General features: G+C 39.1%; 4 protein-coding genes across 4 annotated transcripts; 2 read left to right on the forward strand and 2 right to left on the reverse strand.

Annotated features, from left to right (window-relative positions):
* Nucleotides 1-21,177: 21,177 nt before the first annotated feature.
* LOC126712721 (uncharacterized) lies at nucleotides 21,178-21,612 on the reverse strand. The gene has a single exon (XM_050412170.1). It carries the CDS (start codon nucleotides 21,610-21,612, stop codon nucleotides 21,178-21,180), a length of 435 nt encoding a protein of 144 aa, XP_050268127.1.
* Nucleotides 21,613-32,276: 10,664 nt separating this feature from the next.
* On the forward strand, nucleotides 32,277-32,861 carry LOC126712728 (uncharacterized). Its single transcript, XM_050412183.1, has one exon. It carries the CDS (start codon nucleotides 32,277-32,279, stop codon nucleotides 32,859-32,861), a length of 585 nt encoding a protein of 194 aa, XP_050268140.1.
* Nucleotides 32,862-35,626: 2,765 nt separating this feature from the next.
* LOC126712737 (uncharacterized) lies at nucleotides 35,627-36,769 on the forward strand. The gene is made up of 2 exons (XM_050412190.1): nucleotides 35,627-35,827; nucleotides 36,419-36,769. The coding sequence occupies exons 1-2, from the start codon at nucleotides 35,627-35,629 to the stop codon at nucleotides 36,767-36,769; spliced, it is 552 nt and encodes a 183-aa protein (XP_050268147.1).
* A 10,486-nt stretch (nucleotides 36,770-47,255) lies between these two features.
* LOC126690979 (protein FAR-RED IMPAIRED RESPONSE 1-like) lies at nucleotides 47,256-58,159 on the reverse strand. Its single transcript, XM_050386071.1, has 4 exons — nucleotides 58,029-58,159; nucleotides 56,695-57,239; nucleotides 55,579-55,731; nucleotides 47,256-47,961 (listed from the first exon to the last, which is right to left on the reverse strand). Coding segments are annotated over exons 1-4 (903 nt in total). The 5' UTR covers nucleotides 58,030-58,159; the 3' UTR covers nucleotides 47,256-47,757.
* Between the last annotated feature and the right edge of the window lie 13,930 nt (nucleotides 58,160-72,089).

Genomic DNA, 72,089 nt, shown 5'->3' on the forward strand with positions numbered 1-72,089 from the left:
CACTTGTAGGGCGGCGGAGAGGTTTTTCGCCGAGTTCTTCGGTTTCCTTTTCGATAACACATCGGCGTGTTATTTGTGTTTACATCTCTCTTCCCTACTCTTGTTCATTTCATTTTACTGCTGTGTTGCTTTAAATATGGATTAGAGTAGCTCTCTGGCTTGTATGCTTGTGTTTACACTATTCCGTACTTAGTATTAAGTTAGTGTAAAATCAACCAAATCGTAACTTTAAAATTGGGGGTTTAAACAAGCTCTTGTGTTTTCAACACATTTTCGAGCTTTCAGAACCCTCAGACCGATACCCTCAAAAGGATGGGTGATTTTGGAAGTGATGATTGTAGAGGCCTCAGACCAGCACCCTCAAAAGGATGGGCCCACAACAGCAAGGGCAGCTGCCTATGGACTCAAAATGACCTGTGATAGCACATAGGGTTAGATGAAGAATCCTAAGGGCATGCAAGAGAAAGTAACAGGTAAAAGAAAATGTTTAAACTCCCCTCTTTAGGAGAAAGTCTGTCAAAATATATTCTAACCAAGGAGAAGCTCCTCAGATCCACCTCCACTCCACAAGCGATAAGACCGTACTTCAAAGCCTAACGTTGAAAAGAAATTACATTTTACAAGATGATAGTATGCAAGATAACACTTTGCAGTTTGCAAAAAATAATGGGTATAGTTTGCAAGGTACAGAGTTGATACAGTTTGCAATAGTGTGAAGCATAGTTTTTAAGCTTATATGATATGAATGAGCACAATTACAAGAATGGGAAACACATACATTGTTAGATGCTAGAAAGGATGAGAGAACTAACCTCAAGAAGCTTCTTTGGCCCTACCAACTGATGTATAGTCCTTCTGCTAAGTGTGTCTAAAGATAAGTATAGGTAAGCAAGACATGCTTGGCCCAAGTTGGTCTCCCAAGCCTATTCAAAATCACGAAAGAGGGACAGCCACCTCAGAGACACTGTTTGACCCCCAATCATGAAGAGATAGGCCCCCCAAATATACAGCAAGAAGGCTCTAGCCATACAAGCACAATCATCATGAGTCACTTATGGGAGAGGCCTGTAATCCATCTCAATGTCATAGTAACAGATCGTCTCCGTCGAGTACCTCCTCCCAAGCAACTCAATGCCCGGCTGTATGTCCGACGTACCCCTTAGGTTGATGACCGTCCCATTGCAACTAAGGCCGGTCATTCGGTGAAAGTCATGGGGAGTCACCGTCATCTTTCGATTAGCTATATGGAAGGTGTAGGTAGTATATCACCACCTCTCAACCAAGCACTGCACCAAAATGGCACTGGCAGAGGTCTCTAATAGTAAATGGATGATAGGCTCAAAGCCCGCAGCACATATGTGGCCCCTTGTTTCCTCGGTTAAGACCTGGTACCATGTAGCAACACAGTTGGTGCTGCCCTTACTTGAGAAGGCAAGCAAGGCCCACGAAAGATGAAAATAGAGCATTAAAATGGCAGTCGGATGGGAAAATAATTATAAAAGGAGTTAAAATAGTTAAAATAAGGTTTCTAAGTGTTAGCGTGGACACGTGGGCTCGCATCTGCATACGCAAGGACACCACATGCGTACGCTAGTTGGATAATGTGTCCGTGTAAACTAAAGAAGACGCGTATGCATGAAGAGATCCTGCATATGCATGAGTCATGTATACGTGCGCATGGATACAAGCTGCGTATGCAAGCCGATACCCGCATACACATGAGCACAAGCAGAGAAATGTTCTACGACATTTTCAGACATATTTCCATCAAAACTCATCCCACAGAAAACCCAAGCATTTACATATCCAAAAACAGATTAAAATTAAAGATCAAAGCAAACCTCAAAAATGAGAAAAGTTTGAAAAACTTACCAATCCGGTCCTTGCACTCTCCAAGAGATGATCATGTGGCCTATAGGTCAATGAAGGGGACTCTTTCAAACTCATAGCCTCGTTCCAATGAGTGAGGTTGAACATATCACCGAAAATCACGTAGGAGCTTTTCTTGGACTTGGGTGCCATGGAAATGAGAGAGTTTGGGGGAGAAAGAGAGTTTTGGATGAGAGAATTTGAGAGGAAAAGATTAGTTTATGAGGAAATGAGAGAGAGGCAGAGAGTATTTGTAGAGGGAAAAAGATGGAAGTTGGAGAGTTAGAGAGAATGTGAAGAGATAAGGAAAATGAATAGAAATAAGAAGAAAAAGAAAAGAAAAGGTTAGTAACTGTTGGATGAAAAAAGGATTTTGAAGAGGAGGGAAGGTCTAAAGGCTAAACTATGCATTGTTTGGGCCATCCCACTAAACTACGAGTAGTTTAGTAAAAAAAAGAAAAGCAAATTTCCAAATATCCCTAGAGGTTCCCAGAAGGTAGGAGGTGTAAAAGAAAATTCAAGAACACATCCAAATATGACAGAAATACCCTTTGTTGGGTGAAGGACATGAAGACTCTCAAAACATTCCCCAGTGGATTAAAAGCATCAAGAACATTCCTTGACGGAACAGAAATCCCTAAAGAAACTCCCCCATGAGTTAAGATCATCAACCAAATCCCTAGTAAAGTATAGTATCATGGAAGGACTCCCCCACGGGTCTAAGGCACAAGGACAACCCCCTCGAGAGTTATGAAGAAAATTTCCTCATGGAGTTTATAAAACCCCCTTATGAGTAGAATCAGCACAAGTTCCCTAGTGAGTCATGAAAGAGAAGAAGATAACTTTCCCAGTGGGCTACACGCCATTAAAGACTTCCTTGTAGGTCGTAATCACCACTGAAACTTCCTAGCGAGTTGTATTTTCCCTAGTAGACTACACACCATCAAAGACTTCCACATAGGTCAGGATTACCAAGAATGCTCCCCCGTGGGTCACCAATACACTCCTCAACAAGTCATTTTCCCAAGTGGATCCTTCACCAAAAACTTCCTCATAATTCAAAACATTGATGCCACTTGTTCACATATCGTTTAGGAATTGAATATGCAAGCACAGACCCTATACAAGCCAGAATTTGTACTCATATCCCGAGGGAGTTGAATATGCAGGCACAATAGAAGAGGTAGAGATAGAGATAAAGACCAAGGTCACCCCGAGGCAAGAGCCTCACCAAAAAAGGTAGAGATAGAGATAGAAGACAAGAGGCACAACCCACCCGGAGAAGTTTAAGGCAAGAGCCCTAGACTGACACCACATATATATATATATATATATATATATTCTTTTAAGCTTGTAAGAGCACCTTGTTTGTTTCGTTGATGGTTGCGGCCGTTGGCCATGTTTGTTTTTCTTTTTTTATGACTCTGGGATAGTGAATCACACCATTTTTTCTTGCAATTAGAGAAATAGGTTCTAGGATAGTGAACTTGTCGTTGCTTGATTCCCGAGCAACAAAGGTGGAAATTCGGACATATGAATCCCACGCTACTCTGCAGAGTTGCACCTCGCCCCATTTATCCAAGTTACGTGTCGTGTGCATAGGTAGGATTCAAGCCGTACGTCAAAACAAAATTTTTTGTCTCTTATTCTTTTGATTTCGTTAGTAGAGCTCACGAATCAAAAGAGGGGCATCTATAGATACCGCATTTTGTACCCCTTACGACTCGGGTCCCCGTTCCCCAATGATGATAAAATTCTAAAGCCCAAGGTTGGTTTAGGGCCCGATCTGACTTAAATTGAATTGAGGAAGGTTTTTACAGAAAATATAACTCATTTATGAGCTAAATAAAACTATTTTTGAAAAATATAAGCGACGGAAAACTTAGGGCATGTGTACGCATACACGCATATGCGTACGTATGCTCTAGACCTATGTACACATGTTTCATGCATGTGTACACATACACGGGCATGTGTATGCATGCTAAGGTTCCAGAAACTATGAAAGACAAGTTTTCTGCATTAAAGTTGAGGTTTGGAACGAACCCCACATCGTTTGGGAGCCGTTCCAAACCCCCATTTTCTCAATATAAAAAGCGATACATAGTATCTTTTCAAAACATACAAAAAATCCTAAGAGAAAACCTAAGATTCACTAGAAATAGTGAAACAAAGAGGGAATTTTTCACAAAACATCCTCAAGTCAATTTTCTTCTAATTGAGGCCTTTTCTAGTCTTGATCTTCGAGTTTTGATGTTTTCTAATTGATTTTGTTTGATTGTGAACATATTTGAGTGAGGAGAATGGTCATAATCAAGCCAAAGAGCTTTTGTTTTTTAGGTATAAGTTCTAAACTTCCTTTTTCTTTTCTTTCCCTTTTCTTTTTTTAATCTCTCTATTTTCTTTGTTTTTCTTGTTTATTTAAGTTATAATATGCCTTCTTAGCTTAGGTTTTCTTTGTTTTATCATTTAAAGCTTGTTAGGTTGTTAGATTTATTGTTTTAAGTTTCTGCTTTATTTTTGTTCTTGCTGTTTCTAGGTTAAGGTTCTTGGTGCGTATGCATATGCATGCTTCCTGTCTGCGTACGCATACTCGAAGGATGTGTATGCATACAGCTGGATTGCGTACGCAGACCCTATGTATGTGTACGCGTACTCAAGCCCAAAAACCCTAATTCGACCTTTTATGCTTCTATTTCTTTATTTCTTTTGTCTAATATGTCTCTGTTCTAGCTTATTTTCACATGTTTATTTCTCTATTTCCCTGTTTACTCTTTGATTTTCCTTCACATGTTAGATTAGGGTTTCCTTTCAATTAAATCTTTGATATGACATGAACATGCATATGATATGATCATGCATTAATGCATAGGTGCTTTGATGCACTAAGGTATTTAAGGTAAGTCATGCATTCACATGAACATGCATTTGGTTGTGGATATGATGAATATGGTATACATTGGATGTGTAACCTAGGTTTGTCTTGGATATGATAACATTATTGCTTGATCTCCACATGCTTATGTTTCTACCTTTGTGATGTATGCTTGTTTGTTTGCTGCTTTGGATGAAATATGAGATGAAATGTCTTGATAGGAATATGCTAGGGTTTGTGATGTGATGATATGCATGATAGATGTATGCTAGGCTTGATGTGAGTTGCCATGACAGATGTATGTTAGGGTTTTTGGGATGATTGATGTCATGTTGATTGTTAGATGAATGTTAGTGTGTGTGTGTGTGTGTGAGTTTTAGATGCAATATTGAACATGCTTTTAATGAGATTAAGACGTAAGACACAATGAATGGAAGCTAACCCATGAGTTGGGTGGGGTTGGGTGCCTCATACCTTCCCATCCCCATACCTAAACTCCAAACCCATACTCTAGTAGTAAGTTTAGTCCTTCCACGTAAAGGCGCTATATATATGGTTCCTAGACTTAAACTAGGCGGCGACTCCGTTCCTTTTCTCCACCTCGGTCCATTCAGCCAATACGTACTCCCCTCCAAATGTGTTGCGCCCACACCAACCTTCCCTTGGTTAAGTCCTAGACCAAGTAAAAGGTGCCCAAACAAAGCCCAAGTTGTGGAATCCACATTGGTGCGTGACAGTTCTAAATCTATTCATTTGTCTCACCAGTCTCACATTCCCCCCAAATTTCTCCGTAGCACTAGTAATCTCATTGAAGTCCGCTAAACATAGCTAAGGCAAGTTGTTAGATTGGCCAAGAGATTCTTAGATTGTCCAGGTTTCCTCCTTTTTATTAGTTTCGGGGTGCCCTTCAAAACCAGTTGGTCTCCATATGTCTCCATTTCTTTCACAGTCCACATAGACATCTATACGCCAACGTGAACATGTTCTGAGGTTAACCTTCGATGTTGGCTTCCACAACAGTGCCAGCCTACCACTAGCTCCTATAGACAATGCATTTTGTAACCCTTACAACTCGAGGCCCCCTTCCTCAATGATGCTGGTATTCTAAAGCCCAAGGTTGGTTTAGGGCTTGATTAGATTGAAATTTACTAGAGGAAAATGTTTTTGGAAAAATATAACTTTTTTTTAACTAAATAAATCTATTTTTGGAAAATTAAGGCTAAGAAACCCTAGGGTATGGTATGCATACACGTGTATGTGCACGCATGTCTAATGCATGCGTATGCATACATGGGCTTGCGCATGCATGTTAGGGTTCCAGAAACTATGAAAGACAAGTTTTTCAGCATTAAGGTGAGGTTTGGAATGAATCCCACATCGTCTGGGAGCCGTTCCAAACCCCCATTTTCTCAATATGAAAAGTCATACATGGCACCTTTTCAAAACACATAGAAAATCCTAAGGGAAAGCATAAGATTCAATAGAAATAGTGAATCAAAGAGGAAGTTTTTCACAAAATATCCTCAAGTCAATATTTTTCTGATTGAAACCATTTCTGGCCTTGATCTTGGAGTTTTAAGATTACTAATCACTTCCTTGTTTGGTTGTGAATAGATTTGACTAAGGGGAATGGTCAAAATCAAGCTAAAGAGCTTTGTGTTTTGAGGTATAAAGGTTTTTTTTTTTTTTTCTCTTTTCTCCTTTTCTTTATTTTAATTCATGTTTTCCTAGTTTCTTTTGTTTGTTTATATTATATCATGTTTGTTTAGTTTAGGTTTATATAGTTTTTCTGTTCTTAAGCATGTTAGGTTGTTAGATTTAATAGTTCCAGTTCTATTGTTCGTGTGTTTTTGGCTTATTGTTAAGGGTGAGTATGCATACGCATGTCTTTTGTATGCGCACTCATGCTCGAAGTATGCGTATGCATACAACTGAGCTGCGTACGCATGCTCTATGTATGCACACGTATACTCGTGCCTAGAAAACCCTAATTCAATTCTGTTTTCTTTTCTTTTGTTTTCTTACACATGTTTAGCCTCTATTTAATTCCTTTTGTTGTGCCTTTAAGTCTCTGTTCCTCTACTTGTTTGTTTGGTTGTTTTTCACATGCTAGATTAGGGTTCCTTTAATGTTTCTCTTTGCTTTGTCATGAGCATGCATTAATATGTCCATGCATTGATGCATAGGTGCTGTTGTGTAGTAAGGTAAGGCATGCATTCATATGAACATGCAGCTGTTTAGAGATTTTATTTTAATCTTGCCTTGATGAACATGAATGTATTGGATATGATAACAGGTTTATTTGGTCTTAATATGCCTATGTTTATGTCTTGGATATGATATATGTTTGCTTGCTTGCTTACTACCATGTCTATGCTCTACCTTGGCCATGATATGATGCCATATTTGATGAGATGTTTGATAAGAGCATGCTAGGGTTTGAGATGTGATAAGATTACATGATAGATATATGTTAGGGTTTTGGGATGAAAATGTCATGTTGTATGCTTAGATGTATGCTAGTGTGTGCGTGGGTCTAGAATGACAATGTTAAATATGCCTTTAATGAGATTAAGACGTAAGACACAATGAGTGGAAGCTAACCCACTGGCTAGGCAGTCTTGGGTACCTAACACCTTCCCAAGCCGTATCTAAACTCCAAACCCATACTCTAGTACTAAGATTAGTCCTTCCATGAAAGGGCGCTATATTTATGGTTCCTAAACCTAATCTAGGTGACAACTCCATTTTTCTGCACCACGATCCACTCGGCCGAGGCGTACTCCCCCCCCCCCCCCTTGGTTGCTCCCACAGCTCCATTACTAGAGATAGAAATGCCTTGAGTATAACCCAAATCTTGTTTCATTCCATTTACAATATCACTGTGAAGTTTTGTCTCCATTAAGAAGATGAAACTGGGATCTTTTGCCCTCAAAACCTTTTTGAGAGCTTGAACTATCATTGGTTTCCAAGCCCCCAATAGTTCCAACTTAAAGTATTCATTGGACCCGGTGGTGCTACTAAGCAGCTACCGTCGATCCAAAATTTTTTGCCATAAGTTTTCCCAACATCATACTCTCCACTTCGAATTTCAAACTACAGGTAGGCAGCTTAAATTTCAGCTTATCCACAAATGAGTAAGTTCTACTTTGCCCTAAACATTAAAGTACTTTTGCTCTACTCATTAAGCATTTTGTAAACGTTTAAGATCTTTTTGAAAAACTTTGTCAACATAGCATACACTAACATCACCCATACATTTACAAACTTTAACGGGGATTTCATTTGATCCCACTTCTTCCCATTTTGATCCTCCTTAATACATCGTTTATCTTGATGGCCAATTAGGCGGTAAATTATTTTAAGCTTTAAACGTTGTGATCACTACAAAAAACTCGTCCTACACCAGTGGTTTTTTCCCAGCGCTTTTCAAAACTGCCAATGTAAAAGACCTATAGTAGCGCTTTTAGAAACCACTGGTATAGGTTAACCTATTACAATAGTTTAAAGCCAGTACTTTTTAAAATGCTGCTATAGGTTTCCTATAGCAACAATTTTCGAAACTGCTGGTATAGGTTGACCTATTATGGTGTTTTAAAACCGCCGCTATAGGGTTGAATTTTCAAATTTTTATTTTATTTATTTATTTATTTTAAACAGCCTATTCTATCGGTTTTAAAACATCGCTATAGACTTCTTCAATTGGAAGTTTTAAAATCATTGCTTTAGAGTTCTTCATTTGTAAAACCTATTCTGATGGTTTTAAAACCGCCGCTATAGGTTTCAAATTAAAATAATTATTTCCAATCAATTATTATATATTTTTAATAATTATTATTACACTAATATTTTTATATTTTTTTGTATTTTAAATGACCTATAATGGTGGTTTTAAAACTGCCACCGTAGGTTTGCTCATATTGATGACCTATTACAATGCTTTTAAAAGCGCTATAATAGGGTTTACTCTTTTTCTTCTGTAAATGATCTATTACGGCTCTTTTCAAAGCGTTGTAATAGGGTTTACTCTTTTTCTTCTATAAATGATCTATTAAAGTGCTTTTAAAAGTGTTGTAATAGGGTTTATTCTCTTTCTTCTGCAAATGATCTATTACTGCGTTTTTAATTGCGCTGTAACAGGTTTTACTCTTTTTCTTTTATAAATGATCTATTACAGCACATTTAAAAGTGCGATAATAGGGTTTAAAAAAATTGTTCAATTGGTCTAGTAGTTATAGAGAATATATTGTTTCTCAAATTTATTTTTTATTGTAAAATGTGTTCTCAATTGTAGCTCTTAAAGTTTTGGATTATTCATGTCTTTGAACACTTCATTAATTCGATTGAAATTTTTTTACTCGCAATGGTAGACAATTTGGTAACTTATATTGAAAATGAAAATTTTAAGGATTTCACTATGAAAGATGAATTTGATTCTATGAAATATTTAATTTTAAGGATTTCACTATGAAAGATATTAATTTCTCTATGAGTATGTGTGTAGATGTATGTGTTTGTGTATTTGTATGGAAGTTTGTATAGACTAATAAATTAGTAACACAAATCACACCCCCCCCCCCCAAACAAAAATTGTGTGAGGATATTTTAATACACAAAATGATGAAACCCAAATAAAGAATCTTGTTATTAGTAGTATAGATAATTAAGTAATTTAAAAAATCTTAAATATCTATTAAATTAAAATTTTAAAATTTTATCACATTGTATAAAAACAGAAAAAAAAAAAAAAAAAAAAATTTATTACGTGAACAAATTGGATATTCTCCCTAGGAAAATTTTGAGCATTCAAAATTTTCTTTTCAAACAAACACTCAAAAAAAAAAAGAAAAAAAAAAAAAAAAAAAAAAAACCTCAATTGAAAAATTAGTCCTAAATAAAACCCAACACTAAGAACAGTTCTAGACCTAAATGTCTCATACAAACACAAAATTTCATAAAATAAAAACATGATCACAAAAAATTACAACATTTTCTTAGCATCCAAATAGGAATTTCTTCTATTTGTATTCAATTATGGGCAAAAATGGCCCACTACCACTATTTGGCAAATTATTTAGCAATGTACCATTGTTTTAAAACTCGAGTTTTACATGTAACTCGAGTTCCCAAAAATCGAGTTATTTAAAAATGTGACAAAGTGGCACCTGCTGATTCGGCATTTCTTAATTAAAAAGTCCACTTAGTACTCGATTTCTTGAAGAACGAGTTACTTGTAATATATAACTCATGTTCTTTAAACTTGAGTTATTTAAAAATTTGAACAAAATGCATTGCTACAACCAAAGTGGTCAGAGAACAAATAATGACAACAATAAGAAAGAATTTTGTTTTGGCAAGATAACAAGACGAAGCTAAGCACAATCAAATGATGGAAATTTTTTACCATTGGAATATTTGGAGATGAAGAACAGGCTCCAGCAATAGAAGGTGTTGCAATATCCAAAAGATTCAATCACTTGCAACTAAAGTCCTTTGGACACAAAAAGAAAACAGAACAGAAAGTGATTTCCCAAGTGAAAAATGAAAAAAGAAAAGATGGTTACCAGATGATTACCACGGAGTTCACATGTTGCACAAATGCAAGGCACAAGGAAGACAAAAACAAAACAAAAAGGTAGGTGTGGGTCTCTCTATTTTCTCTCTTTTGTCAAGGACAGGTGGGAGTTTATCTTCTACTTGTTCCTTTTATTTTATTCTCAAAATATATAGACTTCTATGAGACAAGTCAGGTAAATATCACAAGGAAGTCGAGTTTCGTGAACTCGAGTTTTAGGTGGAATTTTTAATTAAAAAAATGTTAAATTAGCGTGTGCCACTGTGTTACATTTTTTAGTAACTCGAGTTTTGGAAACTTGAGTTACATGTAAAACTTGAGTTTCTTGAACTCGAGTTTCAAAATAGTAGTATATTACTAAATATTTTGCCAAATAGTGGTAGTGGGCCATTTTCACCTTCAAATATGGGTTTGGTTTGACACTTTGACTATTAAAAAAAAAAAATATCTAGGTTTGGATACAATTGTATATGTGGTATGTGGTCAGATCTAATGAATACAGCCCAATAACAAACAAGTCTCTTCTCAACCTTTGACCCATGAATTCCACAATATACAAGCCCACCATGCCTCCATCTCACCCATGCTCACCCTTCTCAAGAATTACACTATGCAAAACCATCAGACTTGAATCAAGTCCATGCCCATATGATCAAAACTGCCTAAATCCACTACCACTGGCTGCTGTCGAAGTCCTCAGATTCTATGTGCTTTCCAATTAGTGTATATAATGCGTACTATAAGGACGCAAGTTAGTCCACGACCCAAGAATGACCTAGATAGTGGCCTAATAAGCCCACTACAATAGATTTGTTAAAGAATGGGTTGGATATTGATCACTTAACAAGCTAAATTTAACCATAATGAGATAAGACACCAATGAAATGACTAAGACCACAAATTATGAAGAAAAAAGGATCCTCGGTCATGCTCGTGGAATTTCTGTTTTATATATGCGTATTTGTGTGTGTATTTGTTTCTCCTTTGAACAAATATGTCAACTCTTGGTTACAAAGTTCTCTCCCTCTCTTTTCTTTTGGGATCCACCTCATAAGGATCTTCATTTTTCTTTTATATTTACACATAGATTATCTTAGTCCTACACTTGGACGGCTGAGATTTCATTCCCAGGACTTCTGTCTCATTCGGAACATACTAGTAAGCATCTACCCTACAATCTGAGCTATCCCTTCATCCTCCTCATAACATGTGCCAAGTCTGCTTTCTTCCCTCTATGATATTTTAACTTCATGCGCCTCCCATGGTTGATGCTTGTCCCCAAGGTTAGCTGGTGCTCACCCCCGTGGTTAACCAATACTTGTCCCCGAGGTCTGAGGTGTATCCTCAGAAATAATCTTGGCTATCCATTTAAATGGGATTAGGGATCCTCGTCCTCACAATAGCCCCCTAAAACCTCATTTTTCACTCCTAACCAAGAAAGATGAGGTTTTGGCCAACAAAGTCATTGGCAAGGGTACATTTGTAAATAGGTCCCCCTATGAACACGTCTTTTTCAATTGACTGCGACCCGCTCCTGACACTTCAGAATCCCAACTTCACAATAAATGCAACTGACGGCCCGTTGTTTCCTACATTCTACAATAAGATCATTATCAAACGACTCACAATTCACCATTAGAAGGGGCGAGAAGATTACCGCTCCTTCTTTTTCTAGCCTATATATAGAGAGATGTGAAACCCTTCTCTCCATTTTGTCTCCCTAGAAGTAGAAAAGAACTTAAATATGCTTCTTTCACTTGATAACCTCGCCCAAGGAGGTTTTCTTCCTTGAACTCATAAGTGTGCATTTTTGTTAGCCAGAGTTCTTCTCTTAGTCTTTCACCCTAGTTGATTTTTTTTTTCTTTTTCCCAAATGGGTAGATTTTTTAGTTTAGTTGACACTCCTGAAAACCAAAAGGAGTTTAAGAGGTATTATAGGATTCCTAGCAATGTGTCCATACAACATTGCAACCTAGGTGAATGGCATGTGAGGAAGCCTATTGGTGCTGTCATAATTCCCATGATTGCCTTCGTTGAAGGAGGTATGAGGATTCCTATAGGTAGAGTCACTAGGGACTTTTTAAATCGTTTTAGGTTATGTCCTACCCAGTGTGTTTCGAATATGTTTAGAATATTAGGTAGTGTAGATGCTCTAACTGAGAAGTTAGGCATACAACTTACCCATCACGATGTGAATTGGGTATATAGTTGTCAGAAAGGTGCCGATGGGGGAGGTTATTATTTAAAAACTAGGGTTCCTACTATTAGGCTTATCTCATGTCTCCCCAAGACGAACAAAGGCATGGACGAGGACATTCTTATTGTTTCGAGGGAGTGGCACGACGGAGTCCATTGCCTTACCAAGGATGGAACTCCAGGTGCGATGGCTTAGGGACACCTAATTAAAATCAGTGTTTAGCTTAGGAAACTATAAATAGCCTTCCTATCATTTTACCTTTATGTATGTTCATTTGTCTTTTACTTCCTTGGATCTAGGCTTGTCTGACTTGCAAACTAATGTTATCTCTTAATTTTTATTTTTTAGAGAAAAAAGCGATTGTCGAGAGATGGAGTTTGGTGAAATTCGAATTATTGAACAGAATTTTGAGGTCTGATATCTTCCTTCATCCGAACGGTCAGCTCCGTGCAATTCACGTAATCCTAGACTTCACCCCCATATCCAATCATTTCCAAACATCCAAGCACGTGATCAAGGCCCAAGACTCCCGCCTCGCTCTAGTTGACGTGGCCATTGAAGGCTTTATAGGCAAACCTCCTCTAGAGGGAACGCAAGTAGTCAAGCTTCCAACTTTCAAGGATCCTGAACCCATTGAACTTCCTACTCCTAAGAATCCTTAACCAGTCATAGAGGAGATCACATCCTTAGACGAAGAGGAGACAGAATCAGAGGACATCGCTTTGGAGGAAGACACTGAAAATCTTGCCCGAGACGAGGATTTTGAAATCTTCTACCACACACACACGTTCGAGGAGGAAGGACTCAGCCCCCAACTAACCACTACCCTAGTTAGCGAAGACCAAGAGGATACCAGAATACTTGAAGGGATGGTGATAGAGAAAAGGCTACCAGATCTGGTCTCTCTGTTGGAGTCCCATATTGGGACGTCAACCCCCGAGGTTTCCATAATTCCCAAACCTCCAACTCATATTCCTTTTGCCCCCACCCAAACTGAACCAACTAATAAAAAGCGAAAAAGGGACAAAAAAGGAGGCAAAGGAGTTTTTGAAGAAGGAGAATTTCAAGAGGAAACCCCTCTTAAGCCCACCAAAATTATCAAAGTGACTGGCGCCCAACAAAGGAAGGGAGTAGAAAGCTCAAGCATAGCCTCTGAGTGAAGGTTTAGGGTTCCAAATTGGATCCCTATCTTTGCGCTGGATGACTCACCTCTTTAGGAGGATGCTTCCATTCGTGACTTTGACAGCAGAAGAGCAGGCTACGTGGCCAATGCCGTGGAGCAAGTCCTTCTCCCTAGAGATATGGATGAGCTTCAGAATTTGAAGAAGCATGAGCTCTCCCATTAATATTTATGTTAACTGTTCACACACAAGCTACCCAAGTGGCGCATGTAGCAGAGGAGTGGGTCGACCAAGCCTTACGAGACTTGAAGAAGGAGGAGTCCAAGTGCTTCGCTACGCAAAAATCTCAAGCCACGATTGATAAAAAATTGAAGAAGACCCTCCTTAAGCTAGCTGAGTGAGATAAGGCTAGAAAAAGTGTTGAGGCTTCCATTGAAAGCTCAGAAAGGCAAGCTCGGGAGCAGCTTGTACAATTAAGGGAGGCTGAGATCCAACTTTCCATTGCTCGAACAACCATCATCGAGCTGAAGAAGGAACTCAGCCAAAAAGACAAGGAGATGGAAAATGTCGAGCAGACTGTGTACGACCAAGGGCAGAAGGAGACTAAGGCTCACCTCAAGTCTCAACTTCCGGTGGTATGTCATAGCTTCTACCTCCAAACATGGATTGAAGCTTTGAATGCTGCTGGAGTGGACTCCAATTCCAAGCTAAGGAATCCGAAGAAAGCTTTCTACCTTTTAGCAATCAGAGCTCGTCTAGCCAGCCAACCTCCTGTCAACACCTTTGCCTCAAGGCCAGCGAGCTCTACAAAGAATCCTCAGCTCAAGTCCAGCATTGCTGCTCCTACCCAAGCTAAATCCTCTAAGCAGCAGCCCAAAACCACTGCTCCTACTAAAGTTAAATCCACTGAGCAACATCCCATCACCATTGCTCCTGCCACGGCCAAATCCACTTAGCAGCAGCCCATCACCACTTTCACTCCTGCCAAGCCTAAGAAGATTGAGCTAGCTATCTCTAAGCCCAGCACAACTGCTGACCAAGGCACTGAAGTGGCAACCAAGGCACCTCCACCAACAGGGGATTCCTCCATAAGTGCTCCACCAACCACAATAGCTCCTTCTGTCCCCACTCCAACTTCTGAAGTACAATCCACCACAGGGACAGAGATGCAGAAGACTTCTCAAGCTTAAGGACTATAGTAGTGGACCTTTGTTATGCTTTTGTTGTTGTTGTTTTAATTTTTTTTTTTTTTTTTTATGAAGCAAAAGGCATTTTTTCCTTACTTTTCTTCTCCATGATATATATCTTTTTGAACTTAGACTAATGAAGAACTTTTGCCAAAGCTTGATCATTTTAATTTTGTACCCTACATTTTTATAGTTTAATTTTTGCCTACCATACTCATATATAAGGTAGCATTTACATTGAGGTTTTAATTTCCCGAGGTAGGTTACACAAGAAATAGAACATAACCAAGGTTATATTGAATACCACAAACATAATTGAAGTATTAATTTACTTAAGGCATGGGACTCAAGGAATTTAACTTAGTTAAGGCTTTGTTTTAATACATAAAAACAAACCAAGTATTACCTTACTCGAGGCAGGTAGCCCATAGAGTTGAACCCAACCAAAGTCTTGCTTAACATAAAAATTATCTTAGTGTTAATTTATCCAAGGCAGATAACCCAAAGAGTTGAATCTAACCATGTTCTATTTAACATAGAAAAAGATCTTAGTGTTAATTTACCCAAGGTAGATAACCCAAGGAGTTGAATCTAACCAAGGTTATGTTTAACACTTAAATGAATAATGGAGAGCATTAATTTACCCAAGGTATGTGGTTTGAGGAACCAAACATGACTGAGATTCTGTTTAACACTGAAATGAATAATGGAGAGTGAAAGCTCGGATTTGAGTTAAAAACACAAGAGCTTGTTTAGACCCCCAATTAAAAAATTACGGCTAGTTTTCTTTTACTCTAACTTATCTAAGTTCGAAACAAGAGTAAATGAAGCACAATAAACCAATAACTACTCTATTGCATAAACATGAAAAACCAACAATAAAAGTAAAGAACAAGAGTAAGGGAAGAGAGATGCAAACACAAGATAACACACCAATGTGTTATCAAAGAGGAAATTAAAGAACTCGGCGAAAAACCTCTCCGCCGCCTTCCAAGCGGTAAATCGATTAACTAGACAATAAGTTGGGATACACGAATAGCAAGAGACCCTCCAAGCCTAATCTACCCAATGCATCTAAGCCGTCCAAGCTCCTACTCCAACAAGGCTTCTCAGAATCGTGTCTTGTCTAGCTTTCCAAATCCCACAATACGCCCGATTGCATCCGCCAAGCCTCACCGGCTTCTTTGTCAAATCCCCAAAACTTCCCCAGCTCCAAAACACTCTCTACACTTTGAAAAGGTGTGGGATGTGTTTGGGTACAAATCTCCTATCAAGGTATGGCAATGGGAGAGGGAATGAGAAGAGGTTAGAATGATTTCTTACTGAGGATGAGTAGTTCTCTCTCTAAAAGATGGGTGTGTGTGTTGTAGAAAACCTATCTAAGGTTTTTCTCTCTGAATAGCCTCTTTTACTTTTGTGGGTAATGAGAGTATATATAGTATAGGTGAAGGGTAAGAAAGTCACACTTAAAAATCCTCCAGACAAAGAGTCTCACGGGTATCTCGCGAGAAGGCCTTACTCGTGAGACACTCGCGAAATCCTCCAGGCTAGCATGACTCTTCAGCTTCCAGCATGTGCTTTCACGTGGCTCTTTTGTGGGTTAGCTTCCAGCGAGACACTCACGAAATCTACTGATTCTTCAATTAAGCTTGAGTCTTCACCAACTTAATACTAAACCCAATACAATAAAATCCCACAAAATACAAGGAACAAAATTAAAGCAATTACAACACTTTTGTCATGGAATAAAGCCAATATAAAACATAGTTGTAAATCACAACTTTATAGTGAGCATTAATTTACCTAAGGTATGTGGTCCGAGGAACCAAGCATGATCGAGGTTCTGTTTAACACTTAAACGAATAATGGAAAATGTTAATTTACCCAAGATATGTGGTCCAAGGAACCAAGCATGGCCGAAGTTCTGTTTAACACTTAAACGAATAATGAAGAGCATTAATTTACCCAAGGTATATGATATGAGGAACCAAGCATAACCGAGGTTCTGTTTAACACTTAAACGAATAACTAAGATATAATATACAACGATTGAAAGAGAAAATGGCAGGTTATTTACATTCCATGGACGTGGTACAACAATTTCATCTAGGTCTTCCAAAAGGTAGCACCTACCCAGCCACCGAGGTGATGCGATATGGCCCCTCCTAATTGGGCCCCAACTTTCCCCATGATGGATTCTTCGCAGTACCTACCACTTTTCGTAGCACTAAGTCTCCTGGGGCTAATGGCCTTACCTTCACACCAGTATCATACCCCTGCTTAAGTTTCTACTGGTAATACACTAGTTGAACCATGGTTGTTTCCCTTCGTTCATCAATAAAGTTTAAACTTTTCTCCAATAGCTAATCATTACCATTTGGGGTGAACAAGCTTGTCGTTGATGTTGGGAACCCAGATTCTTGAGGGATCACAACTTCAGATCCATAGGCCATTAAAAAGGGTGTTTCCCCTGTTGATCGACGAGGGGTAGTCCGATATGTCCAAAGGACGTGAGGTAGCTCTTCTACCCATCTTCCCTTTGCCTCATCTAACCTTTTCTTTAGCCCACTTACAATGAATTTATTGACTACTTTAGCTTGCCCATTTCCTTGTGGATAGGCTGAAGTTGAACATTTGTTTCTAATGCCTAGTTCACAGCAATATCTCCTAAAGGCTTTTCTATCAAACTAGAGTCCATTGTTCGAGATAAGGTTGTGAGGAATTCCAAATCGAGTGACAATGTTCTTCCAAATGAACTTCTTTGCATATGCATCTCTAGTATTGGACAATGGCTCGGCCTCCACCCACTTCATGAAGTAATCAGTTCTGACCAGGAGCCATCTTCGGTTTCCTACATCCCTGGGAAATGGTCCCACAATGTCCAAGCTCCATTGAGCAAATAACCATGGACTAGACAACGAACTGAGTATCCCTCTTGGTTGATGAATGTTCGGAGCAAATTTTTGGCACTGATCACATTTTTTAACATACTCTTGTACTTCTTTCTACATACTTCGCCACCAATACCCTTGAGTAAGAGCTCTATGTGACAACGACATACCTCCTGTATGACTTCCACATATCCCCTCATGCAACTCTTCTAAAAGTGGCTCCACTGCTTCAGGATGAACACAAAGTAAGTATGGTCCAGAGAAGGAGCGCTTATACAGCTTTTGCTCCTCAGACAACAAAAATCAAGGAGCTTTCCTCTGTATCTTCTTCGCCTCTCCTTTCCCACTAGGCAAAATGCCTTTCTTGAGAAATAGAACAAAAGGGTCCATCCAATTAGGCCCAACCCTAATCTGGTGAACTTGAACTTTCTCCTTCCTCTCCTCAGCGGGCTTATGCAAATCCTCAACAAGTATGACTCGAGGTAGTTCTTGTCTAGAAGAAGTTGCTAGAGTTGCCAAGGAATCATCATGAGTATTATTGCTTCTTAGGATTTGCTGTATGGTTAAAAGCTCAAAGCCTAACTGTAAATGCCGACCTTGACAAATACCCTTGCATTCTCAAATCCTTAGCTTCTAGCTCTCCCCTTACTTGGCCTACAATCAACCTTGAATTCGAGAACAATTCAACAACCTTTCCTCCCATCTTTTGAACCATAGCAATCCCTATTAGTAAAGCCTCATACTTGGCCTCATTGTTCGTGGCCGAGAAGCCCAATCTTAAAGACTTCTCAATGGTTATATTTTTTGGGGATACTATAACCAAACCCACCCCATATTCTCTCTAATTTGCCGCACCATCAATATATAACTTCCAAGGTAAAGGCCCTTGTTGAGAAATTGCCTGAACTTGCTTTCCTCCTAAACTATGTTCTTCGACCTCTTCCACTGCTAGAGATTCAGTAAACTCAACCACCAAATTTGCAAGAACTTGCCCTTTAATAGAGGTCCGAGACATGTATTTTATGTCAAATGCCCCAAGAGGGGCATTTGGCAACTCTTCCTGTATAATTAGCCTTTCAGAGCAATGACTGCAGAGGGAGTTGAGTTAATGCCACCACCGTATGAGTTTGAAAGTAATGAGGGAGCCTTCTCATAGTATGAACCACACCAAAATGGCTTTCTCCAAGGGTAAATAATGAATTTCCGCTTCATGTAAGGACTTCTTCTTCCTTGGGCCTGGACATAATGGGTGGTCGAAAAAGGTAATCCTTCAATTTTTGAAAAGCCAGGGCACATTATTCATTCCACTCAAACCCCTTCCACTTGTGCAAGAGTTGGAAGAATGGTTTACATCTATCTATGAATCAAGAGATAAATCTGTTCAAGGCTGTAGTCATTCCTATTAACTTCTGGACCTTTTTAGGATTTCGAGGAGGTTGTAAGTCATTGATTGCTTTAATTTGATCAGGATTAGCTTCAATCCCATGGTAGGTAACCATGTAACCTAAAACTTTACTTGAGCTAATTCCAAAGGAACACTTAAAAGCATTAAGGCGCAATTTATGCTTTCTCAGCACCTTAAAAACATATCCGAGGTTATTCACGTGCTTGGTCTCTGTTTTTTTTTTCACCACCATGTCATCAATATAAACTTCAACATTCTTATCAAGTTGGTGTTCAAACATTCTTGTCATCATCCTCTAGTAAGTAAACCTAGCATTCTTCAATCCAAATGGCATCACTTTGTAATAATAGTTCCTAGTGGGCATTACAAAAGCAGTCTTCTCTTGGTCAGCTAGAGCTAATGGTATCTAGTGGTACCCTAAAAGGCATCTAAAAAGCTCATCTAAGGATGACCAACCATTACATCTACCAACTGGTCTATCCGAGGTATCGAGAAGGGGTCCTTGGGCAAGTTTTGTTTAGATCTGTGAAATCCATACACACTCACCTTTTCCCATTCTTCTTCTTCTTCACCACCACTATGTTGGCCAACCATTCTGGGTAAGAAACCTCTTTTATTGCCCTTGCACGCTTAAGTTTCACCACCTTTTCTTTAACAACCTCGGAATGCTCTTTAGAAGAGTGCCGCGGTGGTTGTTTCTTGGGGGTGACGGTCGGATTAACATTCAGATGATGACAAATAAAATTTGTATCCACCCTGGGAGCTTCATAAGCACTCCAAGCAAACACATCAACTTTCTTTCTAAAAAAGGCAATAAACTCTTCCTTCTCCTAAGGAGGCAACTGAACTCCAACCTAAAAATACTTATCATCATCATTATCAATGGTAACCTTCTCCAGCTCTTCACATCTCGCCCCTTCAACTACAGCATCTAAGGACATCTCCATTTCCTTTGATTGCTACAAGGCCCTTTCTGTGGTGGCCGAGGATTCACCCTTAGATTGATGTCTAATTGCCATAACAAGGCATTGCCTGGCCATATCTTGACTTCCCACCAGCTCCTCGACTTGGTCCCCTGAGGGATATTTTACCTTTAAGTGCAAAGTTGAAGAAACAACCCGCATGGCATGAAGCCAAGGCCTTGCCATGATAGCAATATAGGGGGAATATGCATTCACCACAATAAAATCTACTTCCACCACCTCTGACCTTGCTTGGACAGGTAATCTGATCTGGCCCCTTAGGATAACTATTTTCCCATCAAACCCTACCAGAAGGGAGTTATAGTTGACCAAATCCTCGAGCTTCAACTTAAGTCTCTCATACAGGTTAGGGTACATGATTTTGGCCCCGCTACACTGGTCCACCAAGATTTTCTTCACATCATACTCCCCTATCCGGAGGGTAACCACCAAGGCATCATCATGCAGTTGAAAAGTTCCAACTTTATCCTCATCAGAGAAGCTTAAAGCTGGTCGGACTTCTACTCTTCCACGCTTAGAATTAGGGGTTAAATCCTTAACATATGGCCTTACTATTGACATAACTCTTGATGGATATGAACCTGTCATACTTGGAGCAGCAAGAATGACGTTAATTGTTCCTAAGGGTGGTCTTGAGTAAGCATTCCTCGGGTATACTGATCCGACCTGATTCCCTTGCCCAGTGGGCTGATATAGGAATTGATTCAATTTCCCAACTTTGACTAACTGCTCAAGGTAGTCACATAGAGTCCTACAATCTTCTGTAGTGTGTCCTTGGTCTTGGTGGTACTGACAATGAAGACTTTGGTTTCGCTTCATGGGATCTCCTCCCATCTTATTTGGCCACTTAAAGTATGGCTCATTCTTTATCTTCCCTAGAATTTGGTGTAGAAGCTCCCTGAACACAGTGTTAACCATTTGGGCAGTAGTAGGCCCAGTATGCCTAGTAAAATATCTTCTAGGCCGATTGCTGTTGTACCTTTTCGACCTAAAATCTCTTCGGTTTTAGGGAATTTCTTTTGCTTTCCCCTTCCCTTGCTGCTGATCCTTCTCTACTCGTTTGTACTCATCAATTCAGTTCATTAACTGCCACATACTTTGGGCAAGCTTCCTAATCAAGGACTTCCTCAAATCATGCTCAGTGGGCAAGCCGACCCTAAATGTCCTTATAGCTACATCTTTAAAATCTCCATCTATCTCGTTAAATATCTCCCAATATCTATCTGAGTAAGTCCTCAGAGTCTCACTTTCTCCCATAGTCATAGATAGCAAAGAGTCCGGGGGACGAGGAACTTTACTACAAGTGACAAACCGGGCTCCAAAGGCCCTAGTAAGCTCCTGAAAGGAGTTGATTGATCCCTCCTCCAAACCATCGAACCACCTCATTGCAACTAGTCCTAAGCTAGAAGGGAACACCTTGCACAGCAAGGCCTCATTTCTCGAGTGTACAACCATTCTTTGGTTAAAATGATTGACATACTCCATCGGGTCTATTCTACCATTATACATGGTAAACATGGGTTGTGCGAATCGTTGAGGAAGGTTTGCGCTGTCGATCCTCCGAGTGAACGGAGACTTTGAGATTTGGTGCAAAGCCCTGCTCATATCATCATTTCCCAAGCCTTTATAGGTTGGGCTTTTGCTCTTTGCCTATGATGGTGCTCTTCTTTATAAGAGAAGGACTCACTGGGGGGAGTCCTTGATCGGGGTCTGTAACTATCATTATCATCAGACGAAGATTCTGTGCTTGATAGTGACCCTCTCCTTTGTTTCTGACATAGCTTCCTATGTAAATGATCTATCTCCCACTGCATGTTCTTGGTATCCTCCCCATGAGACATATGAATCCCACTCCTAGAATGACTCCTACTGGTATGAGTTGTGTGAACACTAACCTCACGATCTCTTCTTTGTTCAAGATTTAGAAAATGATCTTGACGTTGCAATCCCACTGACTCCTCTGAACCCACCATGACTAAACTGACTCAGGTATCCTTAATATCGCCATAGATGGTGCCAATTGTAAAGACGCAAGTTAGTCCACAGCCCAAGAATGATCTAGATAGTGGCCTAATAAGCCCACTACAATAGATTTGTTAGAGAATGGGTTGGATATCGATCACTTAACAAGATAAATTTAACCATAATGAGATAAGACGCCAATGAAATGACTAAGATCACAAATTATGAAGAAAAAAGGATCCTCGATCATGCCCGAGGAATGTCTATTTTATATATGTGTATTTCTTTCTCCCTTGAAAAAATATGTCAAGTCTTGTTTACAAAGTTCTCTCCCTCTCTTTTTTTTCTGGGATCCACCACATAAGGATCTTCAATTTTTCTTTTATATTTACACATAGATTATCTTAGTCCTACACTTGGAAGGCTAAGATTGCATTCCCAGGACTTTTGTCTCATCGAGAACATACCAGTAAGCATCTACCCTGCAATCTGAGTTGTGCCATCACTGTTCAAGGTCATTTTCCCATTAATACGGCCAGAGGAGTAGTTGTCATGCATTTAATGTGGAGGGGATGGCTTCTACACCCTTCTCCCTTCATCCTCCTCATAACTTGTGCCAAGTCTACTTTCTTCCCTCTGTGATATTTTAACTTCATGCGCCTCTCATGGTTGATGCTCGTCCCCAAGGTTAGCTGGTGCTCGTCCTCGTGGTTAACCAATGCTCGCCCCCGAGGTCCAAGGTGTATCCTCGAAAATAATCTTGATAATCCATTTAAATGGGATTAGGGATCCTCATCCTCACATGTACAAAGGTGTTCGACCTAATGCCCAAACCAAATTGCTTTTCTTGGAACACTATAATCAAAGCTCTTGTTGAGAGCAATGAACACATTCCGACATGCACTTTTGTTTTGTTTAGTATTTCTTGGTTTATTATTATTATTTTTCAAAAACTGAATTTTGAAGTGTTTTGATAGGGTAAACATTTGGAAGTACCTTACACATAAATAAAAAAAAAAAAAAAAAAAGTGATTATCATGGAATGCCGCTGCTCTTTTTCTTTTTATTTTTTTATTACATTATTTTTTTATGTTTGTCTTTTTGATTGATTTAATAATATTGTTTCACATAAGCTTTTGAACTTTTAAATGCATTTTTTTACATGTAATACATGCATATACTTATCTACATGTTTCTCCAAATTTTTTTTTTTCTACATGTAATATTTATCTTACTACTCTTCTTATACTTTCTTTAAGGACAAAATTTAGCTACAAAATTTATTGTAGCCAAAGACTACAACCATACTCAATATCTTTTTATTGGAGGTGAATTTTGAAAAATCCACCATTGGATTACATCTTCTTCTTATATTCTCCATGCTTGCAAAATTTCTAGAAAATTAAAAATCAATAGATATGTTATCAATAAATTGTTTAAATTATAATTTTTTGTAATTTAAAATTATGCATAAAATATAAGCTTATAGATCATATAGTAAATAATATCTAATTGACACAAAATTTGACATGCATGAGTAAAAAATATGCAATTCAATGATTAGATTCTCAAAATAAGTAGTAATGTTTATTTTATTGAGCAAGATTGTAACTGAAAGATACAACCAATTTTGTAACTAAACTTGTCCTTCCTTTAATTGAAAAAAAAAAAAAAAAAAAAAAACAAACAAACAAACTTTAAGCCCCCTATAATATAAACGTGAGATATATCTACGTTTTTCTACTTTCAAGATTTTTATAGAAAGTGTCCAAAGATTATAGTCTTAGGGTTTAAAGATACTTGGTCAAAGATTAGAAATTATCTTCTTTTCAAAGTTTGTTATCTCATATTTATAGATACATGGGTTTGTCATTGTTTAAATGTTTAACTTATTTTTCATTTTTTTTTTATCAAGGTTTTTGAACGGAATAATATATTTTTTCTCCCTAGCTTTTTAAACATGCATAGTTTACTCATTAGTGGTTGATTATCGCTTAATGTGCAGCAAAGTGATAAATCATTTTGTTAACTATGTGTTTTTTTGCTTTTCACAAATGAATTGTTATTGGCTTCAATGTAATAATCTTTAATAGTTTCTTCTTTAAAATTGTTACATTTGTTGCTAGATAATTAAAATTTATATATAGGAAATATTTGCAAAAGGAAATTAATTAAATTGGCACTATTTTGAAGTTATTTTGAGATCTAACTTAAAAAAAGAAGTTAAAAATACGATTTTAGCACTTAAAATGGTAGTTTGAAAACACTATTTAAACTGATTTGATTGAATTTTAAGTGAAATTTTAAAATATGATTTTAACACTTAAAATTGTATTTTCAAAACATAATTTTTTTTAAAAAAAAATTTAGATCTTTAAATAATTTCAAAACAATACCAATTTTAATAATTATCAATAAAATAATATTATCATGCAAAATTTTCCCATATACGTTTTATACGAAATTGGACATATATTGTATGCATTTATTGGCGACATGCTATGCGAATACAAATCCCGTAAAAGCAATAATCGATACCATATCTCCTGTAGATTCTAGTGAAAAAATTTAGTTTTAACATCAACTTGAGCTAATCATAATCGAAACTATAAGATTCTTGTAAAACCTCAATTATTCTATGGAATCTAATAAGGGTAATGTATCGATTACTACTTGGAACACGCAAAGTTCGATTTTTATATTATAGACATTCCTATTTGGTCAATATATGATTAGGATTATTCAGAAGCATGAATATTACTCTTGTATTGTATGTATGTGGTTTTCCCATTGAAAGAATGATGAAAAATAAACTCAAAAATTTCCTCAATGATGATGCTGAAAAATCAACCAGTAAGTCACACGGTCCTCACGTGCTCAAGACAATACCTGCACAACACACAAAGAGAAGACTTAACAAAGAGCACTGGTGTGGTGCCGGCCAAGTACCCTCCGAGGGTCAAGTTAGAATTTCTTACAACTCTAGAGTGTCTGAGTTAGGGGGGAATTATGCGTACCTCGTTTTCTGGGGGCCTTTAGGTTTTTATAGTAGTGTTGAACCTACTTCCATTATTTGTGTAGTAAGGCGTTTCCTTACGGGGAAGATTATCATTAATGGGCGTGTATTACGAAATCCTTTTTATGCTAGGACTCTTCCCATAATGGGATTCTATCGACTAGGATTAGCCGTGGGATGCAAGTTGTTTCCCTTTAGGATTTCTTGGAAGCCACTTAAATCATGTAGAAGCCACATGGCCCTTGAGACCCGTCCTCCTTGCACCCATGCACCTTGGATCCGTCCGCCACCGAGATCCTTCCACCATATGAATGGATCCGTCATCATAATTTTACCCTCTTCAGTTGCCCCCTCACTCCATGGATCTGTCACCACTTATGAACAGATCCGTGGAGTGACGGTATCAAATTCGTTTTCCAGGAAGTGTGCATAGATTGACAGCCTAGCCTAGGGTCATTTAATGCTTGTAAGGACACATGTCGCTCCTGTAGTGGCTGATCTTGCGGAACGAAACGTCCCTTTGTCTTCTGTGCTGTTCTCTCTATATAAACCAGCTTCCTTCCTTTCCATTTTTTACTTTCTTCAGCGAATTTGTGATTAGAGCGCACTCGCCTACTTTGGCAAACTATCACACCGTCCACCTAGCACGCTCGTCATCTCATTTTTGCTCGTCTTCAATTGGTAAGTACCTTTTTTTTTTTTTGAAAGACATTTGCATACCTGTCGTCTGTATATAGATCCATCTGTGTCTTAGGTTTTGCCCATCACGTGTAGGTAAAAGATGTCTAGTGCGTCAAGTAATCAATCGTGTGTCCGCGAAGGGGCGGACTACGATGAAGTGTACCCGTTAGGACAAAACAACCCTAGCACTTCAAGTGAAGATCGGGACTCATCAGCCACCTCTCCTTCAAGGGATGAGGAGATAGATAAGTTAGAGGATGGTCATAGTGATGGCCTAGTTGATGCTGATCCCCCAGTCCAATCTATCATAGGTCCTGATGGACTTAGGAAATTTATAATGTTTCCTATATGGACAGTCAATGATTTCACTTCCACAATCAAAAAACCTCATTTCAAAACACTTAGAGAGAAGTACCAAATACCCGTCAACATACCCCTTCGTCTACCCTACAAATTGGAGAAATGTTATTACGAGGGTGTTGGGGTATATGAGCAAATGCTGAAGGCTGGGCTCAGATTCCCCCTTAGTGCACTCCACCGTTACCTTCTCCAACACCTAGGTTTGGCCGTTACCCAGATATCTCCCAACGCTTCGAGAGTCTTCCTTGGTGTTAAGGTTCTGTACAAGGCCATGTTAGATTGAACAAGGAGGTTGAAAGTGGAAGAGTTCTTTCACTGTTACCATTCAGCTAAGATTGTCCAATCAAAGGGCATGTACAACTTTGTGCCTAGAAGCCCATTGCTGAGGCTTGTGTGTGAAACCCCAGACTCCAACCGGAACTGGAAGAGTAGGTACTTTTTTATGGAGGGTGACGAGTGGATGTGTCATCCTGAAGACAATGAGTATATGCCCGTTGACATAACATGGGGCATAATGCCCCGTCTGGTATGTACCTGTCCATATTTAGGTTGTAAAATTTTATTTTTTACCATGTTACTTTAACCGTCCTCTTTTGTAGTCCGGGAGCAACCACAAGTCTCATTAGAGCAGTGGAGTTTTTTGGAAAGGATTTTCAGTAAAACTAAGCTAGAGGAAAGAACATGGGCCAAATTGGTAACCCTTGACACCCTCTTTTGGTATTGTGGCAGACCAGAGCCCACAACATCCGCCCGTTGCTATGACCTTCAAATCCGCCAACGTAAGCCCGTTGCTAACATGGTTTTTGATTCTTTAATCTTTTACTATGTAGCTAAGAATGTCCATCCACTTTTGTAGAGATGGACGCTGCCAAGAGGAGGGCCTTTGTCAAACAACAGGCAGCCAAGAAGAAACAGGAGGAAGGTCAACTTCCCAAGGGGATGGGTTCGTCCGACTCGTCTACCAAAAGGAAGCTGCTGGAGAAGCAAGACCATCTACCCAAGAAACCCAAAATTACCCTGGAACTCGTCATGGGGCTGAAGGCTGAGGGCAAGAAAACGATTACCCCCGTTGGGTAAGGAAGGGGTAAAGGCTTGATGAATGGCCCGTCTACTGTCCCCGAGAAGCCACCCGTCCTCCTCCGAGAGGATCCTAAATATGCTTTGGAAAAGCTTTCGTCCATCATCTCTCCCGACGACTATGAGGACTTAGGCAACCATGCAACAGAGGCCATGGGGGAGACGGGGCTCTTTTGTATTGCTCAGGTAAGTTATGTCCATCCACTTCCTATCCTTCCCTTCCACTTACCTCCATCTCTAGCCACCTTTGTTTTCAGGCGATGGTAATGATGAAGAGGCTAATGGGACGGTGCCTGAACCAGGAGACGGCGCTGCACCGTGTAAAGGTGAGGGCCAACGAGACGGAGGACGAGTTGAACGGTCTTAAGGTTTGGAAGGTTGGCATGGAGAAAAAATTTGACACTTCAAAGAAGGTCAAGAAAGAACTTGAGTAACACATGGAGACGATGAGAAGGTCCTGGTGGATAAAGAGAAAGAGATCAAGGATGCCAAGGACCAAATTCGTCAGGCAAAGGAGGCAGCGATCCGTGAATATCGCAACTCTGATGCCCTCCTTGAGGAGCTCGAGACTTCCAATGCGGACGACTTCGATGACGCTCTTCGTCAGGTCAAGAAAGCTTATCCTGACCTTGACTTTTCTCAATTCAATATTGATACCCAAGCCCAAGCTACCGCTCATCCCATTGTCTCTGAGAGTACAGAGGATCTGTTTGCTGATGACGCAGCTCTTGGTGACGGAGAGTCAGCTCCTGTTCAAGGCCAAGCCCAGTCCATCGAGGATGATGCTCGTCAGCCCGAGAACGTTGTCCAAGAGAATGTTGAAAACACCCCCCACCTCAGTAATATATATATATATATATTTTTTAATGAAACTGTAATTATTTGGGGAACAATCTTTCAACTTATCCGTCATTGGTGGCATGTAAACATTTCCCTTTGAGGGCTTTTTACGTGATGGTACCACTCTTTTATACTTTTTATGCTTATCTGCTAGCTTTATAGTTTATTCATGATTATAACAGGTCCGTTCTGTTGAACCCGTCTATCTTGTGGACGTTACTTTATTTTAACAAGCTCTTATACCCATCTTGTAGATGGTCATATGTTTTGATGGATTTGTCCACTATGGGCTTTTTAATTTGACGTGTCCTAGACCCATCTATTTTACCAAAAATGATCCCGTCCACTTGTGACTTGATAACATGTCACCTTCCTAGGATGAATGCATCCATTACATGGACTTAATAATATTTTTATCCTTCCTGGATGAATCCGTCTAATTTAAGGACTTAATAACTTGTCCTTTTCACGGGCTTTAGAATGTTTTATCCTCCTGGGATGAACCGTCATTTTATTGGACCTTGTAATAAATTCGTCTATTAATAACAGACCCGTCTACTTGTTGGACTTAATGATATTTTCACCCTCCTGGGATGAGCCATCCATCTTGTGGACTTCTTCCATCTTTCACGGATGAATTCGTCCAATATATGGACTCAATAATATTTTCTCCTTCCTGGATGAATTCGTCCAATTTGTGTACTTTGGTTATTCCATCCTTCTTGGATGAATCCGTCCATTCTATGGACCTAATTATTCCATCCTTCTTGGATGAATCGTCCACTTTGTGGGCTTGATAAAATTTCATAGAAAAAACTCACTTGTCATATCTAAGTACTCCTCTTATTATGTAAATCATTCATTCGTAGGAGGGTAATTCTCTAGGGAGAAGCTTAAAAAGATACTTAAAAATCATTGTAGAAAAAAATAAATTGTCTAAATAGTGAACTGAGAAACTGAAAAATGTAGCAAAAACTAACTAAAAAGTAAACTGGAAATCTGATGGATGTTGCTTTCCACACTATCATCTATTGGTAGTACTTCCTTAAGTGCTCGGTGTTCCATGGATGGTGCAGCTTTCGTCCATCTAGCATCTCAAGGTGGTAGGTGCCTTTCCTTTGCCATGATGTAATTCTGTAAAGTCCTTCCCAGTTGGGGCCGACCTTCCTTTGGGTAGGGTCTCGGGCAGCACCCATTACCTTCCACAAGACGAGGTATCCGACCTGGAAGTCTCTATGTCTAACCCTTGAGTTGTAGTGTTTGGCCATGAGATCCTGATAACATGCGAGTCTTTGTTCAGCTGTCGTTATGACCTTGTCCAATAAATTGAGCTGCAGATGCATAGCCTCGTCGTTCCTCCCTTCGTTGTGATTGTCCACCCTGTAGCTTGTGAGTCTGACTTCAGCTGGGATGACCGCCTCGCTTCCATATGCTAGCCAAAACGGCGTCTCTCCTGTAAGTGTTCTAACTGTTGTTCTATAAGCCCATAGTACGCTCGACAGCTCCTCAGGCCATATAACTTTTGCCCCCTCAAGCTGAGTCTTGATAATTTTAAGTAAGGATTGGTTCGTGACTTCAACCTGTCCGTTGGCCTGTGAGTGGGCGAGCGACGAGTAATGGTTTTGAATCCCTAGTTGTGAGCAGAAGGGACCCATGATATCTAACCCCCATTGAGCGAATGGCCATGGGACCATCATAGGGGTGAGTTCCTCGGACAGTCGTTTGATGCCGTTGCTGAACCTTTGACACTTGTCGTAGGCTTTGACATAAGCTTACGCGTTCTTTTGCATGGTGGGCCAGTAGTATCCTGCTAGAATCAGCTTGTGCACTAATGATCGTGCCCCCGAGTGGTTTCCGCAAATCCCCTCATGACATGACGTACTCTGCTTCCTCGAGGCCTAAACACCTTAGGCACAGGCGGGAGAAGCCTCATTTGTACAATACGTCCTTTATTAGAACAAATCGCAATGCTTGGACCTTCAACTTCCTTGCGGCGTTCTTTTCGTCCAGTAGCATGCCGTTCTTTAGGTAGGAGACTAATGGCGTGGTTCAATTGCTTTCAGAACCTATCTCCTGCACATTCGTACCATCATCTATAAGCGATGAGACTTGGAAGAAAGATAATACTTGATTGGGTACGAGCATGTGTTTGGCTGAGGCAGCCTTAGCCAGTCGATCAGCACACTCGTTCTCCTCCCTTGGGATTTGGACGAATTTGAGTCGAAGACTGCGAATTCGACCCTTCACCTCCTCGAGGTACTTCTTCATCCTTCCATTCTCGCACTCGTAGTTGCCCTTAACCTGATTGGTTTCAACTTAGGAATCGCAGTGTACAATCATGTTTTCAGCCCCTGCTGCTTTCGCAAGGTCCATTCCTGCTATCAAAGCTTCGTATTCTGCTTCATTATTAATCATAGGAAAATTCCTAAAATTCCTAATCACTTTTTAGGAATTTTTTCTTGTTTCTTTGCTACATGTTTTCCTTGGGAATTCTGTATACAACTTATTTTCTTACGAAGGCTACTCTAAGCTTGTTTTGATCAATTTCTCCTTGCGTGCTGTCTCTCCCTTCATTATGGCCTAGCTAATATTGATTGAGGTAGTCCAAGAAGGCCTAGAACACAATATTCAGTTGAATTCTATAACTTATGCTTCTATTTGCCATTTTTGTCTTAATATAAAAAGGTTCCAACGAACAACTTAAATACATTCAGATAAGTCAAATGGAAGACAGATTAAGTGTTAGGACATATATGGAATTTGTTAGAATATATGTTATTGTAAATTGGTTAATCCTTTGATAAAATGCACTTTACTTGTAATTGGGTAAATCTAAGATGAGTTTAGTACTTCAAGGAACAAGAGTTTAAGTCTAGTATTGAAGTCATGCAAGTTTTTCCAAGAAACAAGTGAAGAACTGTTGTTCATTAAAGCTCGACAGATATCTCAACAGATAATATCTATCGATGTTTAATGCTTGTACTCAACAGCTACTCGACAGAAACAATATCTTATTGAGAATTACGAAATTCAGATTTCTAGATCTATTTTTCACGCATATCTAAGTTCTTTGTGTGGGGTCTTTTTTCTCACAACCCTAGACATATATAAGGATTATTTTAAGGGCCGTCAAAGGTAATGTAAGGTTATGCAACTCAATGCAAATTGATTGTGCATGCAAATTGTGACCGGAGACAATTGCCCTAATTCATCATATGCTTTATAGAAGCTGCTATGTCTTTGCGCTAAGGGTTTTGTAACCAAGGAACTTCTTGATCTTCATCGTTTGGATGAACTGAAGAAGTTTGCAGCCAACATATTCCTCAAGCTGGTATGTTGGTCATGTACTTAGATCCATGCATCGATTGGTTAGTCATGTATAGGGGTGTCCAATGGTCGGTCCGGGTCGGGTTTATGCCCAACCCGAGACTGACCCAATGACATCGGGTTTCCGACGAGAAGACCCGCCGCCAACCGCAAAAACCCATGGGTCAAGTCGGATCGGACCCGGTTGGCCAGCGGTCGGGTCAGTCAAAGCTGAAAATATACTGCCAGAGGTTCAAATCGGCAGCAACTATATGTTTTTTAGCTAGATCTTTGGCCAATACCACACTGGTACTCTCTTAAGGTCTTCTTTTTTTGTGTTGCGCAGGTATTGTCTTGAGCACGTGAGGACTGTATAACTCACTGACGATTTTTGGTATCATTAGTTGACGCCGTTTGTGGGAAAGAGATGCGACTTGTAAGCCATACTACCACTTCCCAAACAAATAGTTGCATGGTGCTCACTCGCTCGATGACGACCACCAACAATGTTCAAGGAGACGAACCACATGCCGCCACCCTCGAGAGACAGGTTCAAACTCTCGCTGCTACTGTAGAATGCCTCACCAAGCAAAACCATGATCTAGAGGAGTAGCTGCGCCAAAAGAATGCAGGGTTGAACATTTAGGAGGAAGACCAAAAGGGCACCAGCACTAAAAGAAGGGACCAAGAGGGGCCAAAAGGTAGCAATGCCCCAAGCAAACCAGAGCAACAGGACACGAGCCGTCAATCCGCCACAGATACGGCTCCACCTCACATGGTTGCAGAGATGCAGATGATGAAGGACCGGATGGACTTCATGATGAATGCCTTTCGAGGACGAGTGTCTAGCGACCTCAATGACTTAGTCCATTGAATTGATTCACTGTTCACCGCACCTGTCACTTCGTTCCCCCTTCCACCTAAGTTCCGTATGCCACAGGTGGAAAGCTACGATGGATCTAAGGACCCCCTAGATCACTTAGAGTCTTTCAAGACCCTAATGCACCTGCAAGGAGTGGCAGACGAGATCATGTACAAGGCCTTCCCCACTACGTTGAAGGGCCCCGCAAGAGTTTGGTTCAGCAAGTTGACACCCAACTCCATTAGTACCTTTAAGGAGTTGAGCACCCAATTTGCCTTACACTTTATCGGGGGACATAGGTATAAGAAGTCCACTACATGTCTGATAAGTATTAAGCAACGGGAGGATGAGACCCTGAGGCCTTGCAAAGCCTGCTTTAACAAAGAGGCCCTCTCAATCGATGAAGCTGACAACAAGGTACTTGTGGCCGCATTCACGAATGGGCTGCAAAAGGGTAAGTTTTTATTTTCTTTATACAAAAATGACCCAAAGACTATGTCAGATGTACTTTACAAGGCTACTAAGTACATGAATGCAGAAAATGCCCTGTTGGCTTGCAAAGAGAAACCTAAGAAGAGAGAAAGACTGGAGGAAGCACGACAAGAAAGGGGGCGAAAGATTGCCAGGACAGGAGATAGAAGGGAAGATAGATGATCCAAGCCTCCCACCAGAAGATTCACAAGCTTCACCCCTCTGAACACTCTAATTGATCAAGTCCTAATGCAAATCAAGGATGAAAAAGCCCTGACATTCCCTGGCAAGTTGAAGAGAGACCCTAGCAAGAGGTCTAGAGACAAGTACTGCCATTTCCACCACGATCACGGTCATGATACATCCGATTGCTATGACTTAAAGCAGCAGATAGAAACTCTTATCAGGCAAGGGAAATTACAGAGGTTCATCGGTAAGGAAGGGACGAACCAGCCTCAAAAGCAACCTGTCTAGAGAAAAAACGAGCATCCCAGACCCCCACTAGGAGACATAAGAATGATCGTAGGGGGAACCTCAGCATCTAGATCATCCAAGAAGGCTCGCAAAACCTACCTATGGATGGTTCAAAACGTCTAGTTGACAGGCTTCACCCTGAAGATGGCATAGATTGACAACCTTGCAATTGGGTTCACAGAGGAAGAAGTCAGGCGTCTCCACCACCCACACGATGATGCACTCGTAGTTAGCATATAGGTAGGGGACTACAACACCCACTAAGTCCTTGTGGATAATGGGAGCTCTGCTGACATCCTCTACTACCTAGCGTTCCAGTGGATGAGGATTGATAGAGAACGACCGATTCCAATTAACGCGCCACTCATCGGATTCATAGGGACAAGGGTACACCCCCTAGGAGTAGTCACTCTGCCTGTAACAGTTGTAGATTACCCACAGCAGATCACCAAGGATGTTACACTCCTGGTTGTTGATTGTTCATCCGCTTACAATGCCATATTGGGTCGCCTTACTTTGAATTCATGGAAGGCCATAACTTCAACCTACCATTTGATGATCAAGTTCCCCACCTAGTACGAAGTGGGAGAAGTAAGAGGAGATCAAGTGGCGAAGCGTGAATGCTACATCGCCATGCTGGAAATGGACGATCATTTGCAAACTATGTGTATAGAGGATCAGCGGACGGTGGCAGAACCAGTGGAAGGACTGGAAGAAGTACTCCATAACGATTCTAGGCCTAAACGAACAACCAGGATCAACACTCTGGCTAGCCCACTAGTCCATCAGGCACTCACAACATTCCTAAAGGAAAACTAGAACGTATTTGCCTGGAGCCATAAGGACATGCCTGGAATTGATCTGTCGATCGTAGTCCATAAGTTGAACGTATCATCCTCTTTCCCTTCGATCTGGTAGAAAAAACGAGTGTTTATGTAAAAACGAGACAAATCCATAGCAGATGAGGTGCGCAAGTTACAAGAAGCGGACTTCATGCAAGAAGTGTATTACCTCGACTAGCTGGCCAACGTGGTGATGGTCAAGAAAGCCAACATAAAGTGGAGGATGTACATGGACTTCACGGGCCTAAATAGGGCCTGCCCGAATGATAGATATCCTCTCTCGTGGATTGACATCTTGGTGGATTCAACAGCAAGACACCAGTTACTAAGCTTCATGGATGCAATCTCTAGTTACAACCAGATTAAGCTGGACGAGGCCGATCACGAGAAGACTTCATTTGTCACTAGCCAAGGTCTTTTCTACTACAAAGTAATGTCGTTCGGACTCAAGAACGTGGGAGCCACGTATCAAAGGTTAATGAAAAAAATGTTCGCACATTAGATTAGGAGGAATGTGCAAATTTACGTAGACAACATGCTAGTAAAAAGCATACTAGAAGACGACCATTTGAACGACCTCCAAGAGACCTTCGACACCCTTCGGTCTTATAACATGAAACTGAATCCAAGCAAGTGTGCATTCGGGGTGGCGGCAGGAAAATTCTTTAGGTTCATGGTATCCCAAAGAGGTATTGAGGTCAACCTAGATAAGATACAGGCCATAATGGAGTTGACCTCGTTGAAGACCGTCAAGGAGGTACAAAGCTTGAACGATATGATAGCTGCATTGAATAGGTTCGTCTCAAAAGCAACGAATAAGTGCCTGCCTTTCTTCTGCAAATTGAAAAAGTCCTTTGAATGGACAACCGAGTGTTAACAAGCATTCGAAGACCTGAAAGCATATCTTTTCTCCCTGCTACTACTCAACCCGTCCAAACTAAGGGAAGAATTGTTCCTATACCTAGTCGTCTCCCCAGCCACTGTCAGCGCGGCTTTAGTTAGAGAAAAGAACAAGGTGTAGAAACCCATGTACTTCACCAGTCGAGCACTCTGATGAGCGGAAGAGAGATACCCCCCGATGGAAAAACTCACGTTCGCCTTGGTAACTGCAGCGAGAAAGCTCAAGCCATATTTCTAGGCATACACTGCAATCGTCCTAACAAACAAACCCTTGTAAAAGGCATTGAGCAGCCCTGAAGCTACAGGACGGATGGCGTTATGGGCAATTAAGTTGAGTGAGTTCAACATACAGTATCGACCACGTACAGCTATAAAGGGGCAAGTGATCGCTGATGGAAAAACTCACGTTTGCCTTGGTAACTATGGCGAGAAAGCTCAAGCCATATTTCCAAGCACACACTGCAACCGTCCTAACAGACAAGCCCCTACAAAGGGCATTGAGTAGCCCTGAAGCTGCAGGACGGATGGCGTTATAGGCGATTGAGTTGAGAGAGTTCAACATACAGTATCGACCACGTGATTGCTGACTTCATAGCAAAGTTCACTCTTATGGAAGACCAAGGGGCAGAATCGAGCCCACAATGGAGCATCCACACGGATGGATCTTCCAACAAGCAAGCAGGCGAAGCTGGTGTGGTACTTCACAGCCCATAAGGGGATAAGGTCGAATGCATGGTCCGTCTTGATTTTCCTACGACCAATAACGAGGCAGAGTACGAAACTTTGGTAGCAGGACTAGATCTCACCAAAGCGGTAGGAGCTGCAAATATGGTTGTGTACTCCGATTCCCAGGTAGTAACTAGACAAGTTAATGGCAACTATAACTACAAGAACGAATGGATGAAGAAGTACCTTGAGCAAGTGAAGAATCGAGTAAGCAACCTCTAAGTGAAATTTGTTCAAATACCAAGGGAGGAAAACGAGAACGCCGACTGTCTTGCTAAAGCTGCATCGGCGAAGCATATGCTCATCCTCAGTCAGGTACTATCCTTCGTTCAAATCTCACCATTAATAAACGGCATCAGTGTGCAAGAAATAGGTTCCGGAAACTATTGGACGACACCAATAACCTCCTACCTAAAGGACGACGTTCTGCCTAATGACAAGGAAGCTGCAGGTTTCACTCTAATTAAAGACGTTTTATACAAAAAGGGTTTCTCCCGACCGTATCTAAGATGTCTCATCTCTGAGGAGGCAGACTATGTCATGCGAGAAGTCCATGAGGGAATCTGCGAGAACCATTCTGGGTCACGATCATTAGTGCACAAACTCATCTGGGCAGGATACTATTGGCCTACCCTACAGAAGGATGCCATTGCTTACGTCAAAACATGTGACAAGTGCCAAAGGTTTGCCAACCTCATCTGACGGCCGTCAGAAGAACTCACTCTAATGACGGCACCATGGCCTTTCATGCAATAGAGATTAGACATCATGGGCCTATTCCCAACAGCAATTTGACAGTTGAAATTTCTGGTGGTCGGTATAGACTACTTTACCAAGTGGGTGGAAGCCGAAGCACTGACCACCATCACGAAGAAAAATATGCAAAGCTTCGTATGGAAGAACATCGTCTACAGGTATGGTATACCTAGAGTACTGGTCTCAGACAACGAGAAGCAATTCGACAACAACGCATTCAGAGACTTTTTCTCACAACTAGGGATCAAGAATCACTACTCATCTCTTGCCCACCCTCAAGCCAATGGACAAGTTAAGGTCACGAACCGATCCTTGCTCAAAATCATCAAGACCCGACTCGAGGGGGAAAAGGGTATATGGCTAGAGGAATTGCCAAGTCATATGGGCGTATAGGACGACGGTAAGGACAACTACAGGAGAGACACCATTTCAACTAGTATATGGAAGCGACGCGATCATTCCAGCTGAAGTTGGGCTCACAAACTACAGAGTAGGAAACCATGAAAAGGGTAGAAATGATGAAGCAATGTGCCTATAGCTTGATCTGGTGGACGAGGTCAGAGCAATGGCTGAGCAAAGGTTAGCACGATACCAAGACCTCATGGCCAAGCACTACAACTCTAGGGTCAGACATAGGGACTTCCAGGTTGGAGATCTTGTCCTAAGAAGGGTAACAGGCAGGGTGAAGGACACCTCCCAGGGAAAACTAGGACCTGATTGGGAAGGACCTTACAGAATCGCATCATGGCATAGGAAGGGAACTTACCACCTGGAGACACTAGATGGGCAGAAGTTGCACCACCCCTAGAATATTGAGCACCTGAAGAAGTACTACTAGTAGACAGTAGCATGGACGACAATACTCCTCATTTCCAATTTATTACTTTTTAGTTAAATTTTTATTCCTTTTAAGCCTGAAGAGCAGATTTTTAGTTTTCCAAAAGAAAATTTCTATATGCGTATTCATCACAATAAGAGGAGTTATTCAGAATGCCATGTGTATGCTATCTACATTTCTACATGATCATTAAGCCTAAAGGGGACAGACTCATCCCAAAAGGGTGAATTGAAATTATTAAGTCCATAAAGTGGACGGGTTCATCCCAAAGGGATGACTCCAGTTTACCCAGTCCACATAGTGGACAAATTCATCTTAAAGAAATAACTAATATTTAAACAAGAAAATTTCAAAAGAAAATTTATATATGCGTATTCATCACAATAAGAGGAGTTATTCAGAATGCCATGTGTATGCTATCTACATTTCTACATGATCATTAAGCCTAAAGGGGACAGACTCATCCCAAAAGGGTGAATTGAAATTATTAAGTCCATAAAGTGGACGGGTTCATCCCAAAGGGATGACTCCAGTTTACCCAGTCCACATAGTGGACAAATTCATCTTAAAGAAATAACTAATATTTAAACAAGTCCATAATGTGGACGGGTTCATCCCAAAGGGATGACTCAAGTTTACCCAGCCTACATAGTGGACGAATTCATCTTAAAGAAATAACTTATATTTAAACAAGTCCATGAAGTGGACGGGTTCATTCCATCAGGATAGCTCAAGTTTATCTAGTCCACATAGTGGATGTATTCACCTTAAAGAGAACTCATATTTAAACCAATCCATAAGGTGGACGAGATCATCCTAAAGGGATGACTCAAGTCCATCCTGTTCATAAAGTGGATGGGTTTGTCCTACATGATTGACATATATTTGTTTAGTCTACAAAATGGGCAGACTCATCCTGACCAATGATCTATATTCATGAAACCACAAACTGGACGGATTCATCCCAAGAATTAATCTACAGATATTGAGTCCAAAATAGACGGATATCTTGTAAAGCACATAATCAAAATATTATAAAGGCCCATAAAGGGAAAAAGTCTACATACAAAGCAATAAGCAACAGTTAAATTAACATAAATGTTGTTCTTCCAAAAGATCTTTACATTTGAATAAGAAAAACAAAACCAAGTAAAAAAAGAAAAAAAGTAAAGACTACTCCTATACCACGGGGTCCTCTCCGTCCTTCCCTTCAACTGTTGGGTCCTCCTCAAATGGACGAGCTTCATCACCAAAAGGTTTGGCTTGATCTACAGAAGGAGTCTCTCCGTCACCAAGAGGTTTTGTCACAGGGTCATTAGCAAATAAGTCGTCGGTACCCACAGAAGAGACGAGTTGAGCTAGGGTCGGGGGTTGGGCATCAATGGAGGTATGGGAGAGGTCGAGGTTAGGGAAAGAGGCTTTGACCTGAGGGATGCAATCATAAAAACCATCAGCAAAGGAGCCGCCGAGCTCCCTTAGGTGGTCTTCGGAGTCACGATATTCCCTTATCGCAACATCCTTAGCATGACGGAGTTGACTCTTAGCCTCCAAGATCTCTACCTCTTTGTCCTTAAGAATTTTTTTCAACGCTTCAACTTGTGCCTCCGACTCCTTTAAGAGCTATTTGGTCAGGTCAAGCTTCTCTATTTGGACATCATTCCAGGCCAACAGCTCCTGTACCTCTGTCTCCTTGGCACCCAGCTTCTCTTTCAAACGGCCTAGTACTGTCTCATGGGATACACAACGATCCATAAGCCCTTTCATCATAACCACCCCCTGCAAGAAATAGAGACAAAGTTTAGAGCAAGATGACAATAGGACGGGACAAAGAACAGTGACAGATAGATATACTTATGCCAGGCTAGAGAGGTCCATCTCCCCCATGGCCTCTGTAGCGTGATTACCCAAGTCCAAGTAGTCATCGTCCTTAATGATGGATGAGAGCTACTTAAGCACATAACTTGAGTCCTCACGAAGGAGGACGAGGTGCTCTTCGTTGATGAGAACATAGCCCTTCATCATGCCTTTCCCCATCCCCGGGCCAGGCTTAGAGGGCAACTTGGCTGAAGTCTCACCAAAGTTAGGCCCCGTCCCCACCTTAGGCTTCTTGGGTGGATGGTCCACCTTCTCCAACAGCATCCTTTTGGTTAACGGATTAGCCTGACCCATTGCCTTAGGGGGTAAGCTCCCCTCCTGTTTTTTCTTAGCAACAGTCTGCTGTTTGATTTAGCCCCGTCTCCTACTATCTTCCATTTCTGAAGATGGATGGATAAAGAGTTATACAACTACTAAGTATTAAAATAAAAATAAAAAAAGAAAAGCCAGAGTAATGAGCTTACGTTTGCGCACTTGGCGATCGTAGCGACGGGCAGCTTCTTTAGGTTCTAGACCGTCACAGTACCAATTAAGAGTGTCTAAAGTAACTAGTTTAGCCCACATCCTCTCCGACAGCTTGGTGGTCTTGAGGATCTTTTCCAAAAACTCCACTACTCAAGGGAGATTTCTGGATGGTCCCGAGCTGGAATAAGGGACGGTTAGAACATTAAACAAAGCAACTTAAAGAATGGAACCTAAGACAAATGGACACCAACCAGACGGGGGCATTATACCCCAAGTTTTTTCTAGAGGCATGTATTCATGGTCGTCGAGATGACACATCCAGTCATCCCCTTGGATGAAAAAGTAACGACTTTTCTAGTTTCTGTTGGAATCTGGTGTCTCACATACTAACCTAAGTAACGGACTCCTCGGTAAGAAATTGTACATACCCTTAGACTAGGTGATCTCAGACGGACGGTAACAATGGAAAAACTCTTCCACTGTCAACCTATGCACCCCGTCAGACATCATCCCGTATAAAACTTCCACGCCTAGGAAAACCCTCCAGGCATTCGAGGAGATTTGGGTGACGACCAGCCCTAAGTATTGAAGAAGACGATAGTGAAGAGCACTCAATGGGAATTTGAGTCATGCTTTCAGCATTTTCTCGTATACTCTAACATCATCAACACCCCTATAGTAAACTTCTCAGACTTGTAAGGTAGACGAATGGGTATGTGGACAGGTATCTGATACTTATCCCTAAGAGTATCAAAGTGTGTTTGTTTGATGGAAGAAATGAAATCATTGACCGTCCACAATGGAAGCAAGATAAACTCCCTAAGTCCATCAGGACCTATGACAGATTGAGTGGGGGGTTCAACACCAGCTTAACCGTCATTGGAGTTACTCTCTGACCCCTCCATGTCCAAATCCTAATCCTTTATGGAAGGTGAGGTGGCCAACGGATTCATCACTTGAGGTGCCGGGGTCGTCCTAACCTGTCGAAAACACCTCATCGTAGCCCGCTCCTTCGCGAACACACGATTGCTCACTCGACGCACTAGACATGTCACCTACACGTGACAAATAAACCCTAAGACTCTGATGGGTTCACATAGACGACAGGTGTGCAAAATTTAAATAAGTTGTAAGGGAATTCAACATAAAAAAAAATAAAAATAAAAAATACTTACCAGTTGGAGAGAATAGTAAGGAAGGTGTGGCTGACGGTCGCACCAAGTAGATGGAAGGCAGCGTTAATAAGGTAGACGGAAGCACTTTGATTGAAGATTCATTGCGGAAAGTAAAAATGAGAAGGAAGGAAGCACGTATATATAGAGGTAACGGCATGGAAGACGAAGGGATGCTTTGGTTCGAGTGACTAACCACTAAAAACATGCCACGTGCCCCTACAACATTTATTACCCTAGGCTAGCCTGTCAATCAGAACACATCTTCCAAAGTTAAAGTTAGACCGTCACTCCACAGATCCGTCCTAACATTATGCGACGGACCCATAGAGTGAGGGGGCAACTGAAGAGGGTAAAATGGATGTAGACAATCTCATTCTACTGAACCAGTCACGAGCGACGGTACTTTTAGCTCGTAATCAAGATGATGGAAGAAGACGGGGGGCGCGTACACAAAAAGATGGACTCTCCATGGAGGACGGATAAGATAGTGGACGGATACAAAGTCGACGGTGGCAAGGTCATGTGGCATCCACATGGTTTAAGTAGTCCTCAAGGAACTTCAAAAGGAAATATCTTGCGCCTCACAATTAACCCTAATCAACAAAATCGTTATATGGAAAGGATCTCGTAAAATACGTACTTTTATGAGGATCATCCTTATAAGGAAAAGTTCCTCTTCCCCAAGAAACGAAGGTCGATTCCACCCTACTATAAAAATCCCAAAACCCTCAGAAAACAAGGTATGCATAATTTACCCCAGTTCTGGCACTCTAGAGTGGTAAAAGTTCTTATACTTAACCTTTGGAGGGTTTTTGGCCGATACTACACCGGTACTCTCTTAAGGTCTTCTTTTTCTGTGTTGCACAGGTATTGTCTTGAGTACGTGAGGGTTGTGTGACTCACTGACGATTTTTGGTATCATCAGTTTTATTTTTTAAGCAATTTAATATCAAGCAATGAAAAGTACAAACAAATTATACTTTTTCATAATGTCAAAATTCATCTCAAAATCGACCCAATTCAATGTACAACCAATGCTGGCAAATCAAGGAGTTCAATAAAACAATTAGACAATATTAAAGGAACATTCAAAGACTTGCAAACATTGTTTTGGAACTTTTTTTTTTTAATAATAAATTTAATGCAATAGAATATGTAAACAATGTCTTTTGTAATGGTAAACAGTGGCATCAATTTAAATCGAATAAAACATGAAAAAAACTACATATCGTAATTTTTATTCAAGTTACAATGTCGTCTTTTATATTAAAAAAAAGTTAACGGTATAAATTATAACCAAAAAAAAAAAAAGTAAACAATGACATACCTTCATCACATGAATGATTGTGTTAGCTTTATAAGAAAATCCTTCTATCAAAGAACTTGTAAACCTATGAGTCTCTTTACCAAAAGATGGTGTCGTTATATATATTGAAAAAAAATCCAGAAAAAAAAAAGGTAATGGTATAAATTAAAAAAATAAATAAATAACGTTATATGATACTTTTTTGGAGTTATTAAAAAGAAGTAAACAATGACATATTTTTTTAAAAAAAAAGCCTTAAATTTTAGGTTGACATACCTTCTTCATATGAATGATCAAGCTGGCTTTATAAGAGAATCCTTCTGCTAAAAACTTGTAAACTTGTGAGTCTCTTTATCAAAAGACAGTGTTGTTATATATATTGGAAAAAAAATCCAAAGGAAGAAAAAAAAACTTCCAAAGCTGAAAAAGGACAGAGGAGTTTATTGAAATCAAAGGAGGATGTTACAAAATTTTTAGGTTGACATACCTTTTCCCAGATGAATGGTTGTGTTGGCTTTGTCATATAATTCTTTTTGTCAAAAAACCTGAGTCACACATTACAAAAAGTGATAAGGTCATTGCTTATGGTTTTGAATTTGGTTGATAACTGATAACCCGATTTAATAACTTGAGAGATATAGTTTATAAATTAAATAAAACAAAAATGTGAGAGGGAGAGGGAGAGAAAAAGAAAAGAAAAAGAGAAGCTATTATTTATATATATATATATATATATATATATATATATTAAACGTGGAGGAAAAAAAAAAAAAAACAAACAATGTGAGAGAGTGGGAGAAAAGAAAAAGTTGTAGCTAAAATCGAGGAGTTTTTAATTTGGATTATAACTTAGAAACTTGAGATATATGTTTAACAAAAAAAAAAAAAAAAAAAAGGCAATGTGATATATGTTAGAGAATTGGAACTAAAATTTAGGACCAAAATAGGAGTAGACTGAGTAGTTGGTAAATTGCTTAACCATAAGATATATTAGAGAGTTGGAACTAAAATTTAGGACCAACCCACTTGTAAACTGCTTTTTTTCAAAAAAAATAATAATAATAAATAGCTAAAATTTAGGAGTTTTTAAATTAGCAATTTTACATATATATAACCCTAGAATTTAAGCTTTATAAACTGGTAAATTTGAGGGTATTTTGAGCATTAAAATTGAGAAGTCCAAATAAGGGAAACCCCTTAAATAATAGTATAGATACACTGAGAATTAGAAAATGATGGTAGCATAGTTTAGGTTTACTTCGCTTTCATACAAGAAGCATGATAGGTTGTTAGAAGTGTGTTTTGTTTGCTATTTGTTTGCAGTTTCTAGGTTTGTGTTTCTGGGCGTGTATGAGTGCACATGCTTTATGTATACTTATGCATACTCGTAATATGTGTACGCATACACATAGGATGCGCATGCATTCCCCATGTATGCGCACACATACTCATGCCCAGAAGCCTAGATTCAAGTTTTTTAAAGTCCTGTTTGTTTTGTCCAGCTTTCTTCCACATGCTATGTTCTGATAGGTTTAGTTTCACATGTTTAGGTATTTAGGTCAGTAGGATAACATGCTTAGCCTTGTTTTATTGTTAGATGAATGATGAGGTTGGATGAACAACATGAACATGCATAATCACATAAACATGCATTAATGCATAAGTGTTATGATGCAGAGAGGTAAGTAAGTCATACATATGAATCTTAACATGCATTTTTCCTTTGAGTGTTAGGCATGATATGGATGATATCTATGTTTGGATATTTTGATGTTTAGCTTTGGATATTGAATATGATTGATTGAATGCCATGATATGCTTGTTGCCCTTGGATAGTATGTATGAATTTCATGATAGATGAATGCTACAGTTTTGGGATGATATGTCATGTTGTTTGCTTTAGATGCATGATTAGATTATGTGTGAGTTTAGAATAACATGTTCGAAGACCCTTTGATGTGACTAGGATTTGGAACACAATGAGTGGAGGCCGACCCATAGGTCAGGTGAGGTTAGGTACCTAACACCTTCCCATCCCCATACCTAAACTTTGGACATGTGTTTTGGTAAAGATCAGTCATTCCACAAAGGCGCTACATATATGGTTCCTAGACCTAATCTAGGTGGCAACTCCATTTATACCCTCTGTCCGGTCCGCTCTAGGCTGAGGTGTACTTCCCATGAGAAAATCACTCGTCGCGAGCACTTACGCCCATAGTGGCGGCTCCATTGGGGACAGAGAAGTTTGACTCCAATGTGTTCCATCCCCTAATCCTAATAAAGGCTCTTCTAATATTGTTTTGCACACACTCTCACTCAGCCCTTTGCCATGGTTGGTGATTAGTGGGAAAGTGGAGGCTCTATTTAGGGCCAATACTTTCTGAACTTCATCCCAACAACTAACAATCTGTGTCATTGCCTATGATGGGCTTTAAGTACATTAAAAGTTTGACACCAATACATATGGGGTTCACTTAGGCTCAAGGTTGGAATAATGGCTCACCTAGTAAAGAGTGACCTATTGATCTATCCTTTTTGCTTTAAGGAGCTTACCCACACATAAAGAGATCCTAGATCCTATCAAAAGAGGGTACCCTTTATATCTCTTTTTTGTTCAACCATATATCTTATGATCACCTAATTCTAAAAGACAAATAAAATGTCCAAGAGTTATGACATACCCTAAGATTTTGGGATGAAAAGAAAAGAAGTATCTCATATATAAGAGTCTTGTCCCTAAACCCAAAGGTATGTCCTAACTTGAAAGGTTCATAGGGTCATAGCCCATTTGCTGTCATAAGCCCAAATCAAGGCCTTTTTGAAAAACAAAGTCTTGGGTGTAAGGTAACAAATATGCTATAAGCCTAGCATCCAAGATCCTACAAAGTCAAATGAATCTCTCTAGTTTTGGGCCTTCTTGTTGTATGAAAAGGCCAAAATGATGTGAGACTCATGGGTCTTGAGAGAAAGCCCATAATGTATTATAGCTAGAAGGCTACTTCAAAAAAAGTGATGATAATGAATGAAAATGAAGAGCCCAAAGGTGATAAATACATTGTTCGCCCATATTTGAGACAAATGGTTGAAAATCTATAAGCACATTCTAATGAAAGCCCACGAGTGAAAGATGAGAGTACTTTGTAAATGGACCAAGCCCAATGAAACAAGGGGCAAGGCCCATGAGAGGAAAGGGAGTGAATTCTGTAATTGGGCCTTCATTAAAATGGACTTAAAGATCTTCTTAAGAACATCTAAATGAAGGAAGTTTTTAATTTGGGACATGAACTTAATAAAGAATGATTTCTTTTCAAGCACCATTGCACCAGCGAGACAAAGTAAGCACGTCCCTACCTCAACTTGGGTTCAACAAAGTGATGGAAGACGTTTGACTAAGGTTGATATCCCACCACAAAAAGAAATGGCCACTCCAAGTGACTCGCCTCACTAAGTTGGAAGAAGGTAATTTTAGTAAAGAGTTACTAAAATTTATATATAATGAAATTATATTTCATAAAATATATAAATAACTAAAAGATTAAACAGGAAACTCAAAGAATAAAATAGTTGTTTACAAAGTGAGTTTATTCTGACTATGTTCACTATGAATGTTTCATGGAGGGGTCAAATGATATATATCAGAGTCTTGAGATGTAATTTATTAATAAGGCCTAGATTGCAATTCTATTTCCATAATAACTTTGGCCTTTGTCAAGAGTTGATGCTAGCCCAAAACTCATTGGAACTAGAGTCTTATTTGTCCCCTTAGTCTCATCCTAAGCCACACACTAAAGTCCAATTAAGTTGGCTCAAAAGGTTAACCCAATTAGATAATTAGTTATTTATTTAATAAAAGCTATTAAATAAAATAGCCATCTAGGTAGTTAAAACATATGTACGATTAAAAGAAGAAAAAAAAAAATTCTCTATATCATCTTAGGAACAGATTTTTGAAAATTTAACAATTGAATAATATGTTTTTTTTGTTCACGCAAATGTCAAATTTCGTGTTAATCAGATGTTATTTATTATTTGATTCATAAACTTATTTTTATGCATAATTTTGTACTACAAATATTTTTAACATTTGATTGATAACATAACTATTAATCTTTGATTTTCTCAAAATTTTGTAAGCATGAAGAATGTAAGAAAATATAATCTAATAGTAGATTGTCAAAATTTACACTCAATAAAAAGATACTAAGGGTGTGTTTGGTTAGAAGGATGGAAAAGTGAGAGGATAAAAAAGATTTCAATTTCCCACATTTTTGTTTGGTTGGGAGTAAAAAAAAATGAAAGGATGGAAAAAATGATTTTGTATAAATTTACTCATATACTCTTATTAAAAAATGATACCCAATTAAAACAAAAAAAGTGATAAGCAACCAAAAAAAAAAATCACCCAAATTTATTAAAAAAAAATCATTTCTAGCTAAACAAAAACAAAAACAAACCACCACGCCCAGGAAATCATAAGAAAAAAATAAATAATAAATAATAAAAAAGAGGAGGCAACGTTGCCTAGGAAACCATAAGGAAAACAAAGCACCACACCTAGGGAAAAAAAAAAAAAAAAAATAGGCAACTAGACTTTGCCTATGTGCACGGCACATAGGTAATTTTGTCATTTTACCATCAAACTCCCTCCACCCAGCTTTCTCTCCATTTTGGAAAAAGAAATTTTGTGTAAGCCCGGATGAAAAATGCTTAAGCCCCACATAAAAGTTTTCTTTCCCCCACTCTTAACCAAACAACACACAAACTCATTTTCTCTTCAAAAATTTTCATCCACCTTATCACCTCAAACAAACACACACACCCTAAATAGAGTTGTAGTCATTGACTAATCTATAGCCAAATTTTGTCCAAGTCCTCGTATCAATCTCCTTCTCTTTTCATGAATATGTTCTTCACTCTCTTTCCTCTTTATAACTTCAATGCTATTCCATAAAGTTTTTTTTTTTTTTTTTTTGTCATCATAGTACAGTAAATGAGTCTGCAAGCGGCCAAATAGACCCCTTTTATTTTTATATAAGGAAAATGAAAAAGGTTTGTCAAGAAAAGTCATGGTAACGTCATTTTCAGAACAACCTCATACACCAACTTGTAGCTCATCCTGCCACTCATTATTTATCCAAACCATTCATTGACACGTGCTGCTTCGGATTAAGCTCAAAAAAGTGCAAATTTGGAAGCTACAGAACATACCCAGAAACATACTTTTAGAGAAATTGGCACATATAAAAATATAATGGTCCATCTATAAGCTTATCTCCTGGAAATGTCTTGGAAACATCAAGATTTAAGCCCATGCAATAAATCTCAAAAGCTAAGGGCGGCACTAACTGTTGAAACCGATTGGGACTACTGACTAAATCAAAGCTTAGGCAATGCACCTATAAATGTCACCCATTGCTTGTGTTCATGCTCATCCACAATCATATCCTCTTCCTACAAGAACAGTACTCCCTCCTTTTGTTTAATGCTTCAACTTAACTCCTTGATGGCAAACTCTCGAATAGCAAAGTTTGTAACAGAGGTTGCACCTCCACAATATATTAGTGTCATGAGGTACAAAGCAAGAAAGATGCTGGATACAATAAATGAAGAAGAGAGAGATGCTAATGCAACAAGCTTTCTACCTTCATCCCCAAAAAATTCGTCCTCGTCATCTTCCTCTTCTCCTTTAGCTTCTTCAGCAACTCTTAATGCTGATGCTTTCTCAAAGAGGTTCATAGGCCTTTTCTGATATTTGATCATTAAAATCCTTGAAGGCTGAGCACATGCTTTTTTTCTTTTTCTTTTTTGAGAAACGGCTGAGCACATGCTTGTGTCTTGAATGACAGCACTGTTTCACAACATACTGCACTTCCATGAGCCTAATCTCATTTGTTTTTGGAGAGTTGGTGAGACTATAAAGTGACCACTGTATCATGCAATGTAATTGATGGAATTAATGAGAAAATATGTTCTCATTTCTAATGTACAGAGGAATAATTTTATATTAATAAAGAAAATATTGCTAAGGCTTTGGCATGTAATCCACATTCATAGTTGCCTCAAGATATATTGCAGAGAAAGTAAAATTCTTGTGGTGCTGCACCTCACTGTCAGTGTCAGCTTTGACAAAGGTGGCAATCTTCTTCCCTCAAACCAGCCAATCCATAGTATAAATAACATTAACTCAAGCCTCTGGTTATACGCAAGGATACTAGGAGAACTAAAAGGCAAGATAGTTAGGCCAAATATCTTTTCATATATATAGATTTATGCCCAATTTATACATGCTGCACCTTTAAAAAAATTAAGTCATTCAAGAAGTTTTTGTTTCAACAGTGTTTTTTTTTTAACCTACAGTCAGATTAAATCTCTCTTCCACGACCACCAAGCTTATCCAATATCAAGGTCATTACTCATAAGAACATCTATCTGTAAAGTCTTCAAAATTATTCTTTTATATTCTTGAATCCTCACTATACTAAACAAACTAACTTTTGGGTTTGATTGTAAACGACTTCCAATTATTGTGAAAGTTGGCATACGAGATAAGCCTGCAGAGGAGATTTAATCTAACCAAGGGTACAGCAAAATATTGATTAATGATAATTTTTTGACAAAGCTGCACAACTTAATAACTTTTAGTTGGATAAATAATTTCTTCATTCCATCATCAAATAACATATACTCTCCATAGTATATGCTTTTTTATTTTTTGTTGACATATTACTTTACTCAAATTAGTTGTACATCGTAAAGCATACTATATAACAATCCTCACTGTTAATCAAACTCTTACAAGCAACTAATCCCACCTGTCAAAACCAATTATCGAGTAATCCAAAGGCTTTACACCCCTGAGGGGCTAAGCAGTTTATCCTCATGCCTAGGAGGCCATGGTATATGTTTTAACACGTCAAATTTCATATCAATCAAATCTTTTACTATCCAATCAATATATATCTCTATGTGTGTGTGAGAAATATAATAAACTAAGATTTCCTGTATTGATGGTCTTGATATTTGAGGAGCACTAAAGATATAAGGAGAACTTGTAAACCAACAGCTGCTTTGTCACAATAATCATCTAATAAAAAATTATTGAATGGTATAACATTAACAAGATTTTATTTCTGGATAAATATTATATTCCTTGATATACACGAGAAATACATCAGGCCTCACTTGAATCCAACAATATAAACATAAATTAAACTGCTTCATTGGAATTTTATAGCTATACCCACTTCCTAATATATATGCTCCACTAGAGAGGGAGAGAGAGAGAATACATCGAAATGTTATGCTACCAATCAATGAATTTCCCACATAGTTGCCTTGCCTGATATGGTAAAATATCAGCACACTATAATAGAGGACTGAAAAGGCCACGTTATATAGTATGATATACTTAGAAGCAGATAAACAGCAAACAGCCATTGCTCTCTTCCAGTGTGACAAACAGAATCCAAGTGGGTGCTCTCTCTTGCGTTTGCATGTAGGGGCAGTGGCAGTCTTGCGCTCTCCCCTGTTGCAAGAGTTTTAGTGGTCTCCTGTGCACGGTGAGATCAGTACAGGTAACCCCTCTCAACTGATTCTGAGGGTGGGTGGTTTGTTTGAAGGATGGCTGACGAGTTGGAAGCTTTGGGGAGTAAGTTAACATTTACGGAAGAAGAGGGAGAGGATATAGAATTGGGAAGTGAGAGCACGAGGGCAGCGAGGGAGATTGGGAAAAATTGTCTGGTAATGAAGATCCTCACGCAGCGTATCATTGTCCTGGATGCACTGCGTAAACACTTGAAAATGCTATGGAAACCGAATAGGGGTTTATGGATATTTGAAATAGATGAGGAGTTGTACTTGGTGGAGTTTGGAAATGGCAGGGACAAAAAACGAATTCTGGAGATGTGTCCCTGGAGTTATGAAAAACAACTAGTACTTCTACAGGAGTTTGAGGGTGAAAGAGTTCCAAAGGATATTACCATAAAGTGGACTCCGTTTTGGGTGCAGATATACAATCTCCCTTTGATGAGCATGACCCGAGAATCTGGCATGGAGATAGGTGAAAAAATCGAAAGGGTGCTCGATGTGGATGTGCCTGAGAAGGGAGTTCAGTGGGGTAAGTATTTGCGGGTAAGAGTCCGTCCGGGTTGATGCTACGAAAAAGCTGGTTAGAGGAAAGAAGGTAACCATCGAAGGAGGAGGATCTAGATGGGTGTTTTTCAAATACGAACGGTTACCCAATTTTTGCTACCAGTGTGGGAGACTGGATCATGGCGTGAAAGAATGCAAGGAAATAGCAGGGACGGAAAACAGAGCAGGTGGAGAGGAGATGCAATATGGAGCGTGGCTTAGAGGGGATCCAGGAAGAAGGGGCGGAAGGGATCAAGGAAATATGGGAGATGAGAACGTCAGGGAAGGTAGACCGTATAATGGAGCACCGATATGGAAGAAGCACGGCGGTGACACGCTCCGGAAACAGGGAGGAGAGGAAATGGATGATACTCACGTGATCGGACTGACCCACTGTCAGGGGGCTGCCCCTAGCGTGAATTCAAAGAAGTTACAGGTGACGGGACAGAGCGAGAAGACCTTGCACGATGAAGGTAAGGTCAACCTGACAACAGAAAAGGTTAATTGTAACCTTACTTCAAATGGGAAGGATGGCGTGCGTCCCTTACTGCCTGAAGCAGACCTAGTGGGTGAGATGTCCTGGGAAACATCGAAGAACGAGGATGTAGGCAAGAAGACTGAAGAAGAACCGGATAAGCAGTACACACGTAAGGAAGTGGGTAAGGATTTGGGCTTAGATTCAAGTGCAGGGGGGTCTTGGGCCAATAACAATTCAAGCCCACTTGCCATGACTTATAACCAAGAAAAGGGTTGGGTCACAGAGCCTTTGGGCCCAACGAGTGGCCACTGGAAGCGCCTGGCCAGGAAAGTGACCACTCCAAGCCCAAACAAACTGTCTGGCCCAAGCAAAGCCAAACGCAAGGGTCAGGTTCCTCTACAAGAGTTAGACCCGAATGTTACAAGCTCAAAACGTAGAAAGGGGAAATTCCAGGAAGATGAGATCACGGACGAGCATGAGAATATGGATGGTGGAGAGGCAGTAGCTGCGGTGCAGCACCACCGAGCCACATGAGTGTGTTAGCTTGGAATTGTCGGGGGTTGGGGACTCCTCCGGCAATTCGTACACTCACCGAGGAGGTGAGGAAATTAAACCCCGTGGTGGTTTTTCTGGCAGAAACAAAGGCGAACACCGACAGGATGAAGGGTTTTCAACAGAAGATAGGTTTTACGCAGGGGATTATTGTTCCGAGTGATGGTCAGAGTGGTGGGTTAGCGATGCTTTGGAGAGAAGGCACGGATATTCGGTTTAAGAGCTGTTCGCACTCGCACATTGATGTTGTAGTTCATGGTGAGAGTAAGAATGGTCCGTGGAGGATTTCCGGTTTCTACGGGCAACCGGATACAAGCAAAAGGCAGAGTTCTTGGCAATTGATAGAAGCCCTCTATGCCCAATGTAGTATGCCGTGGGTGGTTTGTGGGGATTTTAATGAGATTTTGCATCCAAATGAGAAGTTAGGCTGGAGGGAGAGGGATGCAAATCAGATCAGGGACTTTCGCGATGTTCTCAGCAGGTGCGGTCTGGTTGATTTAGGATTTGTGGGGCAGAAATTTACCTGGTGCAACGGACGGCATGGGGAGCAACGTACGCTTCTTCGTCTTGACAGAATGGTGCCCAATGAAGCTTGGCTCCAGCTCTTCCCCGAAGCCAAAGTATTCCACATTTCGATGTCGGCATCGGACCATTGTTTGTTGGCTTTATCCCTGAACAAGAATCAGCAGCAGAAGAAAAGGAAAAGGGATTCATGTTTGAAGCAATGTGGGTGAGAGAGGCAGAGTGCAAAGAAATTGTGGATACGGCTTGGAATTTGCATACAGAGGAGGCTGCTATGTCTATCAAGATAGGCTCAAAAGGTGTCAAAGTAATCTAGTGGGGTGGAATCAGAATAAATTCGGGAATGTGAATAAGAAGTTAAAACAGAAACAAGATCGCCTCCAACAGCTTGAATCCCTTAACTTGCTCCACGATACAGCAGAGGAGATAAGTGCAGTCCGTATGGAATTAAACGAGCTCCATATCAAGGAAGAAATCATGTGGAACCAGCGATCTCAAGTACTCTGGCTACAGAACGGAGATAGGAATACAAAATTTTTCCACGCTTCCGCCAGCCAAAGACAGCGGAGAAATAGGATTGGAGGCTTGATGGATGAGGAAGGCATTTGGCAAGAGGAACAGGGAGCAACAAAGAAGATCATTCTGGAATATTTTTCTTCGATATTTAGTTCCGACCATCCTTCATGTTTTGAAGCAAGCTTGGAGGCTGTGGGCGAAAGGGTGACACCTAAGATGAACGATGTGCTGCTGGGAAATTTTAAAGCGGATGAGGTTTGGCATGCGCTCCAACAAATGCACCCCACGAAATCTCCCGGACCAGATGGTATGTCTCCCATCTTTTACCAAAAATATTGGAATATTGTTGGTGTTTGTGTTTCAAATTGTGTGCTGCAAGCCTTGAATACCGGGGTAATGCCAAAGGACTTTAATAATACATATATTTGTCTAATTCCGAAAATCAAAAATCCACAAAAGATAACGGATTATCGCCCAATCAGCCTATGTAATGTGATTTATAAGTTGATTTCGAAGGTTTTAGCGAATAGATTGAAAAGAATTCTTAATGAGGTGATTATTGATGCATAGAGTGCCTTTGTGCCGGGGCGACTAATATCGGATAATGTAGTGGTGGCATTCGAAACTATGCACACAATTGGTAAAAGGAAGAAAGGGAAGGAAGGTTTAATGGCCATTAAATTGGACATGAGCAAAGCCTACGACTGGGTAGAATAGGGCTATCTTGAGGCCATTATGAGAAAGATGGGTTTTAGCGAGAGATGGATATCTCTTGTCATGATGTGCGTTACTACGGTGTCCTATGAGATTCTTATCAATGGTGAACCAAGAGGGAAAATCACACCATCTAGGGGGCTTCGCCAAGGCGACCCCATCTCCCCTTATTTGTTCCTTTTGTGTGCGGAAGGGTTGTCGGCGTTGATTAGAAAGAAGGAGGCTATGGGGCTGCTAAGGGGAGTGGGGGTGAGTAAACAAGCTCCGATGGTTTCGCACCTCTTCTTTGCGGACGATAGTATAATATTTTGTAGAGCTACAATGGAGGAATACAAGCAGGTGGCAGAGGTTTTGGATACCTATGAGAAGGAGTCGAGGCAGAAGATCAACAAGGATGAAACGTCCTTGTTTTTCAGCAAGAACACAAGGGCGGATATCCAAGATGGGGTGAAGAACATGTTCGGTGCGTAGATTGTACAACAAAATGAGAAATATTTGGGTTTACCTCCGATGGTGGGAAGGGGCAAGAAAAAGGCTTTCAATCGTATCAAAGACCAAGTAAGCAGAAAAATAGCGGGTTGGAAGGGGAAGTTACTGTCCAATGCCGGTAGGGAAGTCTTGATAAAGGCCGTTGCACAAGCCACCCCTACCTACACCATGAATTGTTTCAAGCTTCCTGATACTTTGTGCTCGGAGATAAACTCTTTGGTTGGGGGTTTCTGGTGGGGGAAGAAGGAAAGTACTCGGAGGATAGCTTGGGTTTCGTGGGAAAACTTGTGCAAACCAAAGAAGGACGGGGGTATGGGCTTTCGAGACTTGAAAGCGTTCAATCTTGAGCTTCTGGCCAAACAAGGTTGGAGGATTCAGCAGAGACCTGATTCTCTAATCCACAGAGTGCTCAAAGCGAAGTATTTTGCAAAAACTTCTTTTTTGGATGCTCAGGTGGGGAACAAACCCTCCTACATATGGAGAAGCTTGATGGCAACCAAACCGGTGCTTAGGGATGGGATTAGATGGTGTGTGGGTGACGGAAAGAGCATCAAGATCTGGGAAGATGCGTGGATTACTTCTTCGGGGTCAGGCAGAATCATTTCACCCAGGCCTACAATGGATGTTGGGGAGTGCGTGGCCAACCTAATTGCACACGATAAAGCAGAATGGAAAAGTGATTTGGTAAGAAGCATCTTCCTCCCTATAGAAGTAGAGGCCATCCTAAGCATTCCTTTAAGTTCCATGAACCCGGTTGACTCCCAAGTGTGGGCTTTTACCCCCAATGGCACCTTATCTGTCAAGAGTGCTTACAAAGTGGCTGTCCGGTACCTTGAGGTCTCTAAGGGAAGTGATGGCAGACCTGGATGCTTGGATACATCCCAAATGGAGATGATTTGGAAGCTGGTGTGGAGCTTAAAGTGCCCAAACAAAGTTAAGCACTTCTTATGGCGTGCTTGCAAAAATGCCCTGCCTACAAAACAATGTCTTATGTACCGAAAGGTTATTTTGGAGGACATTTGTGACTTGTGTGGGGAGTGTGAGTCTTCGGGTCATATTTTATGGGGGTGTAGAGTAGCAAGAGAAGCTTGGAGCGAGACAAAGTTCAGGAGTGGCAGTCTAGACCGCCCCCCCAAGGATTTCATTAATGTGGTTTGGCTGCTTATGACATCTTCAGGGGAGAAGGACTGGGAGAAGTTTGCTGTCACGGCATGGCTACTGTGGAATAACAGAAATTCTGTCAGGTTTGGGGGTACATGTAAGAGTGGAAAGACCATTGAAAGGGAAGCAAGGAAGTATGTGAAAGAGTTCCGTGTAGCATGGCTGCCTGAGAGCCAAAAAACTCAACCAGCCACTCGGGTTCATCATTGGACCCCTCCCCCTCAAGGTATGTATAAGGCAAACGTTGATGCTGCTGTGTTTAAGGAGCAGAGGTGCTATGGAATTGGTGTGGTAATTAGAAATGACAAAGGCCAGATGATGGGTGCACTATGCAAGAAGAAATCTGCCTTGGGGTGCTTTAGAAGCCGAAGCAAAAGCTGCTGAAATTGGTATTCTTTTCGCTTGGGACTTGGGTTTGAAGGAGGTAGTGGTGGAAGGGGACTCTCAATTAGTGATGGAAGCGCTTAAAGGGAATGTTGTTCCTGCTTTGGCTATCCAAAAGATTGTTGAAGGTTCTCGGTGGTGCTTAAGTCATTTCAAGTCGTGAAGGGCTGAGCACGTTAGAAGAAACATCAATGGGGCTGCGCACTCTTTTGCTAGGAATGCCTTGTTTGTTGATGATTGTAATATATGGGTGGAGGATACTCCCCCTGTTATTGAACTCCAAATTCAAAATGATGTAATTGCAATGGACCTTGGTCCTTATCAATGAATCCAGTTATATGTTGGCTATCAAAAAAAAAAGTGTGACAAACAGACAATTGTGTGCAAAATTGGGCAACTGAAAAATCAAGGGAAGACACTAGAAACACAAGAAAACCAGCTGCACAGATATTCAAGATTGCAGCATAATTATATTAAAAAATTTTAATAAAATAAAAACCAAAAGGCTAAAGTGATAAAATATACACAATTTTCACTACAATGCCAAGACTATCAAAGATTTTGAGGTTTTTTCCCTACAGACTCAATCTCCTTTACCTTGTCAGCTATATACTGGACCGTTTTTGACAGATCTTGTGTATGCTCTTCAATGTGATTGAACAGAAGGTCTATAGTTTTTCTAAGTGAAGCAGAACGCTCTCTCTCAAGGAGCAGCTGTTGAGTTAATTCTTGAATCTTCATGTTTTCATTCTACAAAGACATATAGAAGGAGAAGCTTATTTTAAAAATGTAACATAAAAGAGAGGACAGATAGTGGGAGAAAAGCATAATACAAATGAAATTCAGTTGATCTACAAAACCAACTTTAGACTGATCAATCTGCAAACTATGACCCTACAAGGTCCTCTGTTTAAGGCTAGTACCACTGGACTCACTTGATCACTTTTTGTTGGATACTTGGAATGAGAGAATAAGATGACTCCCCCCACTTACAAGATAACTGCTTAATAGGCATAGCATCCTTATTAGCAAGCATCTGATCAAATTTAAACTGAAAAGTTCCGCGAGGTATTTATTTTGACAGGATTTAAACAAAAGACACCAGAAAATATTTCATTCCCTAGAGCAGTATGGCAGAGAAGGTGGTAAAAGTGGAAAAAATAAATATTTGATGCATTTTTCTTAAAAATAATATAGTAGCTGAGAGTCTGAGACTTAGACAAACATAAAGAAAAAAATTTAAACAAGGAAAAGAGAAAAGGATTTACTAGTCACCTGAGAACATTTTTTCGACTCCTTGAAATAAACTTCTCTCCTTTTTTTTTTTAACCCTACTACTGGACAATGAATTGAATTATTTTTTAGAAATATTATTTATTACGAATTGCCTACAAGTCCAAGGGCTGTAGTGTCTAACTTTGCAATGCATCACAAACTAAGAATATTACTGCACAAGCTTTCATGCAGATTTCCAATGAGACAAATGCAGAACTTCTCAGTCCGAATTTCTATTAGTCCAAGCGAATATGTCTGTCAAGGGCAGTAATGGTGAACAAAGAAACACTGTTTGGGAAAAGGTACTATACATCTTTTTTGTTTTGTTTTTTCTTTTTTTGAGTCAGTACTACTTATCATATTTTCAGATGGTGCATATAGTAGATTGGAAATTATCTCACAACAGACTCAAAGAACCAAAAGAAGACAATAACTCACCGGAATTTGATTTATAATTGAACAGTTTTGAGAGTTCACTGCAGTCAACGCATGAGTGTGCTCCTTCACAAACTTTGTGACAACCCATTTTCCAGTACTTAGTTTTCTTACCGAAAGCATTGCCTTGCAACCCACCCTAGTGGGAGTCCGTGGCTTAATGTTTTTCTTATTAATATCACACCTATAAGCTTTTCTATAACCCTCTTTGTTACAAACAATTGTTCGACCAATGACAGATCCATCAAGTTTAGAGCGAGATAGATAGTTTATCCGAGTTATGAAACCAAAACGCATGCTGTACGCACTGTAAAAAGCATGTGCTGCTTCTTCGGACTCAAATTCCTGACCCACATATGGTTCATCTCCTTCAACTACAGTTCCTCCCCCCCTAGAAGATTCATGAGTCATTTCATCATTTTGTCCAAGACAAGAAACCTCTTCAAATGAACTTGCTATCATTGCGCCATCATTACCAAGTTCAAGCTCAATATCAGTTGAATTATCTCCTAAACCATTTTGAATGTCCACAGCAAGTTCAGGATCCACTGTAACATTCCAAATTTAGAGATATTACCTTCTGTCCTCATATCAAAGATCATACAAATGAACTCATGTCCATCACACACACGCGCACACGCACGCATATTTCCAATAGACTTAAATAGTTAAATGGATCTTAGAAATCGGTAATCAGACTGGCTAACATGCATTGCATAACCATAAAAGAGACTATAAACACAAAAACAACAGAATTGGACAATAACCAATTTCAATAGAAATGAAAACAAAGACCTCTCTATGTCCCTCTCACGACAAGCACACGCACAACCAAAATGGGCCCTCAGAATCAGTATTTGAAGTTGCTAATACACATTCCACAGCCATAAAAGCTATCACAAACATAAAAAATAAAAAATAAAAAATAAAAAATAAAAATAAAAACCCCACTATTTGACATTAACCCAATTTTGAAATAAATGGAAACACTAAGACCATTCACTCAAGAGTCAAAACCAAATAAATTTGCACTAAAATCAAAAACAGAAACTACAAATGTTGCACTAAAATGGGAGACATTGGACTCAGAATGAGAGCACCCCAAAAAAAATAAATAAATCCCTTTTTTCCTATATAAAACCCAATTGAATTTTAAATCAAAGAGAGTCCCATTTTCCATATGAAATGATATGATAGATACAGTAGAAATTCACATTAGAATTTAGAAGCTTTAAAATTTAAAAAAAAATTAAAAATTAAAAATATGAATTTCCCTTAAAGCTAATTCTGGGGTCTGATTTTGGGATAAAAGGGAAATTTTGTAAAGTGAAACTTACTGAATCATTGAGATTTTGTAGCCGAAGATCCTTCCAGAGACAGCAACTGATCCAGAGCAGAGACTAGAGAGAGAAAGGGACAGTGATTATAGATTTTTTTTTTTTTTTTTTTTTTTTTTCCCTCTCTCTGTTTGTTGGTTATATGGGCTTTTGGGTTAATAATGGGTCGGACTGGCTCAGCCCATATTATCTGAAAGGGCCGAAACACAGCCCATAATTGGGCTCAATTTGAGTCCAATGAACAATAATTTGACGGTTTTTTTTTTTTTTTTTTAAGGAAAAAATTTGAATTGATGACAATCCAATATATCAAAGAGGAAAAATGCCAAGAGATCTCCTAAATTTTAGGGTAGTGGCCATGATATCCCCTGAAATTTTATTTTGGTCAATTTACTCCCTAAATTTCTTAGAAGTTCCAAATAGAGACATTTGGTAGCAAACATAGATAGAGAGAGACTAGGCCACCGTACAGCAGAGGTGCCTCTGGCGAACTCAAGGATAAGTTCTCTATAATATTTTTGAGAAACATGTTCTCTATATAATAGGTTTTGTTAGTTTTTAGACCCTTTAAAATACAATTGGGTTAACCTAGTTAATTAGCCAAATTATTACTTAGTCATATCATGCATAGCAGCGGAAAATAAAAAACACAACGATATGATAACCTAGGAAAACCAAACCAGTAAAAAACCTAGGAATGATTTAACCTAGCTATCCTCAAGGTAAAAAGGAAATCCACTAGAAAGAATCGAAGTTTTACAATAGCAACTTAGACCACTAACATCCTATTGCTACCCACCAATAGAAACTTACTGACACGATCACGTGCAAGCTCCGAGACCACGGACTCCTTCTTTCTTCGGCCTTTGCAAAACACGAACACCCACGTTTGTGACTTTAAGATCTCATTCAAAGGTTTAGCAACACAAACTCTCTTGTTTGTGACTCCAAGACCACCCTTGAAGGTTTAAATCATCAGCACCTTTGATGACTAGAGGAGGCAGCAACTTCTACAATACCGGATCTTGAGATTCTTCAAGTAATAACACCGGTAAAAGATATGAGAGAGCTTTTTAGGAACAAAACCCTAAATACAAAAGATGCACACTCTTCTCTCTCTAAAAAACCTTATAAAAAAGTGCTTAGAGTTTCCTTTATATACTGGAAGAAGTAGATCTGAAACCCTAATCCTTAATAGGTTTGAACTGCTGTTTGGGCTTAATTAAAATTCTGCAGATACGACTTTCAATCGATCGAGCCTGTCTTTCGATCAATCGAATCAGACAGATTATGAAATCTTCTTCTTGCAGCTTGTATGTTCTTGAATCTTGACTTGAATCACCTTGAGCACTGTCTAATAATACCTATAGACTCTAAAACCTATATCTAGACAAGTTTGTGTTCACGATTTGCCAATTGTTCTAAACTTTTAGAACCTAACAATCTCCTCCTTTAGCAATTCTTGACAAAACTTTCATACAAAATGAAATGTTCAAATACAAAAACAACCCAATACAATAAAATGCCCAATTACATCACAAATCCCAATCAAAGACTCCTAACCAAGAAGTTCCCAATAAGAGGTAGAAGATCTTGATCAAAATGTACTTGTCTTTCCTGAAACACTCAACAAACACATCACCGCATGTGTGGAAAGAAAGACATATAAATAATAATATGAAACACAAAATAAAAACAAAAGTAAACTAACTCTCCTCCTAAGTTAGATACATGAAAAAAAATTTACATTCTCCCCCTTTCAAACAATTTCAACTCCTCCTAAACAAAGCAAATAGGATTCCCACATATCAACTATTTCTCCCCCTTTTTGTCACGTATTGACAAAGACAACTCATACAAAGAGTAAACAGCCAACATACGCAACAAAAATCAAGAGAAAATAGAAAATTAAGGGAATACAAAACAATTCAACTCTATAGAAAATAGAGACAACCCCCCCCTATGAACAACACAGGTTAAAAACAAGCTTCTCCCCCTATAAAAATAGAAAAAAACAAAACAAGTTTTGGGAAAAATTTAGGAGGTAGGGAAAAGAAAAACACACTAACCAAACTTAAAAACTAAGTTGAGGATACACATGAAGAAAAATATTCTCTCTTTCAATAAATGCAAACTTGACACTATGTGACCCATAAATAGTTGCATGAGTAGAGAAAATATTAGCGTATTGATTATCCATCATATCTCTTAAGAAAAATATTTACTGCAGTGCACACATAAAAATAGCATATACTAAAAAGTATATAGCTCAAAAATTAATCAATCAATTTATAAATCAAGTTGAGTACCCAATTTAGCAAAGTGTATGCATGTTATGTGTGAAAACAATGAGAGATATGATTGTAAAACTGTAAGATGGATACAAAACACAATGCAATGCATGTGAATCCTAAACATAAATGATGCATGAAAAAAATTTTGGTCAAATACTTAAAAATTGAAAATTTTCAATTTCGATCGATCGAGCATCGATCGAATGCCAATCGAGTCAGGCAGAAACTAAACTTGAAAAATCTGGAATTTTTCGATTGATCGAAAATCACACTTGATCGATCGAAAATCTGGAAAAACCAAATTTTTGAAAAACAGAGCAATTTTATGCAGAAACTCCTCAAAGCATAGTATTTTATGAATAGAATGCATGAGTATGAGATGAAATGTTTTTCAAAAACACTTGTATTCAACCCAGATCTTCCAAAAACACATTTTTGAATCAATTTGTCCTCAACAACTCAAACATTAAACATATTTTGCATTAAATTCAAAGAACATATAATCTTGGATGGCCACAACAAGATCACATACAATACAATGTACCAAGTTTAGCAAAGAGTAACTTGTGTAGTGTGTGCAACTAGCAAAAGCTTGAAAAATATGTGAGGTGATATGTAAATAGAAATCAATCACAATTTCTACAAAATACATCACATAGAATTTAACAAAGACTATCACCAAAAGAGTTAGACATCATATAACTCCCACATCTCCTAAAAAATAAGCTTGCAATTATGTAAGTTTCTTGATTTGCCTCATATTGTACACACCAATTTTTATTTAATCAAAAACTTATTAAAATAGCCGGGATAATGTACACACCAATTTTATTTGATTGATTTAATTATAGTCCAATAATGTACACACCAATTTTAACATTTAAACCGAGACTACACCTTATTTTCTTTTTGTGCATGTGCTACACTTTCTCGAGTACAAAATTTTACGATATGCACTAAGGTATTTATGATTGGCTAGTAAATAGTGATGAGATGGTTATTTATGCCTTTCTTAAAATGTTCAAGTCCGACAGTCAAAGACATGTGACTTCAAGATTAAGACAAAGTAATCAAAAACTATAAACATCTCCCACACAATATGCACTACAAAAGCTCAAACTAGTAAAATGCAATAAAAGAAGCTCATCCAAGTTAAACAAGGTACATAAACATATTATGTAAAGATAATATGGCCAATCCTTGATTATAAATCCAAGATGTGAAATATAAAACACAAAAATCTTTTTGGTAAAAAAATTATGACAAAAAACAAAAAACACACATTATGCTAAATGAACAGTGCAAATGCAATGCATGACAGTGCTTAACTAAGTTATAGAGGGTACACAAATAAGAAATATCAATTTCTTAATTAACCCATGAGTACATGTACAAACTAGTACATACTCACACAAAATCAGAAATAGCTTAGCACTAATATAACACATACTATCCAAGTTTCTCTATAATGTCAAGCATGTTCTAAATCAAGAGAGAGATATCATAATTCGTGTAATCCTAAAAAAAAAAAATAAAACTAGACATAAAATAAAATATTTTTGTCTTTTTGAAATTTTCAATGTTTTTGGATTTTTTTTTTTAAAAAAAAAGCCTGTTAGGTTCTAAAGTTTAGGATTTTATGTATTTAGAACTCTAATGTTGTTGGCAAACCATGATCAAAACAATGTGTTTAGAAGTGTTTTAAGCTAGCTCAAAGTTATGTGTCAATGTAAAGTTGGAATCGAGTTAAAGCAGGAGGCATTGTGCCTTTCGGCCTGGCTCGATCGATCGAAGCTTAGGCTCGACCAATCGAAGCTTGGGCAGAATTTTTTTCTGCAGATTCGTCCAACTCAGCCCTATTTGTTTTAAAACGTTTTTAGGGTTTCTTATTTGTCATAAGTATAAAAGGCAAACCCTAGCCACGTTTTAGTGTTGCTTATATTTGCGGTTTGTGTAAATCTCTTGTGAGATCTAGAGGAGCTTTCCTTTACACAAGCTTAGAGTTTTCAAGGAGAAGATTTATCTACACCTTGATGATCAATTCAGTTGCTGCCATTAAAGTTTAAAGAATATACAAGCGGGTGTGCTTGTAGCTGGTGGGAATCCAAGAAAGAAGGAGTCCGTGGATTCGGAGCTTGAACGTGGTCGTGTCAGTAAGTTCTACTGGTTGGTAGCAATAAGAAGTCGAGCGTGGGGGCTTGTAAGTCTTATTGTATGAACTTCGATTCTTTCAAGATAGTGGATTCAAGTTTACCTTGAGGATAGCTAGATCAAATCCTCCCTAGGTTTTTACCGGTTTGGTTTCCTAGGTGATCATATCTTGTGTTATTTATTTTTCGCTGCTTTGCATAATTTGATCTTTTATTTTGTGTTAACCTAGACTTGTTTAATTGGACTAAGTAACAACTTGGCTAATTACCTAAGTTTAATCAATTGTTTAAGGGGTCTAAAAACTGTCAAGTGGTATCAGAGCGGGTAGCTCTTTTGTTGTTGATCTTTTGATCACTAAGCTGATTCTTGACCCCTTTGGTATGGATTTTTGGAAATTCTTTCTGCTTATTCATCAATTTGCTTACTTTGTATATTTGTCTCTTGTTGAGTTTGTTAAATCTTTCCTTGAACATCTTGGTCTTATCATATGTGGTAATAATTATTTGTGTTATACTGCCTTAACCGCCTTAAAGGCACGTGATTCTTGTCTTTGGTATTTGGATAGTGGTTGTTCCAGGCATATGACAGGAAACAAAGGATTATTCAAGACTCTTTTTGAAGGAAAGATTGGGACAATCACTTTTGGAGATGGAAGCAAATCTGTCATCAGAGGCATTGGAACTGTGGACATCCCAGGGTTACCGGTCTTTGAAGATGTTTGGTATGTTGATGGACTAAAGGCAAATTTACTCAGCATCAGTCAGATTTGTGACAATGGACTAAATGTTCTCTTCACTAAGCATGAATGTGAGATACTTGATGGTGGAGGTGACTATATGTGTGTTGGTGTACGGACAGCGGATAACTGTTATGGATTGACACCAAGCATAAGCAACAAGTGTTTTAGTGCAAAGATTGATCAAGTTGATTTGTGAAATCAACGGTTGGGGCATGCAAGTCATAAGCAGTTAGAAAAGATTTCAAAATGTGATGCTTTTGTTGGTTTACCTAAGTTTGAGAAGATAGATAAGTGCATATGTGGACCATGTCAGATAGGTAAACAGATAAAATCTAAACAGCCGTCTGTGGCTAGTGTTCAAACTTCAAGACCTCTGGAGTTACTGCACATTGATCTTATGGGTCTTGCTCGAGTTCAGAGTTTGGGAGGAAAGAAATATATTCTAGTGGTTGTGGACGACTTTACCATATATACTTGGGTTGTGCTCTTGAAAGATAAAGCTGAGGCTCCTGAGAAGATGATACATTTGTGTAAGAAATTGCAGGTTGAAAAAGATACAGTGGTAGCCAGAATCAGAAGTGACCATGGAAGAGAATTTGAGAATACCAAGCTAGCTACTTTCTGCAATGAACAGAGCACACATCAAGAATTTTCATCACCCAAGACACCGCAACAAAATGGAATAGTTGAACGAAAAGATAGGGTCGTTCAAGAGATGGCACGTGTGATGTTGCACAATAAAAATTGCCAAAATCTTTCTGGGGAGAAGCAGTTAACACTGCTTGCCATACACTAAACCGAGTGTATTTCAGACCTGACTCCAAGAAGACTCCCTATGAACTCTGGAGAGGAAAGAAGCCAGTTGTCAAGTATTTCAGGATTTTTGGTAGTGATTGTTACATTCTACGTGATAGAGAGCACCTAGAGAAATTTGATGCTAAGAGTGACAAAGGATATTTTCTAGGGTACTCCTCTACTAGTAGGGCATATAGAGTGTACAATCTGAGAACCAAAACTGTCATGGAATCTTCAAATGTTGTGATCAATGATGAAGTATGTCCAGAAGCACATCCAGAAAGTACTACTCAGGTTCAAAATAAGCCAATGGAGGTTAATGACCCTTTCCCTGATGATTATGTTGTGAAACATAGTGACGAGGAGCTAATGGTGTTGAATTTGAGAATACCAAGCTAGCTACTTTCTGCAATGAACAGAGCACACATCAAGAATTTTCATCACCCAAGACACCGCAACAAAATGGAATAGTTGAACGAAAAGATAGGGTCGTTCAAGAGATGGCACGTGTGATGTTGCACAATAAAAATTGCCAAAATCTTTCTGGGGAGAAGCAGTTAACACTGCTTGCCATACACTAAACCGAGTGTATTTCAGACCTGACTCCAAGAAGACTCCCTATGAACTCTGGAGAGGAAAGAAGCCAGTTGTCAAGTATTTCAGGATTTTTGGTAGTGATTGTTACATTCTACGTGATAGAGAGCACCTAGAGAAATTTGATGCTAAGAGTGACAAAGGATATTTTCTAGGGTACTCCTCTACTAGTAGGGCATATAGAGTGTACAATCTGAGAACCAAAACTGTCATGGAATCTTCAAATGTTGTGATCAATGATGAAGTATGTCCAGAAGCACATCCAGAAAGTACTACTCAGGTTCAAAATAAGCCAATGGAGGTTAATGACCCTTTCCCTGATGATTATGTTGTGAAACATAGTGACGAGGAGCTAATGGTGTTGAATGATGCAATATCTGTGCCATCAAGTCCTGAAACATCCACTCCAGTTCATAAGACTCAACAGGTTCAACATGAGTTTAGTCCTTCATCAGAACAGAGAGGTACATCCAGATCTCTGGTTAAAGGTCCTTCCTCTAGAGTAAGGCTGAATCATCCCTCCTCAAATATATTGGGAAGTCTAAATGACAATATGAGATTAAGGTCAAAAGCTTTAAGTGTAATTACACACTCATGCTATCTGTCCCAATTTGAACCGAAGTAGGTAGATGAAGCACTTCAAGATGCTGATTGGGTGAACCCTATGCATGAAGAACTTCATCAATTTGTTCGGAATGATATGTGAGAATTAGTTCCTAGACCAAATGGTGTGAATGTAATTGGAACTAAGTGGATCTTCAAGAACAAGTCAGATGAACATGGCACTGTCATCAGAAATAAATCAAGACTTGTTGCTCAAGGCTACACACAAGTGGAAGGGATTGACTTTGATGAGACCTTTGCTCCAGTAGCAAGATTGGAATCCATTAGGATATTACTGGCTATAGCTAGTCATCTAAATTTCAAGTTATATCAAATGGATGTCAAAAGTGCTTTCTTGAATAGAATGCTGCAAGAAGAAGTTTATGTTGAACAACCTAAAGGATTTGTTGACCCTCACAGACCGGATGATGTGTATAAATTGAAGAGAGCACTATATGGTTTGAAACAAGCTCCACAGGCTTGGTATGATAGATTGACTGCATATCTTACTGAGCACGGCTTCAAAAGGAGATTTGCAGACACTACTCTCTTCATAAGAAAGGATAAGAACAGTTTTATTGTAACTCAAATTTATGTAGATGATATTGTTTTTGGTGCTACTAATGACTCTCTTGCTCATTCTTTTGCAGATGAAATGAAGGTAATGTTTGAAATGAGTATGGTTGGTGAACTAACATATTTCTTGGGATTATAGGTGAAGCAAACGGATTCAGGGATCTACATCAACCAAGCCAAATACGCAAAGAATCTAGTCAAGAGATTTGGACTGGACCATGCCGCCCATGCTAAAACACCAATGGCCTCCAATGCAAAACTAACAAATGATCCATCAGGTGAGTCTGTTGATGCTACACTATACAGAAGTATGATTGGATGTTTGTTATATTTGACTGCTAGTCGGCTTGATATTGCTTTTAGTGTTGGTGTTTGTTTAAGATTTCAGTCTAATCCTAAGGTTTCACACTTAAATGCTGTCAAAAGAATAATTAAATATGTTGCTGGAACTTGTGACTATGGATTATTTTATAGCAAAGAGTCTAATCTGTCTCTTGCTGGTTTTTCTGATTCTAATTGGGCTGGTAATGCTGATGATAGAAAAAGCACCACTGGTGGATGTTTTTATGTTGGTGCTAACCTTGTTGTCTGGATGAGCAAAAAGCAAAATTCTGTGTCCTTGTCTACTGCCGAGGCAGAATATATTGCTGCTGGAAGTTGTTGCTCACAACTTCTTTGGATGAAAAAGATTTTTACAGATTATGGGATATCCCAAGATACCACGGTGGTTTACTGTGATAACTCTAGTGCTATTGACATATCTAAGAACCCTGTTCAGCATTCTAAAACTAAGCACATAGAGATTAGGTATCACTTCATTAGGGATCTTGTTGAAAGAAAAATTGTGTGTCTTGAGTATATTCCTACTGAGCGTCAGAATGCCGACATTTTTACCAAACCTCTTGATAGAAGTAAGTTTGAGACTCTTCATCAAGTGATTGGTGTAATTCTGTGTCCCTGATTTGTCTTTGGCCTCTTGGTCCTTGTGCTTCATTGCTCTACCCTTTATGACCATTGTTCTTTGGTTTTTGTTTTTTTTTTTTCTAGGATTTGCATAGCATAACATTCATGCATTTCATTCTAGGTGTTTTTTATTTTTATTAAAAAAAAAAAAAGGGAAGAAAAAGGAAGCACTTTTTGTTTTGCACTATTCTTCTTGGTTTTTGAGAACAAGGTTGGTCAATTTATTTTCACATAACATGTCTTTTGTACCTTGTTTTGTTTTGATGAGCTTATTTATTACACTTGACTAGTTGAAGATTTGTAGTGCATGTTGTGTGGGAAAGATGTGTATGGTTTTTGATTACTATGTCTTAATCTTGAAGTCACATGTTTTTAAATGTTTGACTTGAACTTTTAGAGAAAGACATAAATAACCATCTCATCACTGTTCACTAGCCAATCATGAACACCTTAGTGCATATCATAAGATTTTGTGCTCGAGAAAGTGTAGCACATGCACAAAAAGAACATAAGATGAAGCCTCGGTTAAAGTGTTTAATTCTTAAAATCTAATTGGTGTGTACTATTAGGCTTGATGCCAAACTCACATAACTTAAAATTGGAATGTATATTATGAGGCATAAATACAAGAAATTTACATGATTGCAAGCTTCTGATCTAGGAGATGTGAGAGTTTTATGATGTAACTCTTTAGGTGATAGTCTCTTTTAAATTCTGTGTGATGAATTTTGTAGACTTTGTGAATGATTGCTATTCACATATCACCTCACATGTATTTCTAGTCTTTGCTAGTCGCACACACTACACAAGTTACTCTTTGCTAAACATTGTACATGTTATTTGTGTGTGTTTATGGTTTGACCAACCAAGTTATTGCAATTACTTTGAATTATGTGCAAACTAAATTTGTTGCTTGAAAATTTGTGGAGAATCCAAGAAATTTTGTTTTTGGGAATTTTGGGCTTAAAATTCTTGATTGGAAAATCATATCATCTCATACTCATGCATTTTTGTTCTTAAATTTCAATGCTTTGAGTTAAATCATCTTATTTTTCCAAAAATTGTGTTTTTCCTCAAAAATATGGTGAGCCTCTGCCTGATTCGATCGGTCCATTCTGTTTTTCGACCGATCGAATTTTTAAAATTTTTTAAAATTTGAGAGAGGGAGTCTCTGTTTGTTTCAACCGGTCGAGGCTGATTTTCGACCGATCAAAACTCGTGAATCAGGTTTTTTAAAAAGCAGAATTAGACTTTTTCAAAGGCACTTTTCAAATAGTTCTTTGCTTTTCTCTCTCTCCGCGTTGGCTCTAGGCTCCACCATCCAATTTTTTTTTGTCGTTTTCCTTCAAGATTTTTGCAAGGTTTTTGTCCTTAGAAGCCGGTAAGTCCCTTTTGCCCTTCTTTTTCAAGTTTATTTCTTGATTTCATGCATTTTTCATGCATTATCATGGGTATTTTCGGCACTTTCAAACATATTGGGGGTTTTTGATGATTCGAACCTATTCTTGTGTAATTGATCAATGGGTTTTTGTGCTATGATGTTATAATGATGTTCCCTATAGTTTAATTTGATCAATTTTGTGGTTTTTGAAAAATTGAAAATTCTAGGGTTTTGAATTTGATCCGAATTGGGGATTTTGTCAAATTAGCTTAAATTGATGAAATTGGCTTATCCAATTGATGTATTTGGTCATTATTTTTGTTATTATATCCTGTGTAATGATCAATTCGTCAATATTTTTCAAATTAATCAAGTGGTTTTTCAAATTTTGGGGTTTTTTGTGTTAAAAACCTTAATGTTCAAGCCAATTTTGTAATTTGAACCTTTTGGACTTAATTCACTGCATCAGAACATGCATCATGACATTTAAACTTGTTCATGCATCATATAGATTTTTATTCTATATTTTGTTTTTGTGCTAACTTGCAGTCTGCCCTTGGTTTTGGTTTTGTGGTTTTGTTCTTTCGCTCTGTGTTTTGATCCTTATCTTAGCACCATACCTAGGAAAACTAGAGCCCATAGGACCACTTTCACTTCCTCTGAGTCTCCCACTAGAGTTGAGCTGTTTAAGAATGATAAGTGTAGAGAAGCCTATGACACTTTGAACTGTAAGCGTAAGATCTAGTTTGAGCGAGCTGTTGTGTTAGATGCGCTTGATCCGGCCATTAGGGCCAATTTTGAGTCTAGAGGTTGGTTGCCTCTCGTAGAGATAAATCATCCACCCTCGACCGCCCTGATCAGAGAGTTCTACTCGAACCTCTCTTGTCACATCTATGATTCCAATACCCTAGTTAGGAGTTGGATACGAGGTGTAGAGTTCACCATTACCCCTCGGGTAGTGGCTGAGGCTCTTCGGGTGCCGGTTATTCGGGATGCTGACTATCCCTATGATGAGTCACCCTCATTAGACGTTGTCATATCTTACATCACTGGGTCATCTATCCAGTGGGGTTCTGATCCTCGGATCACGTCCGCTGAGCTTACCGAGACAGCCTATCTCCTCTTTAGGATTACGTGTCATTCCTTGTGGCCTATCTCTCACTTCCACACCATCCCTTTAGAGCGATGTGTGTTTTTGTACGCCTTTGCTTCTAGAGCGTCTATTAGTTTTCCTCACTTGTTCCTTCGTTCTTTGAACGAGGTTCATAGGAGTTCTGCCGTAGGGTATGCACTGATTCATCCTATTTTCATTCATAGAATTTTGCTCTACTTAGGTCTAGATGGTTTTCTATCTGGTGAGTCTGTTCATGTGATTGCTCCCATAGGTGCCACCTTTCTTCGTCAGAGAGCTGCCTTGTTGAGAGTTGCTCCTTCTCATCCTAGAGGTGCGTCATCTAGTGGTGTTCCCCCTCCTCCCTCTTCTACAGGTACTGCTGCTGTTGAGACTTCAGGTGCTGCTGCTGATGCTGATGGTCCTCCATCGACTGCTTCGGATGATTCAGACATTCGTCGCACGTTGGATCATGTCTTGACCGTTCAGGCGGCTTAAGGACAGATTTTGGTGGACGTGCTTGATGAGATCCGTGCCTTGCGTGCGGAGTTGGCGCAATTTAGACCACCTCCCTTTTAATGATGGATATCATGTTTGCCCTTTGGCATTCCGTCACAAAAAGGGGGAGTACTATTTTGAGTTTTTGTTTTCAGGGGGAGTTTATTTGTTTTTGGTTGGAGCTTGTGGAGTTTAGATTGTATCTAGGTGCTTCACTCTGTACTTATGCATTTTTAGCTCTTACCTTGTTTTTGATGGGTTATTCATGTTAGGGGGAGTTTTATATTTTGTTGGTACTTTATTTGTTTCTTGTTTCAAACTGCTTATTGATTTATATTTATGAGCTATTCATTGATATATGTCTCTATTTGTGTGTTGTTTGAAATCAAGAAGTTATTTTGTTTTACTTGTATTGTTTCCACACATGCGGTTATGCATTTTGTTTAGTGTTTCAGGAAATATACAGGTTGATTCAATTGAGCTGCTGTCTACACTTGCAACTGATGGATAGTAGTTAGGATTGAATTTGGTTTATGAGCATTATTTTGTAAAGGGCTTTTCATTTTGTAAACTTTGAGCTTTTAAGTTGTGTTTTGTCACGGATTGCCAAAGGGGGAGTTTGTTAGGTTCTAAAGTTTAGGATTTTATGTATTTAGAACTCTAATGTGTATTGTTGGCAAATCATGATCAAAACAATGTGTTTAGAAGTGTTTTAAGCTAGCTCAAAGTTGTGTGTCAATGTAAAGTTGGAATCGAGTTAAAGCAAGAGGCATTGTGCCTTTCGGCCTGGCTCGATCGATCGAAGCTTAGGCTCGACCGATCGAAACTCAGGCAGAATGCTTTTCTGCAGATTCGTCCAACTCAGCTCTATTTGTTTTAAAACGTTTTTAGGGTTTCTTATTTGTCCTAAGTATAAAAAGCAAATCCTAGCCACGTTTTAGTGTTGCTCATATTTGCGGTTTGTGTAAATCTCTTGTGAGATCTAGAGGAGCTTTTCTTTACACAAGCTTAGGGTTTTCAAGGAAAAGATTTATCTACACCTTCATGATCAATTCAGTTGCTGCCATTAAAACTTAAAGAATACACAAGCGGATGTGCTTGTAGCTGGTGGGAATCCAAGAAAGAAGGAGTCCGTGGATTCGGAGTTTGCACGTGGTCGTGTCAGTAAGTTCTACTGGTTAGTAGCAATAAGAAGTCGAACGTGGGGGCTTGTAAGTCTTATTGTATGAACTTCGATTCTTTCAAGATAGTGGATTCAAGTTTACCTTGAGGATAGCTAGGTCAAATCCTCCCCAGGTTTTTACCGGTTTGGTTTCCTAGGTGATCATATCTTGTGTTATTTATTTTCTGCTGCTTTGCATGATTTGATCTTTTATTTTGTGTTAACCTAGACTTGTTTAATTGGACTAAGTAACAACTTGGCTAATTACCTAGGTTTAATAAATTGTTTAAGGGGTCTAAAAACTGTCAAAGCCTAAAAAAAACAAAACAACCAAAAAAAAAAAAAAAACAAAACATGTCCATAAACAATTGAAAGAATTAAATCAGGGACAAGTCAGCAACACTCACATTGGAGAATCTTTTCTCACCCATATAGCACGAGTCTTCGGCTTTGTAGGTGAAAATTCATGTGAAGCAGAGTGTATTTGAGAGATTACACCAATCCTCTTAGAAAGACTAAAATCCTGCAAATTCCTTTCACAAGCCAACAAACTAAAATTTTTCAAAAAAATATGAAACAATTTATATGGACTTATGGCAAGAGAAATATCATCACAAATCCTAAACTGAAACACAAAATGCTTAAATTTCAGTTTATGACAATTAGGACGAATGTGACCACGGACACCACAAAAGTGGCAGACAGGAACAAATTTAGGAACATCAGTATTCCTAGTGGGGTTTCCGGTCACAGACTTTGGTTCTTGCCTCAACAAAGAACAATTTGGTCTAATATAACCAACAACACCACAAAGATGACAGGTAGGCACAAAAACAGATTTATTATGCTCTCTAACAGTAGGTTTAGACATAGGTTTAGAAACTTCAGCGTCTACATCAGAACTTTTACCTTTGTCTAACCTAGCAAAATAAGCCTTTTCTTTATTATTCCTCTTTAAATGAGGGATATAAACTTTCTCAGTTTTAGGCTTAAAAGAAACAAAAACACTTCTGTTATCAACAGCAAGCTTGGTATTAGTTAAATTTTCAATTTTAGCTTTAAATTCAACTAACTCTTGTTCCAAGCTTTTCATCTTCTCATCTTGAGAGGAAATTTGATTTCTCAAAAATTTATTCTTTCTATTAGATTCATCTAATCTAACTACCAATTCCTCTTTTTCAAGATTAGCCAATT

The sequence above is a fragment of the Quercus robur genome, chromosome 1, assembly GCF_932294415.1.
Source record: "Quercus robur chromosome 1, dhQueRobu3.1, whole genome shotgun sequence".
NCBI classification, from domain to species: Eukaryota; Viridiplantae; Streptophyta; class Magnoliopsida; order Fagales; family Fagaceae; genus Quercus; species Quercus robur.

Bases quoted from the DNA above. Each gene is read 5' to 3' on its own strand.
- LOC126712721 (XM_050412170.1), bottom strand. From the start codon at position 21,612: ATGTATAATGGTAGAATAGACCCGATGGAGTATGTCAATCATTTTAAC.
- LOC126712728 (XM_050412183.1), top strand. From the start codon at position 32,277: ATGCCACAGGTGGAAAGCTACGATGGATCTAAGGACCCCCTAGATCAC.
- LOC126712737 (XM_050412190.1), top strand. From the start codon at position 35,627: ATGGTCCGTCTTGATTTTCCTACGACCAATAACGAGGCAGAGTACGAA. The intron at 35,828-36,418 runs GTAAGCAACCTC...GCAATTTGACAG, and splicing joins TTGAGCAAGTGAAGAATCGA to TTGAAATTTCTGGTGGTCGG.
- LOC126690979 (XM_050386071.1), bottom strand. The intron at 55,732-56,694 runs GTGAGTTATTGT...ATGTCTTTGTAG, and splicing joins CAATTATAAATCAAATTCCG to AATGAAAACATGAAGATTCA. The intron at 47,962-55,578 runs GTAAAGGAGATT...TGCATGATACAG, and splicing joins TCCAGTATATAGCTGACAAG to TGGTCACTTTATAGTCTCAC.